The following is a 72089-nucleotide window of genomic DNA, read 5'->3' on the forward strand; positions in this document are numbered from 1 at the left end:
GAGACAGGGGCTGGAGCACGGGGAAGAGATAAACTAGAGGAGAGACAGAGGCTGAGACAGGAGGAGAGAGAGACAGGAGCAGAGATTGAGGCAGAGAAAGGAGGAGAGACAGGAGCAGAGACAATGACGAGGCAGAGACAGGAGCAGAGACAGAGACAGGAGCAGAGACAAAGACAGGAGCAGAGACAGTCTAGAGGAGAGACGGGGCAGAGAGACTATATCTGCTAAAACATTGGGTAAAGCTAAACTAACCCTTTACTTAAACAGATACTAAGCCTGAATCATTTTTAATAAACTTTTGTTCATTATGGATTAAGTCTCTGTTCATTCTTTATTGCAGATATTTAAGGTGTTATATTTGTAGTATTTGTGCAGTATGTGTGTCATCGTTTATTAAACATGAAATTGGCTAAAACATTATAAACAGCACATTTCTGGCTTCCAAAAGCAAAAGAAACTAAAATATTTCTTAAAATAAATAATTATAGAGCAGGCCGCATGTTTGGAGAACATCCTGTCCAACAAAACTGATAAAAGCTTCTGTCAAAACTTAACAAACAGAATGAACCATTTTCTGCAAATGCCATAACACATTTCTGGTGTTAAAGAAGCAGACAATAGACAAAACTAGTTTGAGAAAATAAAATGTACAAATTTGAGTAACTTCATCCAAGACAGCAACAGTCTCACAGCTGTCACCTTCAACCAGACGCAAAAATCTACTGATTCTACTAAGACTGAAAAGTGGAACTGTTTATTTTATTTTTTTATATTTATACATACTTAATCAATTGTAGCCCCAGTAATATTCATATTTTATTTTATTTTATTTATTATTATTTTATACATACTAAATCAATTGTAACTCTAGTGATATTCATATTTAATTTTATTTTATTATTTATTATTTTTTATACATACTAAATCCATTGTAACCCCAGTAATATTCATATTTTATTTATTTATTTGTTTTTTTTAATTATTTTTTATACATGCTAAATCAATTGTAACCCCAGTAATATTCATATTTTATTTATTTATTTGTTTTTTTTAATTATTTTTTATACATGCTAAATCAATTGTAACCCCAGTAATTTTCATATTTTATTTATTTATTTATTTTTGTTTTTTTTATTTGTTTTTTATACTTACTAAATCCATTGTAACCTCAGTAATATTCATATTTTATTTATTTATTTGGGTTTTTTTAAATTATTTTTTTATACATGCTAAATCAATTGTAACCCCAGTAATATTCATATTTTATTTATTTATTTATTTATTTATTTTATAGATGCTAAATCAATTGTAACCCTAGTAATATTCATATTAGATCTGATAAAAGTTTAGGCAGGGACACTAAAGGCAGGGACCGCGGTGAAATACCAGAGTTTGGACGAGCCTCCTCCCCAGTACAAACCTGTGTTTCCTGTGAGTATTGAGATGCAGATGGGGCTGGGGTCCATAACACAGGCTGTCTGAGGGGGACATGTGTGTGGGAGGAGGGGGCGGACTCCTTCACACATCTGCTAACCTGCTCGTTTAATGGGCTGTAAATAGGAGTGCTCCACACAGCCTGGATAACTCAACATGAGGATTAGTTTAGTTTATCCTTTATTTGTCAGGGACCGTGTACAAATTCATTAATCTTACAAAAGAAAATATGATTTGTACTAGATTTTGCTACTGTTACTTTGCATGTTCAGTCCCTGGGCAGGTGAACGCGCATTAAAAATACACAAATTTCGTTAAAATTACATTATAGGACAAATTTTCTCAGGTGTGTGATAAGGTGTACACTCCCTCGTCTCGATTCATGCTCCTTGGACCTTGTTTCTGGACAATCAGTCAATCAAACTTAATTTATTGAGCCCTTTACAAGACTCAAGGTGACCAAAGTGCTTTCCAATAAAACCAACACAATTTAAGAACATTCAAAACATTAAACATGGCCTCCCTGATCCAGCGGTGGTGTTTGTTGACCCTGGCATTGTTCTGGATACTTCAGGGGTGCAGTTAATCCAATTTAAATCAAAACGAAATCCAAAAGTACCTCAAATTAGAGGTTCTTTAGGAGTGTTTGTTTACTTGCTTTACAGATTTGGGGCTACTTCCTGTATGTTTCTCAGAAGTGTCACGTGTTGGTGTAGTGATGGTGTAGTGATGTGTCTTGTAGTGCTGGTTTATTTGGTTTTGTCAGACAGTAGGAGAAGCTTGCACCCTCTACTGTCTGATGCCTTCTCCAGGACTGTGACCCAGGTGTGTGATAAAGTGTACGCTCCCTCGTCTCGATTCATGCTCCTTGGACCTCGTTTTTGGACTTCGATGGCTTCTCTGATCCAGCTATGGTGTTTGTCGACGCTGGCATTTTTCCAGCCCATGATTGTAGTTTTGTTTCTTGCAGTGATTTCAAATTCCAAAAACCGATTGCAAAACAAAGTAAACCCTACACCATCACATGACGCACAACGAGGAAGACACAGAAAGTATTTGAAACATGTAAAGCAGGAAAACAAGCTTCGGCTTTGAGCAAACAAAAATACACACAACATTCTTAAGAAAAATACAGAAACAGATTCATCGTTGAGCTAAATATGTATCATTTTAATCAACATCACTACATTTACACTTTAACAAATGAACAACACTTGTGTGAAATACTTAAATACTTTTACTTAAGTAGATTTTTTTAGGTGATATTTTTACTTGAGTAACTTTTTACCTCTGTACAAAATTGGGTACTTCATCCAACTCTGACCAACATATGTCTCATTTTAATTCATATCACTACTTTTAACAGTCAAAGAAAAGAACGACACGGTGAAATACTTTTACTTTTTACTCTTAAAGTACATTTTTAAACAGATACAGTACTTAAATATTTTAACTTAAATCGATTTTTTCATGTGATACTTTTACTTAAGTAACAACAAGTTTTTACCTCTGTATCTACTTTTATTTAAGGAACAACAGTGATTGCTTCATCCACCCTAAAATATTAAGACTAACATATTTCCTCATTAAATTTGCAGCAAAAGACGATAAAACGTCAACTTTCTAGTGAATTTACAGAGAATTTGAGCCCGTCTGGAGCCGATCCCACTGTCTGATGGTTTAAAAAGAAAAGACAAACGGAGCAAAGGCCGAACAACTTCCTGAAACTGTACCGCGAATCATAAGAAACACATTTTTTCACTGTAGGTGGAGCTGCATTCATAATCATTTTGAATACGTTTCTTAGATTTTGAGGATGTTTCTTCGCTAGTTTCTTATATAAATCACAATCAAATCGAAACCGCAATTTGAACGGACGCGGCAAATCGCAAAGACTGCAGTTTCTGAAGTACCATCATTTCCTCCTCAAACGAAATCTCCTGTCTTATTCTGCATAAAAACTGCTGACCCTGTAGCTTAGATCTGTAGAAACACTTTCTGAAATGTTCCTGTCTCAGATGCCCTCCCTGTGTCTCCATGGGGGTTTATTCTGCATAAAAAACTGCTAACCCTGTAGTTTGAATATGTATAAAACATGTTCTGAAATGTTCCTGTGTGTCAAATGCCCTCCCTATGTGTGCCAGATTCCTGCATGGGGGTTTATTCTGCATAAAAGTTACAAACCCTGTAGTTTAAATCTGTACAAACATGTTCTGAAATGTTTTTGTGTGTTAGATGCCCTCCCTGTGTCTCCATGGGGGTTTATTCTGCATAAAAACTGCTAGCCCTGTAGTTTAGATCCGTACAAACATGTCCTGAAATGTCTCTGCGTGTCAGATGCCCTCCCTGTGTGTTTCAGATGCCATCCCTGTGTCTCCATGGGGGTTTATTCTGTATAAAAAGTGCTAACCCTGTAGTTTAAATATGTATAAAACATGTTCTGAAATGTTCCTGTGTGTCAAATGCCCTCCCTGTGTGTTTCAGATGCCCTACCTGTGTGTCAGATGCCCTCCCTGTGTCTCCATGGGGGTTTATTCTGCATAAAAGCTCCAAACCCTGTAGTTTAGATCCATACAAACATGTCCTGAAATGTCTCTGTGTGTGTCAGATGCCCTCCCTGTGTGTGTCAGATGCAATCCCTGTGTCTCCAAGGAGGTTTTATTCTCCATAAAAACTGCTAACCCTGTAGTAAGATCCATACAAACATGTCCTGAAATGTCCCTGTGTTTGTCAGATGCCCTCTCTGTGTGTCAATGGGGATTTATTCTGCATAAAAGCTGCTAACCCTGTAGTTTAGGTCTGTACAAACATGTTCTGAAATGTTCCTGTGTCTCAGATGCCCTCCCTGTGTCTCCATGGGGTTTTATTCTGCATAAAAACTGCTAACCCTGTAGTTTGAATAAGTATAAAACATGTTCTGAAATGTTCCTGTGTGTCAAATGCCCTCCCTATGTGTGCCAGAGTCCTCCATGGGGGTTTATTCTGCATAAAACCTACAAAACCTGTAGTTTAAATCTGTACAAACATGTCCTGAAATGTCTCTGTGTGTCAGATGCCCTCCCTGTGTGTTTCAGATGCCCTCCCTGTGTGTCAGATGCCCTCCCTGTGTCAGCATGAGGGTTTATTCTGCATAAAAACTGCTAACCCTGTAGTTTAGATCCGTACAAACATGTTCTGAAATGTCCCTGTGTGCCAGATGTCCTCTCTTTGTGTCAGATGCCCTCCCTGTGTGTGTCAGATGCCCTCCCTCTGCGTCCATGAGGGTTTATTCTGCATAAAAGCTGCTAACCCTGCAGTTTACACCAGTACAAACACATTCTGAACTACAATCGTTGCGTTTGTTTATCAGCTCATATTTCAGTCTTTTTAAACGCAATAAAAATCCAAACTTTTCACTAAACACACCTCAGCGTTCAGATGGTCGAGTCCTCGTCCGACACGTCTGCTGACACCGGCTCACGCGTGAACTCCGCCGTGACGTGTGCGTGGAAATCCTTCCTGTTTATCCAGCAAACACACTGCCTCACTTTGCATCTCCGCACAGGATTAACACCTGACACAAAAAGCGACGGAAGAAGCTTTTATTTGGTAAAGAAAGTCTAAAGTGGTAGAACAGGCTCCGAGCCAGATATTTTAATCCAGTGTTTTGGCTCCGCTACGAAGAAGCCATTTTGGTCAGGGAGTGGCACAACCTGGAACAAAGATCAGAACCACATATGGAGGTTAATAAATAAATAAAATGTGAATATTATTGGGGTTACAACTGATTTAGTGTGTATGAAAAAATAACAGCTAAAAAATAAAATAAAATATGAATATTACTGGGGTTACAACTGATTTAGTATGTATAAAAAATATAGATTAAAAAAATGAATATTGCTGGGTTTGCAGTTGATTTAGTATGTATAAAAAATAATAAAATAAAATATGAAAATTACTGGGGTTACAATTGACTTAGTATATATAAAAAAATAATAAATAAAAAAAATATATGAATATTACTGGGGTTGCACTTGATTTAGTATGTATAAAAAAATAAAAATAATAATAATAACAAAATTAAATTAAATATGAATAAGGAAGGTAACAAAGTACAAGCAGTAAAGTACTGAACTCAAATAGAATTTTTATGTATCTGTGCTTTACTTAAGTACATTTTACAGTGGATTTTTTTTTACTTTTACTACATTACATTTGAGAGCAGTATCTGTACTTTCTACTCCACTACATTTTTGAATAGGACTGAAAAGTAAAAAGTACTTTTCATATGATTTGAGGAGTTACTTTTACCATGTTTGTGGAAACAAAGCCGAAGCTTGAACACGTTTTCCTGTTCAAGCTTCGGCTTTGAGCAAAAAATAAATAAATACACAAAATTCATAACAAAAATACAGAAATAGAGTCATATTGTTGAGCAAAATATGTCTCATTTTAATCAATATCTCTACATTTACACTTTAACAAATGAACAACACATGTGTGAAATACTTGAATACTTTTACCTAAGTTGATTTTTCAGGTGATACTTTTACTTGAGCAATTTTTAACTTCTATGTCTGTGTAAAATTGGGTACTTCATCCACCTCTGCACGTAAGTAAAGTGTTTTTAACAATGTCCTGCCAGTCAATAACATTAGACACATTAAACATTACATTTTCACCACATTTTACCCGTGTGTGTCAGCTCCTCGTCTCCAAAACTGTTTAAATCGAGGAAATCACTTAGTCCTATTGATTAGTGATGATGCAAACCCCCACAATGCCCTGATGCACTGCTTCTGCAAACATTAAACCACCACTATCAGACTGAGAAGACGCCATCTAGTGGTAAGAGAGATAAAGACTTTTGTTTACAAGCCATTAATAGTAGAATATTTATATTTTAGGAAGGTATTTTTTACATTATTTTGTCTTATTATAACAAACTCTGTGTTGAAAATGACTCTGTTTAGTGAATTTTAGTTAGAAATGTGCAAAAATTAAAGGTTTGATACAAGTAAAGCCCAAAGTCAAGCCTGTTATAGTGAATTAAAGCTGCAAATTAAAGAAGCTGTGAGTGAACCGCCCATGCGCAAAAGAGTCTTCCAAACAGTTTACACCAAAATCAGTAAAAAAAAACATTTGCAAAGTTGTGTTTTGCACGTTTTAAACTCGCGGCTAAAGTTGTTAAAAGCGTTCTTTCTGTTGGTTTGTGGAGTAGTAACGCTCTCCTCATGCTTTTAACACTGTCTTTTTACAAAAACAGCTCTGGCCAAAAGTTGTGAGCTTTAACTGGGCTGACAGCGCGCGGGGGGGAAGGGGTCTGGAAGGAGGGGGCAGGAGGGGGGCAACATGGGGTCACTCTGGACGGACTGAGAGCAAAAAGAAAGGAAGGAAGCAATGGAGGAGGAGGAGAAGAAGCAGCAGCAAAAGCCCCAAAGCAGCGCAGAGAGAGACTGTGGGGCTGTGGAGCTGTGGGGTCGGGGCTGGGGGAGGGACTGCAGCCTGCGCGCAGCTCATTGGTGGCAGCAGACCTCTCTCTGGATGGATTGACTTCGCACGGGTCGAATTACACCATTTGCCGTGCATTAGTTTGTTTTTCTCTCAGCCAGCCGGGCAAGAGAAGTTCCGACGCGCTTTTTGGATTACTACGACGCTAAACGGAGACGCTAAACTTTCAAATGAGGTGAGTTGCTTTACGACTACACGGATTTGCACGCGTGTTTCTTCATTTTGCATGGGGAAAGTGGAAGAATAACCCTTTTTCGCTTTGAGAAACTAAATATTTGTGGTGGCCGTGGCTGTGCAGAGCTGCAAACGCGCGCACGACAGGAATAGTTCCGACTATTTTTACGCTACGTTCATTCATTCCTTATAGGACCTGGCAGTAAATCTCACTCCTCTTATCCACAACCTTGAAAACATGGAAATACACGAGTTTCCCTGTTTTTTAAATGATGACTTTGGTATTTGCAAGTACAATCACTTTGCAACAGGCGGGGTAAACGCGCGTACAGACCTTGGAACCCGCACTGGACCATAATGCGCGTAATCTTTGTGACTCCACACGGCTCCTTTTAAAGCCCCCGGTGTCAAGAGGTGCAAGTTTAGAAAACGTTACATTTTAATATGTGAGTTAATGTTTAATCCGTGTTTGTGTTTGTGTACAGAGCGGGTTGGAGGGAGAGTAAAGCACTGCGCGTCGTTAATGTTTATGCCTTTTCCCTCTGCTTTCCCAAAGTTAATAGTAGTGGAAAGGGAGTAGAGGAGAGAGAGAGAGGGAGAGGAGAGAGGGAGAGAGGGGGAGGGTGGCTGCCGCTGCTGCTGCTGAGGCTTTTTTTTTTGAAGATCAGTCATCGTCAGAGCGCAGGGAGCCGAGGACGAGGGCGGACGGAGCGCAGTTTGTCCCGGAGAGCGATAGAAAACCAGGGAAACGCGAGCGGAGAAGCAGAACCCCGTGCGCAAAAGTGGACCAACAGCCAAAACCTACGCCTGGATGTGCTCTTAAAAGGATTTACACTTATTTACGCACTGGGCTTTTGAATGGATTACCAGAGGAATATAACATTGTGGAGTGGCCGATTCATGAGTGGATTTTCAAGGTAGGTTTTTGGAGTGAAATGCATCTGATAAGTTTAAAGTTGAGTGAGGCAGATCAGGTGTTTATCCGCAAACAAAGAAAGCGGCAGATGCTCATTTTAATCAGAATTAACACAGATTTGTGCGCGTGGCTTGGGTATCCATACTCCGTGCTGCGTTCCTGCAAGAAAAGTGTATTATTCGCCTTCACTTTTTAAGAAACCCTTTGTGTTTTGTGGCGTTTTGACGTGTGCTCTTCGTGGCACATGTTTGAACAGACGGCTCTGTGTTTTTGATTGGATTAAACGCCTTAAAAAGCAACTTCAAACCTCGCTATCTTCTTGCCTTAAATAAACAGACTCCGAGATATCTCCAAACAATAGAAAGACGAGCAGGAGACTGACAGATTTGCGCGTGAGCTGATCGTTTATCAGCCTTTTACGCACGGTGCATTTGTGGTTCGCTGTTTACTACTATCACAGATAATAAACGTGGCACTGGCTCGTAACCTTTAGGAGCCAGTCGCAGCCCTACCCCGCGCTGAGCTGCGTCCACTGCTGCCTCCTCTGGCTCTCCACATCAGCGCTCTGTTGTTGACACTGCACCGCTGTCCCTCGCGCCTTTGTTGCCTTTTGTCCGAGTCCAACATGTGGACTAAAGGGAGCTGAATAGGTTTGGTACGGTGCAGAGTCTGAATGCTTTCACTCCCCTGATGTTCGCACAAAAGCGAGCCATTATGAGCGACTCACCGAGAACGCGCAGCACCGGAGACCCACGCGTAAAACTTAGCCACGGGAGCCACATAATATCGTGAGTTTGATGTGCACTTGTTGAGCAAAACATAGATCCCAGATAGAAACGTGTTCGTGATGAGGTTCTGCTTTTACGCACGGATGAGCTCAGTTGGTATTACGCAGCAGCCAGCTCTGACCCAAGGGCTTTTTCCCAAAGTCCTGTGCGTGTTTCAAAATCTCACTGGTGTTTATCATAAAACTGAGCAGGGATCACGTGAAAGTCAACGCTGTGGAGACGTTAAAATGACTTTCTGGTGTAAAAATTACGCACGAGAGACGCCTGTTATTCGTGTTTGCGGCGTGTAAAAAGTGCCACCCCTGTATACATTGAATTGAAGGCTTGGATATGTGTTTTTATGTATTGAAATGAGCTGTTCGTACCTGTTGTAAGTGTCACTACGGGTCTGCCATGCCCATGTTGTTGCAGTGGTGTTAAGCAACCAAAGGCACCTCTATATTTGCGAGTAGATTCGAAATAAGTCGTTTCATCTTTGTTTGTATGGGGTAATATCACCAACAGAGCCGCCTCAGAGCCCATAATAAATGACCTTTCCCGTGTTTGCTCTTTATAGAATGAAAGGCAGGGGTTGGTTCTTTAATCTCGGTGCCAGATGTGCGCATCTGGAGAGCTTCAGATCCTTTCCAGAGACCAACGAGGCTAATTATTCCAAAATACAGGCTTTATACAGCGGGGCCGCCCGGTCACCACCAGAGCTACAGGCTGCAGCTGCTGTGTGTGTGTCAGTGCACTCCAGTGGTCACTAAGGGTCAGATACAAGTGACCGGAACCACCCAAATTAACCCCATATCCAACCTATAGCCTTTTTTAGCATCAGGCTGTATTAACCTGCTTCTAAATGTAAAAAAAAAACAAAAAACGCCAGAATTTGTTGTATAGTAAATGTTTATTGTTGGATCTTGCATTTTTTATTATATATCTGACCGCTGCGTTTAAACAGTTGTTAAGGGTCAGATTGTAGTGACCGGAACCACTGAATTTAACCCGATATTAAACATATTACCTTTTTTTTTTTTTAACCATGTGGCAGTATTAATGTTTCTATGAGTTGTATAGTAAAAGTTTGGTCTTGTTTTTTATTATATATTTCATTCAGTGCGTTTAAGCGGTCACTATAGGTCAGATCGTAGTGACCGAAACCACCTAAATTAACCCTGTATCAAACCTATAGCTTTTTTTTACCATGAAAAATGCGAGAATTTGTGGTATAGCAAAACTTTACTTTTAGATCTTGGATGTTTTATTATGTATCTTCCTTCACTGCGTTTAAACGGTCACTAAAGGTCAGATTGTAGTGACCGGAACCACCGAAATTAAGCCTTTTGACCATGAGGCAGTATTCAGCTTGATTCTGAATGCAAAATGCTATCATTTGTTGTATAGTAAGACTTTATTCTTGGATTTTTTTTATTATAAACCTTCCTTCACTGCATTTAAACGGTCACTAAGGGTCAGATTGTAGTGACCGGAACCACCCAAATTAACCCCATATTAAACATATTGCCTTTTTTTTAGCAGGAGGCAGGTTTAACTCTGCTTATAAATGTAAAAAAATACCAGAATTTGTTGTGTAGCGTCAACGTTTATTCTTGCATCTTGGATTTTTTAGTATATATCTTCCTTCACTGCGTTTAAACGGTCACTAAGGGTCAGATCGTAGTGACCGGAACCACCGAAATTAACCCTGTATCAAACCTATAGCCTTTTTTACCATGAGGCAGTATTCAGCTTGATTCTGAATGCAAAATACTACCATTGTTTGTATAGTAAAACTTCATTCTTGGATTGTTTTATCGTAGCGTTCAAGAGGTTGCTAAGGGTCAGATCCAAGCGGCCGGAACAACCAAAACCGACCCCATATCAAACCTGTCGCTTTTCCACCATGAACCAGCATTAACCTTTCTCTAAATGTAAATATAAACTTGGATCTATCTTTGATTTGTCACTTCCTTCACCACCAAAGCCAGAGATAACCCTGATTATCTAAAGCCCCGGTGTTGTAAATGAAAGTGTTTTGTTTTCGCTTGCGTAGTAAAAAGTGTATTTCCGTGTTTCATAGTTTTACAGCCAGACTCTTGTTCATCAGAATGGTTATAGCCAACACTTTGTCTCAGTTTGCCAGAGTTAAATGTTTGAAGTCGAGTCGAATAGTGGTCCACGATCGTCATTTTTAAGCCAATGTACGAGATTATGTGTCACGTTGTGGGATGAAAACGCGTCAGAAACGATACTATACACTTTGGTGGAGACATAATCGGATGCATTTATATATTTATACAGAGAGACCCCGTTTAGACTCTTTTTTCATGGACGCCTTGTTCAAAACACAGACAAAATACAAACAAAAAGTCAATTTAAACACTGAAAACAGGAGCAGGTGTGTGTAAAAGTTTGCTACCAGATTATTAAGTTACATTTGTGGCACCAAAGTATCCAATTTTGCGTGTCCTTGAAATATATTCCATGTTAGCGAAGCAAAACAAGCAAAACAGCCTTTTTCCCATCTCAGCTTTGGTGCGACCAATCCTTAGACTTAAACAATCACGTGATCTTGTATTAAATATGATAATGATTAACAGTAAATGTGTTTTGTTCCTTGGACTGTGATCGTAAACAGATCGACTCCACTGTTTTACCGTAATAGCTCGGCACACTTTCTATTAACTCTGATTCAAACCTAATCTCCCATTTAATAAAACATTTCCACTTTGAGCAACATTTCGACTTAATATCCCGTGACTCCTGATGGCTTGTTTTGCCCCGTAGCTGCAACGGCTTTAGTTTGTTTTTGGTTTTTTTTACCGGGGGTGGGGCTCTATTGTGGAGATGTACCCAAAGCCCCTTTTGTTCGTGGTCACACCTGCAACTCAGCCCACTCTTTGTATGGGCCCATAGCTGAACTACTGCTTAGACCTGCCTTCTTCTTCTTACAAACGAAATCAGGTTTAGGGTGGCACCTTTCCCCGAATCTTTCTTGTGCCAAAATCTGTAAGAAGCAACAAGTCCGAGCTGGTTAAAAGGCCCATGTTACGCTGTTTCCTGATCTGTTTTATAATGTCGTTTCCTTGTCACAAACAGACCCGGAGTTGTGTTTTGCTTCATTCCCACATGTTCAACGCGCAAATCCTGCATATTTAGGCTGAGTTCTACTGAAAACACTCCGTTCCACCTTGTGATGTCATCGCGTGGTAATACAGGAGGTGCTCCACTGTGTTTTTAAACTCCGTACATCTTCACTAGAATCATTTTTAGATTGGATTGTTGGATGATTTCAGCCCGCGAATCGCCGATTTCTACTGAACAAAAGGTAAAAAGGTAGATGTTGACTTGAAAAACTACCTCTTGATGACATCACAAGGTGGAACGGAGCATTTTGAGCTTTAGAGACGTAAACCAAAGAATTGCTTAAACATGTGAATGAAACAAAACGCAACTCTAGATATGTTTTTGAGAAGATAGCAATGTTTTAACACGACTTAAACCTCACAAGAGATAATTTTGCGTAATATTGGATGTTTAATGAGACAGGGACCTGCGAAATTGCAGATGATGGAGGTTAGCGCGTTTGTAGATTACCTGGTGCTGTCTAATTGCTGGGCTGAGTCAGAGGTTTGCTGGTGATTGCCGTCTTGATGACTTTTTAAGATAATTCTAGCTAGTCAACATCCTCGGGAAATGTGGTCTTGGCGTGAGTCTTGAGATGGCACACCCAAAACGAATAGCGAAGGGTGAAAGAGTGAGAGATAATTGAATAAAAGAGATCGAAAGTCATCAATAGAGGTGAAACAGCCCGGCGGCACAAGCTGGAGTGTCATTTTGTGCGAGTTTCATGTCTTGACAAGTGGGGAAAACGAGGCCTCGATTAGATCACGATCACACATTTTGAAGCCTGAAATATCGCTGTAGAGATTTAAAGCTCTAAACGATAATACTGAGACTACTTTACGCCACTGACACAATTAAAACGCAGCAAGGTAATCCCAATAAAAACATTTTGACATAGACAGTTTCATTAAAAGGCAACACATAAACAGCCGAATTAAGCAATAATCAGCCACAGAACTGACTTATTCAACCGTCTACAGCTCAAATCGTGTCATATTATAACAAAAATAACCAAAATATTCCCAATTTTGTAAAGAAAAAGTACAAATTTCAAAAGCAAAGACGAGATAGATGAAACAAGCTAGAATTTGTGAACGTTTTGCTGCTACTTTTGTATGTTTGTCAAAAATATTACACTAATCAGGGAATAAGAACTAAAATAAAACATTTGGGATGATTTTGCAAGCAAAAATCTGACCTAAATATAAAGTATTTTTTATGGGTCAGGACATTTTGCCACATCAGCTTTACCTCTGCATTCAGAACGTTATTATTTTTATGATTATTCATCTTTATTTATTCAGGGAGAGTCCAATAAGAGCACTTAAGACTCGCCTAAATATCCAAAAAAAACATATCATAAGCGCATAGGTCCATTTAAAACATTAAAAACGGGAGCAGGTGTGATTATAAATGATTATTACCAGATTATTAAAGTGTATTTGTGGCACCAAAGTATCCAAAACAGCCACGTTTTGATTGCATAAAGCGAGTCAAATACTTCAGACAATGGAAGCGAATGGAAGACGTCACTGTTGTCAAAAAATCCTTGCGTTCTTCGCCCAACAATCCCAACACCGCAGCTCGATATCACAACAGCCCTACTTAACAACGCCCATTTTAACCACGCCAACTCCACGTTTGCGTCTGACACCTCCACGTCGCGGGATACCTTCACTTATTTGACCCTTCTCACTCGCCGTAGACATGGCAAAAGTGTGTTGAGGGAGGTAAACCGAAGCCCTCGCTATCGTATCCCCTGCGCTGTTAGGATTACAGCTCATTGTGGTGCTGGATGACAAGTGGAGCCGCCCGAAGCTGCTCTGGCCATTGTTCTGCCTGGATTACATTCACACACAGCTCACCAAACCTCACGCACGGCTGTTGTTTGCCAGCGTTTACTGCCTCCATATATTCCGATTTTTTCACAAGCAAACTCGAGACAAGACGTTTTCGACGACGCTGTGTCATCTCCGAAGTAGCGCGACCATCAGCTTGGTTTTAACTACAAATATGTCCAAAGTAACACGTTTTATCAGTCCAAACTCATGCTCAAAAGTCCTTGTTTTGTCCCGGTCTAGTCCTAGTTCAATCCTTTTAGTCCTGGGTTAATTCGCCCAATGGTTCGTCCAAGGTTAGTATCTCCTTTGACTCGTCTTAATGATCCAAAAAACCAACCCGAACGATCGCGTAACCTACATTTTTAGATTTTGTGCAACCCCTTCTCAAGCCTGACAGTCTGTCTATGTACACGGAGAACCACAGACAAAACAAAACACCAATACAGCTTCCATCTTTGGCACTTTGGCGTCGAATCAGCGACCTCAGCGGAGAAAGTGCGTGGCTGTATGACACTGAAAACCCTGTAATAATAATAACAACATGAGTACAGTGCGTTTGAATGGCCCAGCGTTGCGTGACAGGCTCTGGCTCTATCTGAATACACACAGCAGAATACACACTAACATGAACTGGAGGCAGTGAACCAGATCTGCTCAATAGAAAAACACTATGGGCTTAACGTAGACATTCACAAGTAATTTTAGACGGCTGACCTCTGCATGTCTTCTGTTTCTGTTTTGCATTAAAATTTCTGACGGAGGAGCTATTTCTATCCGAGGGGAATCGAGGGAGCTTGTTTTTCTTGAATTTTTTACACGAAAGCTGTACGGAGATTGCGGTTTTTGTAGTTAAGGAGGTTACCTGGAGACGTAAGGCGGTTTTTAAGTCCTGCGATTCGCTAGGGAGAGCTAAAACGAGGCTTAATCTTTGTCGTAGCTGCCTTTGTCACGTGCTGGGGGTCTATTTTTGTCACTACTCTACCAACTCCTGGAGTGCAAGCCGGGGTTTAATTTGGCATCCCAAAATTATCAAAGCAAATTTGGAGTTATGCTTTTAAAAGATCCATATTACATGACTCTCTGATCTATGTTATAATGTTGTTTCCTTCACCTGGAGTTGTGTTTTGCTTCATTTACACATGTTTAACACACAAACCCTGCATATTTAGGCACTGTGCTTCTCTTAAACACTCTGTTCCACCTTGTGATGTCATGTGGTAATACAGGAAGTGCTCCACCGTGTTTTTAAACTCCATATACACCTTCACTGGCGTCATCTGGATCATTTCAGACCTAGAATTGCCAATCTTAAGTGCTTTGGCTTGGATTTAACTTGCCCTTTTTGTTGGCACCCCAAAAATAATCGTGGCAAGTTTAGAGTTATACTAATTGTTAAACATAAACTAGTATTTTTATTATTTGCTCAGTCATTAATCACTGTTGTAACCAAGCGTATTTCACTAACCTTTTGTCTCTACTCAACAAACTCCTCAAGTGCATTGGCTGCGGTTTAACTTGGCACTTTTATTGGCACCCCAAAAATTGTCATCGCAAGTTTTTGGCCATGTTTTTAAGCAACAATTACTGAATTTAAACTAGTACTTTAATTAGTTAAGTCGTGCATCGCTGCTGTAACCAAGCAATTTAGCTGGAGCCTGGTTGCCGCTACTTTACAAAGTGCTTAAGTGCATTGGCTGCGGTTTAACTTGGCGCTTTCGTTGCCACTTCAAAATTGTCCTCGCAGGTTCGCAGTTATGCTTTTGTTGTTAAATATAATGTAGTATTTTTATTTGTTACACAATGAATCACTGTTGTAACCAAGAGTATAGTCAGTTGGAGCGTGTTTTTGTCACTACTCTACAAACTTCTCGAGTTCATTGGCGAAGATTTAACTTGGCACTTTTGTTGGCGCCGCAAACGTTGTCATAAAAAGTTTGCGGCGACGCTTTTAAGGAACAATTATTGAATTTCAACGAGTATTTTAATTTGTTAAGCGATTAAATCATTTTTGTACGCAAACATATTCAGCTGAAGTGTGTTTTTGTCACTAAACGACAAACTTCTCGAGCACTTTGGCAGAGATTTAACTTGGCGCGTTTGTTGGCGCCCCAAACATTGTCGTAGAAAGTTTGCAGCTTTGCTTTTAAGAAACAATTGTCCACGTTAACCAAGTATTTTAATGTTTTGATTAATTCCTCAAGCGTATATTCTGTTGGTGTCTATTTTCGTCACGTTGCGTACATCGGCGAAGACTTTTGTTGGCGCCAAAGTTTGCTAAGCCTTTTAAGGAACAATTACTGAACGTAAACTGCTATTTTAATTAATTTAAGTCATGAATCACTGTCATAGCCAAGCATATATTTAGATGTAGATAAATGTGCCTTTCCTCTACCTCTTTGTTAAAACACGAAACCCGAAATTTGGTGATTTAAAAGACTAATTAAGATGTAGTGCTTGCTAATGTGAGCTGGCGTGTTGCTCATTCATAAGGACATTGGTCTTATAAAGGCAGTCCCAGTCTCCCGCCGAGGGCCCAATAGCTATGATTAGACTCTATTGACGCTAAAACACTCAAGTCTGACTCTGCAGCACTTGCACTGGAGGGTCCAAGAGGCAATAATAATACAGCCAGGCCAGTATTATGGTAGTTATAAAAATGGAGGGAAGTGCGCTCTCTGGGTCAAGTAAGTAAAAGCATCGGTGCAGCTCCACATACTGAAGAATTGGGGATTATAATGGAATAATAATGGATTTTTGAGGTTTTAAAAATGAACCAACAGCTATTATAATAAAAAACGATCCAAGATATTTGAAAGGTCTAATTTGTATGTTTAACCTTTCATGTACACACAACTCAAAGTGCTTTACGCAGAATTGAAATGACAACAATTAGCGAAATATAAAACTTGACCTAGTTAGCAAAATATCAGTTCAATCTGTCAGACTTTATTCACTTTTTATCAAACTTTTATAACTTTATAGAGCTTTTTACAACACTCACAGTGACCAAAGTGCGTTCCAACAAAACCAACGCAATATAAGGACGTTCAAAACATTAAACAATGAAATAAAAGTTGTGTTAAAAATCAGTCTGAATAAAGACGTTTTGAGCCTGGATTTAAACAGGACAAAGTCTGTGATAATGCGCACATCAGGGGGCAGTTTGTTCCAAAGTTTGGGGCCAGCGACAGACAAAGTTTACACATAATTAACACAAAAGATCAGTTAAACAGTTTAAATGTTCAAGACAAATCATTCATATATTAATCCATGGACATCTTTGGCATTAATTAAAACTTTTAAGTTCAATAAATAGATAAATATACATATAAAACATTGCTTTGCCATTCAAAAATTTTTAAATATTAGACCTCGTTTCAAGACACAGATTTTTCCAGTAAAGAATTCCACATTTGGGACGCACAGAAACCAAATGAGGCTGGACCGTTGTGACACTTTATCTGGAAAAACAACTTAAAACCACTTAAAATATGTGAATTTTATATTTGAATTATCGCAAATAAGTCTGGGGCAATGGGGATCCCTTGTCCAAACCTCAATACAACCTTGAATACACAAATGAGAATGAACTGACAGTGTTATAATATGTTTTTTTTAGATTTTTAGATATGTTCTCTCTGCATTAGGCCTGCACGATAACACATTTTGAAGTTCAATATATCGCTCAAGTAAATAAAGACGATTAACGATGAAATTGAAACAAATTTATGCCACTGACAGAACCCAAGAGCGGATTTAAACCACAAAAACTATTGTAAATGTACAATATTGTTAAAAAAAAATCATGAGCTGCAATAAATAAACAGCAGAATGAGACACTTTAGTCGTTAGTTTGCATCTGTAATGAGTCTTAGATGTTATTAATTCAAACTTTTACAGCTTAAATTTGATCATAAAGTCAAAAAATAACTAAATATTTCTCCGTAATGCAAACAAAAAGTGCACATGCTAAACAATGACCCCCAAAAACACCAGCTCTTCTTTCATAATTGTTTCATACCTTCCAGATGCATAGATTTTATACCGAGCCCCAGTTTCTCTCGTCAAACAAACTTTTGCTTGGAAATACCTTGACATTTCGTGACATTTCACAGTTTTCTATAGTGGTGTTGTTCAGGGAGGAACCTAAAATCGAACCTTAATCAAAACAGTGACCTACTTGTTTTTGTTTGTTGCAAAAGTCGGCCTTAACTGATTGGATCTCATGTAAGTAAGTTTCCCCATTGCGACGGTCGGCGGTCGAACTCTAAATCCCATAGATTGTCTTTGCCGGAGCTGCTGGGGCGTGCTTCCTGTGTGGATCAATCACGGCACTAATGGGCTGGCAGCGGGGCCCAGGCAGCGGGGCCCAGGCAGCGGGGCCCAGGCAGCGGGGCCCAGGCAGCGGGGCCCAGGCAGCGGGGCCCAGGCAGCGGGGCCCAGGCAGCAGTGGAGCAGGTGTGCTGGGGGCTAATTGAAAAATGACTCAATATGGAGCGTGTGCGTTTGGGTGTGTGTTTGAATGTGTGTTTGAGTGTGTTTCAGTATGCATTTGGAGGTGCATTTGTGCGTGTGTTTGTGTGTGTGTTTCAGTGTGTGTTTCAGTGTGTGCACGTTTGGGTGTGCTTTTCAGTGTCCGTTTAAGTGCATGTCAGTGTGCGTTTGGGTGTGCGTTGGTGCGTGTGTTTGTGTGTGTTTGAGTGTGCGTTTCAGTATGCATTTGTGTGTGTGTTTGTGCGTGTGTTTGGGTGTGTGTTTCAGTGTGTGCACGTTTGGATGTGCATTGGTGCGTGTGTTTGTGTGTATGTGTGTTTGAGTGTGCGTTTCAGTGTGTGTTTGGGTGTGTGTTTGAGTGTGTGTTTCAGTGTGTGCACGTTTGGGTGTGCTTTTCAGTGTCCGTTTAAGTGCATTTCAGTGTGCGTTGGTGCGTGTGTGTGTTTGAATGTGCGTTTCAATGTGTGTTTGAATGTGTGTTTGAGTGTGTGCATTTGGGTGTGCTTTTCAGTGTCCGTTTAAGTGCATTTCAGTGTGCGTTCGAGTTTGAGTCTGTGTTTCAGTGTGCGTTTGGGGATGCGTTTGAGTCTGCGTTTGTGTGTGCATTTGAGTGTGCGCTTGAGTGTGTGTTTTGAATGTGCATTTACATTTTACGTGCGTTTGGGTGTGCTTTTCAGTGTGTGTTTCAGTGGGCGTTTGGATGAGTTTGTGTGTTTGGGTGAGTTTGTGTGTGCATTCCAGTGTGCGTTTGTGCGCTTGGGTGAGTTTGAGTGTGCAATTGTGTGTACATTTTGGGTGAATTTGTGCGTGCGTTGGGTGGGCGTCTTAGTGTGCGTTTCAGTCTGCGTTTGAATGTGCGCCTGAGTGTGTCTTTTTGGTGGTGTGTTTCAAGTGTGCGTTCACTATGTCCATTACAGTCCTTCAAACTGCCCGAGTGTGTAATAATTTTATTTAGATTTTACATAGATTTACATGGGACAACAGCAGAAAAGTGAGTGAGTTTGTTGAAAACTTGGTATTTTTTGGACACTTTAAACTCACAATCTCTATATAAATACATTGTTTTCCTAGTACTTTCTCTATATACAGATGTTTTTTTTTTTTGCATGAGCTCCCCCTGCAGGTGTAGCCATGTTAGTGCAGTTTGGGTCAGATACACAGAGATACATAATAATTTTGAGATCTTTTGCCACGCCTCCTTTTCAGTCACCTAATCTTTAGTCCAACGAGAATGTCTTTGGTCGATCGGGGCGGTCAAGATGAATCAAACCCGCTACTTCAACTGACGCAAATCGCAAAGTCTGCAAGTTTTACAGAACCAAAACAAAACGTCATGTCTTATCCTGCATAAAAAACTGCTAACCCTGTACTTCAGATCTTCACATGTCCTGAAATGTGATCCTCGTGTCGGTTTATCGGTTCGGATTTCAGCCGTTTTTTGCGGATTCACCTGGTTTAAACGTGAACTTAAAACATTTGAACCGACCTTTTAATTTTTGACCAATCTAATCGCAATCCTCGAATAAGCGAGTGGCGTTTACGTATCCCCGTGTGTGCGCGCCGCGAGCCGATGTGTGGTCCTCCCTGTGTGACATCCAAACGGTAAATTGTTTATATCCGTTCCGGCTTTCCACACATGAATAATTAGTTTACTTCATAAATATTTGAAGGTACACTGATCATTAACATGCACAGATCTGAGCCTCCGACGCACTGCTCAGGATACACATCACATAAACTAAACTCCTGCTACTCCCAATCTGAATAATTACCACATCTGCCTGCGTTACATGTCCACAGGCGGACGACGGCGGAGCTGCACAGGAGACTCGCGCAACGTAGAGCTTAACTGTAATTATTTTGTAAGAGTTGTCAAGGAAACGCCCTGACAGATTTTTAGCCGTGCACGTGGTAGTTGTTTCTTCAGACGAGCACATCTGAAATACTTGTTGAGCGGGGTCTAGTTGGGTCACGCCATCTCGTTCAATGTTTTTTTTGTGTTATTTTGACTATTTTCTACATTTTATTTTCACACATAAAGACTTAAAATATATGAAGTAAGATATATGGAATTATAAAAATGGAAAAACGTCAAAAATAACTCTATTCCAATCCTCAAATTAGCCTCTATTTGCTTTGTCGAATGAGATTTTGTTGACTTTTTTCACTTTTCTTGTTCACTGCATTAAAGGTTTGTCCAGAACTTTTGCCTGGTAGTTTAGATCAGAAGGTCAAAGGTCAAACGGCGTTTCAAACTGATGCGTTGTTTATGCCGTCGCGCTGTAACGATAAGTTCTGTGACAGGATTCTAGACATGGAGAAGTTGCTTTAAAGTCATTTTGATTCGTCGTCAAGGTTTTTGGGGGAGTCTGCTGCCGGCTTGTCTTCATGAAGATGCCGTGTTTTGCCTGAAATATTCCTCAGTACGGCATTAAATGTATCAAACAGTCATGCATTTATTCTGTTGCAGGTGTTCAAATTGCTAAAAAAAGAAGCTAAACGCACTGAAAAATGTTCTTACTCAGAGCATGGTCAACTCTCCATAGATCAGACCTGTTACTTTATTATTATTTTTATTTAATGCTATATTGCGGAACATTTCAGAAAGAGCAATGCCATGTTGACGCTTCAATCGTCGCTTCGTTTTTATCAGCTCTGTATTCTGTGGTCAATCGAGGTCGTAGTTGGCCCTAGAGACAACTGGGCCCCTAGAGACAACTGGGCCCCTACAGACAACTGGGCCCCTAGAGACAACTGGGCCCCTAGAGACAACTGGGCCCCTAGAGACAACTGGGCCCCTAGAGACAACTGGCCCCCTAGAGACAACTGGGCCCCTAGAGACAACTGGACCCCCTAGAGACAACTGGGCCCCTAGAGACAACTGGGCCCCCTAAAGACAACTGGACCCCTAGAGACAACTGGGCCCCTAGAGACAACTGGGCCCCCTAGAGACAACTGGGCCCCTAGAGGCAACTGGGCCCCTAGAGACAACTAGACCCCTAGAGACAACTGGACCCCCTAGAGACAACTGGACCCCCTAGAGACAACTGGGCCCCTAGAGGCAACTGGGCCCCTAGAGACAGACAACTGGGCCCCTAGAGACAACTGGGCCCCTAGAGACAACTGGGTCCCTAGAGACAACTGGGTCCCTAGAGACAGGGGAGCTCCAAACAGAGAGTGGATTCCCTGTGTCCATCCCACTCACACAGAATGAGCAGATGTAAAAGAGGAATAGAGAGAGACACAGGGAGAAAGAGGGAAGGAAGAGGAGACAGAAATGGAGGAGAGGGAGGCAAGGAGAGAGAGAGAGAAAGAAAGAGAGGAAAGGAGGGAGAAAGGGGGAGGGGGTGAGACAGGAAGAGAGATAGAGATAGACAGTGAAGAGGCAGACAGAGGAGAGTGAGAGAAAGAAAAAGAAAGAAAGGGGAAAGGGGGAGAGAGAAAGAGAGGGAGATAGGGAGTAAGAAAGGAAAGGGCATAGAGAGAGGGAAAGAGAGGTGGAAGAGAGAGATGAGGGAAAGAGGGCAAAAGAGAGAGAGAAAGGAAGGGAGGGGGAGACTGGGGCAAAGAGAGAGAAAGAGAAAGAGAGGAAAGGAGGGAGAAAGAGACAGAAACAGGAAGAGAGAAAGACAGACAAGAGGGAGATAGGGAGAGAGAGAAAGGAAGGAGAAAACTGGGGTAGAGTGAGGGAAAGAGGGAGAAAGAGAGGAGGGGAAGAGAGAGATGAGGGAGAAAGAGAGAGAGATGGAGCGAGATAAAGAGAGAGAGAGGCAGAGGAACCCCGCCAGTCCTTTGGCTGACCTTCACCTCAAACAGCACCAGCAGATGTAGAGAGAGAGGAGGGAGAGAAGGAGAGATAGAGGGAGAGGCAGAGAAATAGGGAGGGAGAGAGATAGGAAGAGGGGGAGAGACTGAGAGGAAGGCAGAGTGAGAGAAAGGGGACAAACAGGCATAGAAAGAGAGAGGGAAAGAGAGAGAGAGAGGGTAGCGGGGGTAATGGCTAACACTGCCACAGCTCGCCCATTAATCAATATGGCCGCTCCACAGGCCACAGTCTCCCATTGACCACACTTTAGACTTTCACACTCACACTCAGTACAGTGACGCTCGCTTCGCTCCGTGCCAACTTTGTGAATTAGGTCGGCGAACTTGTCGAGCTAAACAAAAACGTGAATGAATGGGCTTGCGTTTAGCGGCGGAACGTGCGATACTGATGAGAATTATAGCGCCGAGGTAACGATCAGGGCTGACGGATTTCTCAGTTTGTTGGATTAAGTGCGATTTTATGAGTTTTCGCCGCATTATACCACTGTTAGCTTGAAAAATGGCTCCCCGGGGAACCCCTTTTATAGAAGAGGATACTCGGCAGGTTAGCGTTTTCATGCATAAGCGATGATGGGGGGGGTAAAGGGCTGCGAGCACGTATAAAGTTTACGTTTAGCGAAGAAATTATCCTTATTGCAATACAGTATATCTATCCACGTGTATTGCTAATAAAAAAACTAATCTCGCCCGCTTTGTTACACGCTCCCATTGTACAGTACAACAACGCCGTCGATGGTCGTAAACTGTTTAGGGTGCGTCGTTTGGTTTAAAAGTTGGGCATAAAATGTTCCGTGATAAATCTTTAACTGTTAGGAATCTTATGTCAGCTATTGTTTTATGTTATCATGTCATATTTTTGGATATGAAAATGCAAAATGGTTCTGTTTAGCTTAAGATTTTAGGTTCTGTGCAGCTAAAAATATAGTTAAAAAGCAGAGTTTTGTTGTAATTCCATAGACTGTACATATAAGTGAACATAGCTAACCTGCTAATTCACTTTCTATTGAAAAAACGTGGCCCGTCTCTCTGTATCTGCTGCTGTCAGACTCGTCGTTTTGGTCTTAAAATGTTCGTATTAACCCGCTCTACATGATCCAGGTGTTTTTATTTCACTTTTCTGTCCGTAAATCAAGATATGAACATTAATAACAGACAAATCAAGCGGCTTCTTTCCCCGAGGTCACTCCCGCTAGCGTTAGCAACAGGTTTGATGGACAGCGTTGCTAAGCGTCCACTCCCCGCTAAACGTTATTGGTTCTTTGGTTGCTATGATACTTGTGGTCGGGATTCCTAATATGCAACTCGGCTCCAAGTTAGCCGCTATAACTGCTAGCTTCGATTAGCTTCATGTGACTGGAGCCGAACGCTGTGGGTGACGTCACACTCACTCCGTCCACTTTCTACTTTTTGGATATTTCATGCCGAATTATCAATGGAAAAAAAGCTGTCTCTCGCTCCCCCATCTGGCAGTACAGCGTCATTACATCACAAAATCTGAAAACCGCTAATTCGTTGTTGTTTGCGTGATATTTTCCGCAAGAGTTTAGATTCTATTTCGTTTCTATTATGTTTTTCTGTGGCGTTGACCCTTTGCGTGTCTCTGTTTCCGCAGGTAACATCTCGTGCTGAGAACCAGGTTGTGGAGACAGCGCCGCCATGGGCCAGAGGACTGTGCTCGTGCTCACTGCTCTGCTGCTGCTGGGCACTGGCTCCATCGCTGCGGTCAGCTTCCCCGAGGACACGCCCGCTCTGGACGTGGTCGACACTCACTGTAAGCAGGGGAGTCGATAAGGGGGGTGGTCCCGAGCGCCAGAAAATAGGACCCTTTTCCCATTGATTAATGTTAGATGGGAAGAGGGGGCCAATGTGAGGATTCTTGCCCCGGGTCCACGTATTTCTGTTGACGGGCCTGAATGTAAGGAACACGATAGATAGAGGGAGAGAGAAAGAAAGAAAAAGAAAGAAGGGGGAGTTGGAGGCAAAGAGAGGAAGTCAGGCTTATGTAAAGAGAAAGGGAAAGAGGCAAAGAGAGAGAGAAAAAGAGAGAAAGTGGGGAGAGGGAAGCATGGAGAGTGAGAAAGAGAGGAAGGGAGGGAAAGAGGGGAGAGTGAGAGGAAAGCAAGAGGCATTTGGAAGGAGGGAGAGAGAGAGAAAGAAAGAAAGAGGGGGTAGAGAGAGAGAGAGGAAGGAGACGGAGAGGGGAAAAGAAAAGGGGAGGGGAGGCGAAGAGAGAGCGAAAGGGAGGGAAAGAGGGGAGTAGAGGGAGACGGTTCAAGGAAGGGAGAGAGAGAGAAAAGAGAGAGAGGGTGTAGAGAGAGATGAAAGAAAGAAAGACAGAAAGAAAGAAGGGGGAGTTGGAGGCAAAGAGAGGAAGTCAGGCTTATGTAAAGAGAAAGGGAGAAGGGGAAGAAAGAGGAAAGGAAGGGGAGACAAGGAGAGAGGAGGAGAGAAAGAAGGGAGGAAAAGAGAGGGAGAAAGAGAGGAAGTCAGGCTTATGTAAACAGAAAGGGAAAGAGGCAAAGAGAGAGAGAAAAAGAGAGAAAGTGGGGAGAGAGAGAGGGGGAGGGAGAGGTAAGGAGGGAAAGAGGGGAGTAGAGGGAGACGGTTCGAGGAAGGGAGAGAGAGAGTGTAGAGAGAGAAATGGAGATGGGGAGAGAGAAAGAAAAGTGGAGAGGAAGGCAATGAGAGAAAGAGAGGAGAGAAAAAGGAAAGAGGAGAGACAGGGAGATGGGAGAGAGAGAAACAAAGGGGAGGAAGAAGGCAAAGCGAAAGGGGAGAGTGAAAGGGAGGGAAAGAGGAGATAAAGAGTAAGGGAGGAGGAAAGAGGAGAGACAGAGAAGAAGGAGAGAAGAGAAGGAGAAAATACGGGGAGAGAATGTAATCACAATTATTATTAGTGCACTAACATTTCTATACAATAGTTTTGTGATGTGTGCCTGCCCCGCCTCAGTATATAGATTAGATTTGGACGGTTGAGTCGGGCGACAGTAGCTCAGATAGTCGAGCGGTCAAATCCACTGACCCACAGTTTGACGGCGTGATTCCAGCTCCCACAGATGAATGCTGTCATTGTGCCTTTGAGCAAGACATCAACCCATGTATGTGTATGAAGTGTATTTGAGTTTAAAGCAGCTACAAGTGGTTATAACTCTGCATTTTCCTTGTACTGTTTCCACATCCGGCTTAATATACAGAGCTGCATTACAAGCGGCATAAACCTTTTACTAAATGATTATGCAAATCACAGCAAGGCATTATGGGAGGTAGATAAAGTGGAACTGAACGCCGTAGTAAAATAAGGCAATTTTGACCTTGAAGAGAATGAAGTCGGCGTGCGCGGCGTGGACACAATCCCTCCCAATCCCCCGACAGTGCGAGCGCATATGAAATGAGACATAGACATATCTACACGTGTTAAGCCAAAGCGTCAAATTAGTATTCAGATAAAAGACAAAAACACAATTAAATTCGGGAGCTCCTATCTGAAAAGAGCTCTTCCTCTGCCTCATCAACTTACGATTTCCCATTGTAATAAAATCTATCCTCTGCCTGGTCAGCTCAAAAACATTAAGTGGATTTTGAACAACAGAGAGAGAGACGTAGATGTGCTGACGCAAGCTACTATTACCCCAAGTCCAAACACGACTGCAAGGCACACGTATAATTACAAGGAATACAAATATTTCGAGTCTACCATTACGTTAATTGCAGAAGGATTTGTAGAGAGTGCATACGGGCGTAATTATATCAACTCTGCAGACTGGAGCTGGATGCACGAGTTGATCTGTGCTTAAGTGCCTAGAGCTGCTTTCATTAGTCCTACTATTACGGCTTGTTTGCATCCCCTGTCGATTCATTTACTTCTATCTGCGCTAATGCATTTCAATTTCGACTCCAGGAACAACGCTATCTGTCCAAGCTAGCGCCGCTTAAAATGGAGCCAGCGCGGCGGATAAGGTCGCCAATTAAAATGCACGGTTTGTTGTTGGATGAGGAGGGAACCAGGAAGTAAACATAATTGTCGCTGTTGTTTTGCATCTATTCAAACGGCGATGATTCACTCACTGTTTGATTTGGTAAATCCCAACACACAAGGGGAGTCGGGTTACAACATGGCGGATAGAACACGCACGTTTGAGCCTATATCAAGTCACCCGCACATTATTCATATATATTTTTTATGTTAAAGGCAAAAAAGAACAACCTAAAACTATGAAATCTAATGGAAAAGATATGCACATTTGATATAAGTGCATTTTAATTCAATAGGAACCAATGGAGCTTAACCGGGAACGCCCACTCCCTGGTTTTGGAAGTAAATTTTCATCTTTCCCATTGACTTTCGGGGGAAAAAAAAAAAGTCTGAAAGCTTGCCTCATAAACCTCCAAGTTATTAAAATATTTCGCCAAGTTTTGTGTTTTAAATGTGCTTTTTGGACGTTCAAAAGCTGCTTTGCCTTTGCGACGTCTTTGAACTCTTAATATTTGAGTTAATATTTTGAATAGTTTATTTTATCTCGTTCATCAAACATTTCCTCGCAGAACAGTCAGATTCGGTTTTGACCATTTTATGTAGTTTGCGGAACGTTTTTAGTGGAGACGGGGAAAAATATCAAAAATTTAATCAAAAATCTAGAAACGACAGCTTTATTTTCAGGTAAAATCGCTCAGCCCTGATTTGGACATGTTACCGTCTGTTTTTATTCTGATCTCTGTGTGTTGTTTGACAGTTTCTCGCCGGTATCCCGTCTTCAGAGGCAGGCCCTCAGGAAACGAGTCCCAGCATCGGCTCGACTTCCAGCTCATGACCAAGATCCAGGACACGCTGTTCATCGCTGGCAGGTAAATATATATACGCCTCACCCTCCTCCCTCTCCTCCTCCTCTCCTCCCTCTCCTCCCCCTCTCTTCTCTCTCTTTCCCCCTCTCTCTTCCCCCTTGCTGGCCTGAAAATACCCCTCTTCCCACTCTCTCATCCTCCTCTCTCTCTCCCCTCTCTTCTTCCCCTGTTTTCCACCTTTTCTTCAACCCCCCCTCCCTCGCTCGTCCCCTCTTTCCCCATCTCTTCCCCCATCTCTCTTCCCACCCTCTACCCCTCTCTCCTCCCATCTCTCCTCTCTCTCTTTCCACCCTCTACAATTTTCTCTTCCCCCATCTCTCCCCCTTACCCTTCCCTATCTTTCCATCCACTATCCTTCTCTCTCTCTCTCTCTCCTCCCTCTTCCCTCTCTCTCTTTCCACCCTCTACCGCCGCTTTCTCTTCCCATCTCTTCCCTCTCTCTCTTGCCACCCCTGCCCCTCTTGCGCTTCCTCCTATCTCTCCCCTCTCTCTTTCCAACCTTTACCGCTCTCTCTCTCTCTTCCCCCCATCTGTCCCCCTCTCTCCTCCTTCTCGCTCTCCTCCCCCCCCTCCCCCCTCTCTCTCTCCCCTCTCTTTGCTGGCAGGAAAATATCCCTCTCTCCCTCTTCCCGCTCCCTCTATCCCCTCTCTCTCTTCCCCCATTGCGCTCTTTCCACTCTCTACCCCTCTCTCTTCCCGCTTTCTCTCCCCCTTCTCTATCTTTTCACCCTCTACCCCTCTCTCTCTTCCCCCTATCTCTTCCCTTTTCTTCTCTCTCTTTCCACCCTCTACCCTCTCTCTTCCCTCTATCTCTCCCCCTCTCTCTTCCCCTCTCTCTCTCCCTTCACTGACAGGAAAATACCCCTCTCTCTTCCACCTCTCCCTCTTCCCCCTCCCTCTATCCCCTCTCTCTCTTCCCCCATTGCGCTCTTTCCACTCTCTACCCCTCTCTCTTCCCCCTTTCTCTCATTCTCCTCTCTCTATCCTCCTCTCTCCTCCACCTGTCCTCCACCTCTCCTCCCCATAACCCACATCCCAGTCTCACCCCGTGTCCCTCCTTTAGCGGGGCGGCGGCGGCGGCGGCTCAATGTGGGGGAAAAGCTCTTAGCGATATTGCATCTGCGGATCGGAGTCCTGCGTGTTGATGTACACAGCGGCGTTATCGATCCGGGGAAAGGCGTTTGTCATCCCGCTCGGACGTTTTGTGTGGGATTTCTTGGCATCTGTGTACATCCACGCAGCTTTTTACGACCGGTAGAAGTAATCGGACCACGGGCGCTAACACAGTGACTAGAAATCACCCTGACACTCACTGTAAAAAAACCTCCCCCCCGAGGCGAGTTCATCTTGTCACGTGTAAAACAGAAAACAGGTGACAGAGACAGAACGCACACGGCTGAGGTGCGGTTTACTGTAAGTTATGCAACACGGTTTTTACGGCCTGATAAAACGTTATTGGGCACTTTGTCAGTAATATAGTTAAGGCTCTGAACATTAGCACGGTTATTTCATTTTATTTTACGCTGCAAAGTAAATCGTTTAATGCGTTTTGGCGAAATGTAAAAGGTTTAAGCAAAATAGTTTACATGGGAAATGTCAAAGCGTGCTGACAATACGCACGGGACGATATTGAAATTTTGTCACGATAATGATTAAAGTCGTTATGGATATGAATAAGTATAACTTTAACAGAGAATTTTATGGATGAGCAGGGCTGTCAGCTGAAATGAATACAAATTAATAGGAAGAGGGTCCAAATCTGGGCCCCCTAACAACCTGGGGCCCCGGACAACAGACCTCTTTGTCCCTGTCGTTGAATCCCCTGTGGATAAGTAGTTTTTTCTGCACATTCAGGTGATAAAAATGGCGATTATCTTTATCTTATATAAAATGTCCCCCCTTTTTTAACATGATAGACGATATTATTGTTTATTGTCCCGTCCCTATTTGTGAGTGAGTTGATGGAGGCGGAAGCGCGGCTAGCACGTTAGCTATGTCCATTTGTATATATGGTCTATGGCGCTAACAGAAAACCAGTCTATACGTGCAGAACTGGTGTAAGACAAAACCTAAAACTGTATTATATTCTTGACTAAATATCAAATCGCCATTGTTACTTTAGACTCCAGACGATGGATGTGAGAGTGAATGGTTTGTCTGTGTATCCCATATGTCTGCCCTGCAAATATCTGGCTTTTGTCCAAACGTACCCCACCCGTGGCTCAGAACGGCTGTGAAAGGCACCAGGCAAATACATAAATACAGCAACAATGAAATTTTAGATTTGTATTTTTTTCAGTCCAATTTGTGTTATTTTATGGCACATTTTACAAACCAAACAACGTCCAAAGTGCTGCGCATAAAAGCAATAACGGTTGATTTATCTCCTATAGTCATGAACAGGGGCGGTGCCAGGGGGGGCTTGAGGGGGCACTAGCCTCAACTAGAATGAGCAATGCTTTCCCATAGCTCCTCTAAAGATTTTTGCCCCATTTTCATAGCACATTCAATCTTGACTAAAAATGTTCAAATGGCAACCAGAGTGTCCAAAATGAGACTAAAGTTTAAATATTCTGTTTTATAAATCACTACAGGGGCTAACTACATTACATAAAATTGTGATTCAAACATGGCGGACGTTGAGATGTGCGCTTGCATCCATAAAAGGCTCTAAATTAACATTGTACACTATTTTCCGGACTATAAGACACACGTTTTTCATAGTTTGGCCGGGGTGCGACTTATACTCAGATGCGATTTATAAAAATGAAATGTTTTTTTCTTCATTATTATGCATTCTTTTGGCTGGTGCGACTTATACTCCAGAAAATATGGTAAAAGAAAAATTCAGATCTGTGAACTGGACAAAAAGTTGTAGGAGTGAAGATGTTTGGCTGCTCGTCCGTTCTGGTCAGATTATGCTGGACACTGCGTTAAATCTGTCTGAAGGAACGAGCTAACAACACTGAAGCTAACACGTACTGTTTACAGATTACACTTTACGGTAATATGTTTTGGTTTTTTTGTGATCAAATTTTTATTAAAGTATCAGTCTCAGGTGCAAATATACAGGTTAGAATCTGATTACCTTTCCCCCCTTCTTTTTTCCCACCCCCCACCCCGATGGGCATATAGACAAAAAAAGAAATAGAAAAAAAAAAAAAAAGAAGATAAATTAGTAAATAAAATTAATAGCAATAATAATAATAGTGACAAATTAAATACAAAATAAACATATAAAAACAATACAATGTAGTAATATTAATAATAGTAGTAAAAGTAAAAAGTTAAATAATAAAGATTAAAAAATAAATAATTTATGGTAATATGTTAAGCGAGTGCCCCCATTGAAGAATTAGCCCCCCCCATAGTTACTCCAGTCAGAAACATCTGCCGCCGCCCCTGGTCATAATAAAGTCAAATAATAAAACAGATTTAATACAAATTCTAACAGAAATAATGAATATATTAAAATTTTAAACAATAACAATGAACCAAACGTATGAAAACCACCTCAGTGGACTTTTGGTGTTGGATTATAAGCAGTATATTAACGGACTTTAAAACAGACAGCCGACACCTCAGCATTAACTATTTATAAGAGCCATGTCAAACCCTACTTTAAAAATTGAAACTATCCCTTTTACTACAAGTAATTAACGGTCTATTAGTAAATGGGCATTAATATTCAAAGTCGTACTGGCAGAGTGTGGTAAAACTGCTGTGTCACTGATACTACGTGTACTTTGTGTCTGCAGAGATCAGGTGTACCTCGTCAGTTTGCGAGAGAGCTACAGGAATGAGATCATCCCATACCGGGTAAGATTCAAGCCAGGAACTGCAAAAGAAAACTACTTGGAACTTATGACCGCTCTTTTGGCAGTACATGTACATTAAAACACATTTCAGTGATCACTTTCGGTCTATGTTTTTGAGGATGCATTCATAATTGTACACACATGTTGAGTTTTTGTATTTTTTAGAGACATTACATTGACTTACATTCATTTCCTGGAGACTGATCCAAACCTTAACCATAATTACTACTTGCCAAACTGTAACCGAAACCCCAACGTTAACCTAAATTAACCTATATCTGTACTTTACTTTTTACTTTTACTTCACTACATTTGAGAGCAGTATCTGTACTTTTTACTCCGCTACATTTTTGAACAAGACTGGAAAGTAAAAAGTACTTTTCATATGATTTGAGGTGTTATTTTAACCATGTTCGTGAAATAAACCAGGTCTAAAATAGGACCAAACCCTATATAACCTACATAACTTAACATGAATTCAAACCAGGACAACTGGAACGTAGCCTAACGTAATTTAAGTTCACTTCAGTTTCTCCACAACAAAATTATATCAAAGCTAAAACGTGTGAAAAGCTGTGTATCCCTTTAAGATTTATACGCCGAGCTGCTGTGTTTTGGGCCCCGTACCAAATACACAGGGACCATTCATCACACCGGTGACAGCTTGTAAAATGAGACACTGGAAACCACAGAGTGTATGCTAGTCATAGTTGTGCATGTCTAAATATTGTGGTGTTGTGTTTTGCAGAAGCTAACATGGCGGTCTGGACAATCGGACAGAAACATGTGCGCTGTGCGAGGGAAGCACAGGGTATGTATACGATTTAACGTGTGACCATCGACTTTACATTGAGAAATTGTCATGTCTCTCTGTAACTGCTGCTGTCAGACTCGTCATTTTTGTCTTAAAATGTTCGTATTAACCCGCTCTATGTAATCCTGGTGTTTTTATTTCACCATTTTGTCCATAAATCAAGATATGAACATTAATAACAGACAAATCAGGCGCCTTCTTTCCCCGAAGTCACTCCGGCTAGTGTTAGCAACAGGTTTGATTGACAGCGTTGCTAAGTGACCGCTCCCTGCTAAACCAGTAGAGCAGGCAGGAAGGGGCGTTACCTTCAACAGCCTTGCTACGGATTGGCTCTTTGGTTGCTATGATACTCACGGTTGGAACTCGGCTCCAAATTAGCCACTGCTAGACTCGATAATTTGACTGAAGCCGAACGATGTGGTTGACTTCGCACTCACTGAATCCACTTCTTTATACAGTTAATGGTTGCGAAACAGAACCACAATCTATATTAATATGAAAACAGCTGAATAAAATAGACTCACACTAAGGCAAGATCTCCCCCCACAGGGGTCACCAACCCTGTGCCCGCGGGCGCCATGTCGCCCCCAAGCCCCACATGAGTCACCTGCAGACCGGTTCTAAAAATAGCACAACTCACTAATGAGCTGCATCTAAAATTTAATTTTATTCTGTTGCTTTTTAAAACATTTTTTTATCACCCTTGTGTTTATATAGATTTTAAAATGACAATATCTTAAACATATGTTTATTATATGTGAAGTTTAGATAAGTTAAGGTGAACTTTGACCTACTCACTTCAAAAGTCAGTATTGTGCGCGTGACAAAACCAGTGCTCCGCTCGCTCTGCGCTGTGAGGATGCACTGAATGCAGTTTCTTACTCCAAAACATGGTAGAAAATAAAGAGATCACTTTCACAACGATTTAAGACTGTAAAAGAAACCTGCGCGTATCTCATCTGCGGAGCGACTGTGGTGACGGCAAAGCGGCACAATGTGGAGGGACACGTCACTACGTCTCACAAAGCTCCACACTAACTCCCCACGGGGACGCGCACTCCCCATGGGGGCGCACACTCCCCACGGGGACGCACACTATGGGCAGAACAAGCCCAGAGCTAAACGCAGCTTTGGGTAAACAACAGACTTTTTCCACGACACCGGTGAAAAAGTCACACAACGCAACCGAGATTTATTTAAAAATATGTAAGCTTATTTTTCTTTAACATTACATAATTGATAACTTTATGAAACATGGTGCAATGTATATTATTTATGTTTTGTTAAAAAGGTTTGTCAGTGGATAGTGAAAATGGGACACTTTTCCTATGAGATGTAGTGATGTGTCATCTGGAAATTTAAAAATTACTAAGATTAGTAAAGGTAAAATGCTGAATATTGATATCTGTTTCACACCTTCTGTCATTGTTGATAATTATTTTGAGAAATCATTAATGTGATCAGTGTCTTACAACATGATCAGTGTGTTCACATAGATGATTATCATTTATCATTATTAATAATGTATAACTAAAGGCAAACTGAGAAAATGTGTTATTTCAGAAGAGCGTCTCAAACTGGTCGCCCTTCGTATGACTCAGTGCCCATAAAGTAGCTCTCAGGTTAAAAAAGGTTGGTGACCCCTGATGTAAGATTAATCAGAATTGACAGTAACGCAATAAAAGATTTGTTGAGTGATGAAAGAAACAGCTCGTCTGCCCATTGTCAATAATACTTGCATTTGACCATCATAAAGTATAATAATAATATGGTAAAATATATATGTGCAAAAACTCCACCCTTATAGCGATGCAGAGAAGCCATTTTGAATCCAGATTTGATTAATGTTAGCACAAAGTTGAAAGATTTGCAGGAACAATTGTCGATCTTCACAGCTTAATAAATGTTTAAAATGTGATAAATGTATAACCAGTTTTATTATTTTTGCATACAGGACGAGTGTCACAACTTCATCAAAGTCCTTGTCCCTCGAAACGACGACTTGGTTTTCATCTGCGGCACCAACGGCTTCAACCCGATGTGTCGCTACTACAGGGTCAGTATGCGGAGATTTTTCCATTAGATGTTCCCCGTACGCTAAAATGGAGCCCGTCCCCTCGCTGCGGAAGTACATTTCTCATACATTTTTCCCATAGACTTTCCAAAAAAACCCAAAAAACTATGCTAAAAGTTTGAAAGCTCAGGGCTAATCAGCGACGTGGTAGCTAATGACCACGAGGACTATAAATGTATTTAAAATCTGCTTCTGAAACTTATAAAGCATTAAATTACTAAAGCATTTCGCAGAATCAGCCGCGTTATGGATATTTATTACCACGTAGCTAGTTAGCATATAGCTAGTTAGCCTCCGCGATGCTTCTTGAACTCTTAATATTTGAATTTCTCTGAAAGTCTATGGGAAAAATGAATAGAAAATGTTTATATGTATCTTTTTTATACAGTTAGACCCAATGAGAGCACTCAGACTTGTTTTCATGGGCGTTCTGTTCAAATACAGAAAAAATACAAACAAAAGTCCATTTAAAACATTGAAAACGGGTGCAGGTGTGAGTATAAATGTTCATCATCAGATTATTAAACTGCATTTTTGGCACCAAAGTATCCAATTTTGCTTGTCCTTGAGATATACTCCATTTTTAGGAAGCAAAATAACCAATAGCCCTTTTTCCCGATCTTGGTTCTGGTGCGGTCAGTCCTTAGCGAGCGGTCACTGTCGAGCTCCACACCGCTCCGCCATATGCAAATCTCTTGGTTCTCGCAGGCACCTTTCCAATATTTCCACTTTAAATAAATTTGAGTGGAGCACTTTGGCGCTTTAGTTTGTCTGTTGTTATTCCCGTGTCCCTTGTGTCTTACTGTGTGGGTGATGTTGCAGCTGGATAACCTTGAATTCGACGGGGAGGAGATCAATGGCCTGGCGCGCTGCCCGTTCGACTCCAAGCAAACTAATGTAGCCCTGTTTGCCGGTAAGGGTCAGGCAAAACCCACTAACCCACACCCACTCGCACACACGCATACCACATACTGCAAAAAAAAAAACACTTGTTCTGGTTGGAGAGGATCTAATGTGTTTCTACCCGTGCTCTCATTATCACCTCTGTGTCTATGCCACGCTAAAACAAAGCCTGCAGCGATAACAACTCACCCAATTAGGCCCTTGTAAGAGGAGAGGAAAAAAGCAATGAGGAGAAGTAGGATTGTTGCGAAACCCATGGTAGTCGTAACTTACCATGCAGTTAAGGCTTCGTTAGAGTTGAAGTGTACTTTATTCTGGAGGTAGACCTGGTTTAGTTTATTAGGGTCCCCATTAGCTGTTGTCTTGATAATGGATGCTCTTTCTGAGATTTAGAACTGGTTTTGCCCTGGTTTTTCGGGCTGTGTTCCTGGTTTAGCTCTGGTGTAGAGCTGTTTTTGCCCTGGTTTTGTCCTGTGTATTTTTAGATTTGGAAAAGTAAGGAAAAGTCTTAATATTAAATACGTATATTGGTACCACAATGATGCTAAAAAGACATTTTAAAGACATCAGCAGTTTGTTTCTTTAGAGTTTCTTGAACCATAAACATGAACATGAAAATTGGGAGTAAACTGGGACCTAATCCTGGACTAAACCAGGACTAAACCAGGACTAGAATGGGACCAAGACTAAACCAGGATTAGAATAGGACCAGGTCTACGTCAGGACTAAACTGGGACCTAATCCTAGACTAAAACAGGGCTAGAATGGGACCAAGACTAAACCAAGACCAGAATAGGACCAGGTCTATATCAGAGCTAAACCAGGACTAGAATAGGACCAGGTCTATATCAGGGCTAAACCAGGACTAGAATAGGACCAGGTCTACATCAGGACTAAACCAAGACCAGAATAGGACCAGGTCTATATCAGGGCTAAACCAGGACTAGAATAGGACCAGGTCTACATCAGGACTAAACCAAGACCAGAATAGGACCAGGTCTATATCAGGGCTAAACCAGGACTAGAATAGGACCAGGTCTACATCAGGACTAAACCAAGACCAGAATAGGACCAGGTCTATATCAGGGCTAAACCAGGACAAGAAAAGGACCAGGTCTACATCAGGACTAAACCAAGACCAGAATAGGACCAGGTCTATATCAGGGCTAAACCAGGACTAGAATACGACCAGGTCTACATCAGGACTAAACCAAGACCAGAATAGGACCAGGTCTATATCAGGGCTAAACCAGGACTAGAATAGGACCAGGTCTACATCAGGACTAAACCAAGACCAGAATAGGACCAGGTCTATATCAGGGCTAAACCAGGACAAGAAAAGGACCAGGTCTACATCAGGACTAAACCAAGACCAGAATAGGACCAGGTCTATATCAGGGCTAAACCAGGACTAGAATACGACCAGGTCTACATCAGGACTAAACCAAGACCAGAATAGGACCAGGTCTATATCAGGGCTAAACCAGGACTAGAAAAGGACCAGGTCTACATCAGGACTAGACCAGGACAAAGCCAGTACCTAAACCTGGATTTAACTAGGACTAGAATAATACCAAGACCAAACCATGACTAGAATAGGACCAGGTCTATGTCAGGACTAAACCAGGACTAGACTAGTCTACATCAGGGTTAAATCAGGACTAAATTAGGACCAGGTCTACATCAGGACTGGACCAAGACAAAACCAGTACCTAAACCTGGACTTAACTAGGACTGGAGTAATACCAAGACCAAACCAGGACTAGAATAGGACCTTGTCTACATCAGAGCTAAACCAGGACTAGATTAGAGACAGGTCTACATCAGAACTAAACCAGGACTAGAATAGGACTAAGTCTACATCAGAACTAAACCAGGACTAGATTAGAAACAGGTCTACATCTGAACTAAACCAGGACTAGATTAGAAACAGGTCTACATCAGAACTAAACCAGGACTTTAAGAGGACTAAGTCTACATCAGAACTAAACCAGGACTAGATTAGAAACAGGTCTACATCAGAACTAAACCAGGACTAGAATAGGACTAAATCTATATTAGGACTAAACCAGGACTAGATTAGGACCAGGTCTACATAAGGAGTACACCTGAACGAAATCAAGTGTGAACGCAGCAGAATTTTTAAGTAATGACCACTTCAGGCACAACAAGTGATTTCCTAAGCCGTGGAAATGCGTAAAACCCTTCAGAATGCTGACACTTTCACACATTACTTAGTCTACGTGTACGCAGCAGCTTATCGTCAAATTGTAAATGGATCTCTTTGGTTAATTCCAGAGGGGAAGCTGTATTCTGCCACAGTTGCAGACTTCCAGGCGAGTGATTCCGTCATCTATCGGAGCATGGGAGATGGATCGGCTCTGAGGACTATTAAATATGACTCCAAATGGCTGAAAGGTAAGCCACCTCATCACTCACAATCACTCCTGCCTCACTCCGCTTCCCGCCAATCACACAACAAGCATGCCATTTCCGACGCAGATAGAGGCGCAAACTTTTCAACAAAACTTGCCTTAACTTTTTGGGGTTTATCGAGTGCATTGGGGTGTGGATGGAGTTTCCAAGACGACTCTTTTCAATTATGGAGGTCGAATGGGAGTCAGAAAATATATGTAAACACACTAGATTCTACATAATAAAATGGCGAAAATTACATCTACTCCATCCACAATCTAAAAACCTGTCTTCCTTACTTTAAATACGGTTTAAACTTAAAGATGCACTGCGTAATATTTGCAGGAAACCCCACCAGCTTGTCTCCATGGAGATGTTTGCAATGTTTGAGTGATGCACAGTATGGCATTACATTATTAGCCTTTATTTCGTTATGGGCATTTTAAATTTTGATAAAAAACTTGCCTTACCTGAAACTTGTAGTGGTGTAGTGGTGTCGGCTGCTCATCTTGTACTCTTTAATGCAATACTGCGGAACATTCCAGGCACAGCAAAAACATGTCCACAGAGACAAGCAAGCGAGAAGTTACACAGAGCGGCTTTAAAACAGCTAGCTAAAGCCTCTTTTCCACTGGAGTAGTTCGCTTTGGGCCTCGGAGCAGGTCTGTTTGGTGCGGATCCCTCCAGCCGAGTTCCAAGAGAAAAACAATATTCAATCTTTATAACGAGTGCCGTGCGTCGATAAACAGGAAACGGCTGTTAGCTGCATGCTAGCTTTGTGATAGTTTTCGCAATAACTGGAAATACAGCGGTTTATCACAAGATCAAGTCAACGTTTGGCGAGAAATTATAATTTTTATGTTGATAGATGCGTTTTACTGTCTTGTTTTCGTGTTGATCCGGCTCTAAATCCCGCTGGGAGCTAGTACCCTTCAAGGTCAGACCCTCAAACGGGGCGGTATGGTTCACTTTAGACATCGTAGACACTTTTGGGCCGTACCGATCCGCTCCAAAGCGACCCAGTAGAAACGAGGCTTTAGTCCTGCTTATATCAGTCGCCAATAAACTTGATCCAGTATTTTAACCCAGTGCTAAACATCCAGAGTTTTCCTGCCGTTCGGACGACATAAAACTACTTCAGAACCTGTTGTGGTGTAGCTGCACTTTTCATTCATGAGTTAGAGCCTGATACAGAGAGGAAAAATGAGCCGACGGGCCTCTCCTAAACCTCTCCATAAACAGCCTATGATAAATGGCGCTTTGTATCAAGTCCGAACCGGTTGTCAGAGCTGTTTTTGGCAAGTTAAAACGTTCCCTTTTCCCTTCTCTCTTTTGCCAAGCTCCGAAGGGGATATGGCCAGCTCCCTCCCAGGCAATCTAGGTCACCCCTCGTCATATACAGCTTGTACAAATCCCTGAAATATTCAACATGTTCAGTGTGCTTCTGCTGGTGGTGACGCTGCACAAATACACTTCTCAACTGTCTCTCTCTCTCTCCCTCTTTCTCTCTCCATCCCTCCCTCCCCCATCCCTCTCTCTCTCTCTCTCTTTCTCTCTCTTTTTCCAGAGCCCCATTTCTTGCACGCAGCAGAATACGGGAATTATGTGTACTTTTTCTACCGCGAGATTGCAGTGGAGCACAGCAATCTCGGCAAGGTAAGACCGCAAACACCTCGGCCCACGTTTAGAACTGACGGAGGTGGTTGTTCTCAAAGTGCGGTGGCGGGACCCCCCCGAGTACTGGCCTCACTCTTTAGTCCTGGTTTAACCCTGCTTCGGGCCTGGTTATTGGTTCATGTGGGCTTTTGGATTACTCCTGGGTCAGTCCTAGTTTAGGCCAGTTTAGGTTTAGGATTTACATAATTTAGACTTAGACAAACTTTAATCCACATGGGAGTTCTTGGTTCTAATGTAGTCCTGGTTCAGTCTAGTTTTGGCTAGTTTAGTCCTGGTTTAGTTCTGATTTAGGCCTGTCATAGTTTGTAGTCCTGGTTTAGGCCTAATTAGACTTTGATCTGCATGAGAAATTACTTGGATACAGTCTCAAAAATATAATATAATAACCAAGATTTAAAAAGTGGTAATGCATTTAAAAATAAGTCAAACAGAACAAAAAAAAGAGTTAAATTTGCAGATGTGTACAAGTAGAATCAATTTAAAGTGAATTATTTGGACCTGGTTTAGTTCTGGCAGAGTTCTTAGTCCTTGTGTAGTCCTGATTTAGTTCTGATTAAGACCTGGCATAGTTTTTAGTCCTGGTTTATTGTTGCATATCGGCAATTACTCAAAAAAATGTTAATACGTTTCAAAATAATTCAAAAAGATGTGCCAGATATGCAGATATATACAAGTAGAATTAACTTAAAGTGAATTATTTGGACCTGGTTTAGTTCTGGTAGAGTTCTCAGTCCTTTTGTAGTCCTGGTTCAGTCTAGTTTACTCCTGGTTTAGTTCTGATTTAGGTCCTGGCGTAGTTGTTAGTCCTGGTTTAAGCCTAATTAGACTTAAACTTTGTTGCACATGGGAAATTACCTAAAAATGTGTTAATACATTTCAAAATAATTCAAAAAGATGTGCCAAATATGCAGATATATACAAGTAGAATGAACTTAAAGTGAATTATTTGGACCTGGTTTAGTTCTGGCAGAGTTCTTAGTCCTGGTTTAGTTCTATATTAATATGTGTCACTTTAATCCCAGTCCCATGAGCCGGCTAATTCCAGTTTAGTCACGGTTCCAACCTTGATTTTGTCCTGATTTTTAATGCCCATTTCTAGTCCATTAACACTGAAACTGAAAGCCAAATATTTTCTCAGAGGTGTAGCGTGGTGTGAAAACTTAGCAAATCAGCGCTCCAGCAGCTATTCCATATTCTGCGCGGATCGGAAGGGACGTTCGCCAGGAAACGGGCTTGTAGTCTGTGTTTGGCAGCGAGCAGCCCGAGTACTTTTTGTTTGGGTGATGACAGGATGAACGCGAAAATTCAACAGCCAGCGCTTCCTGTGAATGTTCTGATAATGTATGAAAACCAGTGCACCCATGGAGAGGATCTGTCTCCAGGAGATTCCACGCTTTGGTCTCACACATTCAACGAAGCCCAAAATTGTTCATATCGCGGCCAAATTTTAGTTTAAGTGATTTCTTTGTGCAATGGAAGGATCTGTTCAAGCAGGAAAAGAAGGAAAAGACATGAAATGGCATTAAAGGCAGTGTGTATACGCGCTGTGCAGTGACTAAACCTGTTTTTCTGTAGCTGTCAGATGTTCCTGTTGGTTGGATTGTGCTCATTCCCATTTAGACTTTGAGTGATGTGTTTAATGCCTGGAATTCCAGTGTCTTAATGTTAGAATCCGATGTTGTCAAGACGTTCCAGGTGAGCGTTGTCACCTGTGTTTGCTTTGCCAGGAATATTGCGTCGTACGGCATTTAACAGGTTAGACTGTTGTGATGTTGTGTGAAGTGGTAGTTTTCAAGTTAACAGCTCCTTTTACCTACTCTACTACCTCTACTACTACCACCACTACTACTATCACTACCACTACTACTCCGACTACAACTACTACTACTGCTACCAATACCAATACCTCTACTACTACCACTTCTACTACTACAACCACTACCACCACTACCACAACTGCTACTAATACCGCTACCTCTACTACTACCACCACTAATACTATCACTACCACTACTACTCCTACTACAACTACTACTACTGCTACCACTTCTACTACTATCACTACCACTACTACTCCTACTACAACTACTACTACTGCTACCACTTCTACTACTATCACTACCTCTACTACTCCTACTACAACTACTGCTACCAATACCACTACCTCTACTACTACCACTTCTACTACCACTACTACTATTACTACCACCATCATACTACTACTACAACTACTACTAATACCAATACCACTACCTCTACTACTACCACTTTTACTACTACTACTACTACTACTACTACTACTACTACTACTACTACTACTACTACTACTACTACTACCACTACCACCACTACCTGTACTATTAGTACTTCTACTACCATTACCCCTACTACTACTACTCCTATCACTACCACTACTACTACCACTTCTACCGCCACTACTAGCACTACCAGTATTACTACTACCACTACTACCAGTACCACTACCACTACTGCTAATAATAATAATAACTAAATATCATCAAAACATCCCATATTTAAACTCCGCCTCACTGTTGACCGCGCCTCGCCCTAAAACAGGAAGTCCTCCGTCAGCATCCAGCTCATAAATATTTCAGCCGGACTAATGCCGGGGTGACACCTGGCCTCTGACGGAGGTTTGCATTGGTAAATTATTCAAAATGTCTGAACCAACTGGCTCTCTGCTGCGTTTATTCTCCCTGTGTAATGTGCACATCCACAGAACGCTGGAATGAGCACTTTTGAATGTTTGTGCTCCAGTTAGGCCCAACACTTTTCCAGCACAAAGATGGCTGTGTTAAGTCGTGTGTGCGTTCCAGCCGAGTGCGATACATAATTGAAGAAGCAGAAGTGTTTTAGTGGCTCTCTCAAAGCGACGTGACGTTCAGGGACGAGTACGATTTTTTTTTAACCTGATGCCAATAATAAAAATATCTATTATTATTTACAATTTTGAACAGTTTTACTCAGATGTAAGAAACAACAAGGAAGTTAAAAAAAAACACCAACACCAAGAGTTTTGCAGTAAAAATGTAACGTTAAAGGACCCATATGATACTATTTTCTGATCTATGTTAACTTTAAAACTACCACTTCATGACATCACAAGGTGGAACAGAGCATTTTGAGCTTTGGAGATGTTACAGATTAACAATAAAGTTTTACTCAAACATATGAATGAAACAAAACACAACTCCAGGTCTGTTTTTGAGAAGGTAACGGTATTATAACCGGCTAAAAGCTCAAAAGAGTCCATTTTGTGTAATGTAGGACCATTAAGTTTTTGTAGTTTTAGTCAATTCTTAGGTGAAGCAGTATCTTGAATGGATTTTCACACATGTCTTGGTTTGGCCCCAATTAAGTTGTGATTTAGACCTGGTTTTGTCCTGTTCCAGTCCTGGTTTAGTCTTGTTCTAGTCCTGGTTTAGTCCTGTTCCAGTCCTGGTTTAGTCCTGTTCCAGTCCTGGTTTAGTCCTGTTCTAGTCTTAGTTTAGTCTTGTTCTAGTCCTGGTTTAGTCCTGTTCCAGTCCTGGTTTAGTCCTGTTCTAGTCTTAGTTTAGTCTTGTTCTAGTCCTGGTTTAGTCCTCTTGTAGTCCTGGTTTAGTCCTGTTCTAGCACTGGTTTAGTCCTGTTCTAGTCCTCGTTTAGTCCTCTTGTAGTCCTGGTTTAGTCCTTTTCCAGTTCATGTTTAGTCCCGGTTTAGTCCATGTTTAGTCCCGGTTTAGTCCTGTTATAGTCCTGTTATAGTCCAGATTTAGTCCTGTTCCCATCCTGGTTTAGTCCTGTTCTAGTCCTGGTTTAGTCCTGTTCCAGTCCTCGTTTAGTCCTGTTCCAGTCCTCGTTTAGTCCTGTTATAGTCCTGGTTCAGTCCTCTTGTAGTCCTGGTTCAGTCCTGTTCTAGTCTTGGTTTAGTCCTGTTTTAGTCCTGTTCTAGTTCTGGTTCGCTCCTCTTCCAGTCCTAGTTTAGCCCTGTTCCAGTCCTGCTTTAGTCCTGTTCCAGTCCTGTTTTAGTTTGTTAGTTTGTAGTTGGTTCAGTCCCAGTTTAGTTCTATTTTCCCTGTGCCTGTTTTTAAACGTGAACACATCCTAAAACGACCAGAACCCGCAGACGATACATAATTGACGATGCATTTTAGCCTCTCCCTCTCTAAACTCCCGTCTCCCTCCGTTCCTTCGTAGGTCGTGTATTCGCGAGTGGCCCGCATCTGTAAGAACGACGTCGGGGGGTCGCAGCGGGTTTTGGAAAAGCACTGGACGTCATTCGTAAAAGCCCGACTCAACTGCTCCGTCCCGGGAGAGTCGTTCTTCTACTTCGACGTGCTCCAGTCCATCACTGACATCATCGACATCAACGGGGTCCCATCTGTGGTCGGGGTCTTCACCACCCAGATGAACAGGTTAGAGGGAATAATGGAACGTTATGGGTTGGTAATAAGACAAATTGGACCAAATACCAAGAGCCGTTTTGGGGGACATCAAGATTAATTGAAGCTGACGTTTTAACTGTTCAAATTAGCTGAATTGGTTAGCTTTGGTAATACTAAAATGCACGTTATGGGTGGGTACTAAAACAAATTGGAAAAAATGTTCATGAGGCATTTTGGGGAAGATCAAGATGAACTGGAGCTAATCTTTTTACTGTTCAAGTGAGTTTAATGGGTTTTGTCTTCTTGAATCTTTGTTTTATTTCTCATTTTAGCTCATTTAATATGTTCTTATTGTTAATTTTCATCTGATTAATTTAGTTTTTAGTGTTTTTCTAAGCGTATTAAGCGGGAAGTATGCAAATTATTAGGTGAAGGGTCCCAAACCTTATTATTTCTCCATGGATGTTATGATTTAGCCTGGAATGTTCCACGGAATGGCATAAAAGTAGGCAATCTCCATGAAGAGAAGCAGTACTTTTAATGGAAAATAAAAGAGATGAATAAGTTAATGCCGCACTGTACTGTTACCGCTACATGTTGGATACACCGTGCACAGCAAGCTAAACTTAGCTTTCATGAGCGAGGAAACAGAACATCTTGCTCCTTTAAAACAGTCTTCAAGACATCTGACAATTCTTTATGATTGTGGTGTGAAAAGCTCGAGTGAAACTAGAAAAACAAACAGAAATAAATGTACGTTAGCTTAATAATACAGAATAAATGCATCAGAAAATAGCCAACTCCACAAACTGCTACTTTAACGAGTCACACTATGTTTTCGCAATCTTTTTGTATGCTAATTAAGTCATTAATATGCATGAATATCGGTATTCCTATGCTAATAAGTGGCGCTCCGGAGCTAGCAAGATCACGGGCTACGGCTAATGCTCGGTAATAACATGTTCTAAAACAATCGGTACAAAAGAGCTTATAAACTTATTTAAGTCACCAAAATACACGTTAAACTTACAGCCGTTGCTTTTGTAGCTGTAGATAAGATTTCAAACACAAGATGAGCAGTTTTTGAACATCAACAAGTACGCTAATTGTAACACGTTTTCATCTAACTGAATTCTAGTGCTGTTACCCATAATGCATTGTGACCACTTCCTGGGGCCTTCAAAATAAAACACAAGTAACACAAAACTAGACCGCATAGTGATTATGTTGAACGAAATGGCTGAGTTTAGCACGAAATAGTAACGAATGGATTATGATGTGTCAAATTATTACGAACCTTTACTGAAACTGACATCAATAATCCTCGACAAGAAAACGTACCCAGCGCACGTTAGCTATTGGCGCAAGTTAGCTCTTTCATGCCCTATTAAACTAAGTATCTAACCTGTGTTTTGTGTGATTTCTAACAGTATCCCGGGTTCAGCTGTCTGTGCCTTTTCCATGGCCGATATCGAGAAAGTCTTTATGGGACGATTCAAAGAGCAGAAAACTCCTGATTCTGTCTGGACCCCGTTCCCAGATGAAAAACTCCCTAAACCACGGTAAGCAGACCTGCAACATGGACTTTTCAGAGCTTTTAACCATATTATAGTTGTTTCTTCTCATTTACTGTCCCTAAAGTTGTTTTTTGGAGTGATTCGTGTTTGCGTAATCTTTAATCGCTTATTTTCAAGACGCCATTTTGCCAATTTACCCCCGTTTTCACCTCTACCTGTACACGCCCAATGAGACGTACACACTTTTTGGTTAATTGTCTTAATCAGTGATACGCGTAGGATTTGACAGCGTTGCGTAGCCATTTTAGTGCAAATTTAAAAAGAACTCTACTTCTCTCTAGTGTTACGTGCAGCAATCCATAGGGGGCGCCAACAGCTCCAAGGCGCTTTGTTGTGATGACGATTACGGCGACGCCAGCTCCCATCGGACACCGCCGTTTTCTAACGCAGAAATCAGCAGATATATTTCTTTTATTAAGCCGTTTTAGATGAATATTGTGATTTAAAATGTCCAAATTCTAACATAATAATCCACAGGTGTTGTAGATTATAACTATAGAGCGACACAAGCACAATAAATCTGATTAAAACACGCTGAAATATTTCCAACAATGTCCTTGGGTAACTTGGGGATGTAATCACGGCACGTTTTTGTATCCTGGCATTTTAAATCTAGACTCGTTACGGTGTTAGAAGTTTGGAGGAATTGATGTTGGCCATAAAACATCTAACAATGCCCCGAAGCCATTACCTGCCGAGTGGAACAGAGAGAGCGATCTGAGCTAACGCCACGCAACGCTTCAGCAGTAATCGCCCAAGTCGCTACTAATTGAGTAATTTTGGACTCGCCATTAAATTTGACCCCTGCTAAAAAGACAATACGAACCGCAACGTCGCTTCTTAAGAGTCCTGTATTACACAAAAATTACTCTCGTGAGCGTTAAGCCGTGTTCTAATGCTGTTACCTCCACAAAAACAGACCTGGAGTTGTGTTTTGTTTCATTCTCACATGTTTGAGTAACACTTTATTATTAGTCTGTAACGTCTCCAAAGCTCAAAACGCTCTGTTCCACCTTGTGATGTCATGAAGTGGTAGTTTTCAAGTTAACAGAGATGGGAAAGAGGGATTTTAGCTGTTTTTCTTCATAAAGATGGAACGCACTCCAAGGAAAAGCAAAACTGGACGCATTTGTGACACAATCGCAATTTAATAATCTGCAAAAAAACTCTTACACACACCAGCTCATGTTTAAATGTTTTGTTTTTTTATGGACTTGTATATTTGTGTTGTTTCTGTTTGTTTTTGTGCTTGTACTGTATTTTTAACAGGGTGCCCATGAAAAAGAGATAAAAAAACAACTTTAGTTCAGTAGAGATTGACAATTCCAGGACTGAAATGATCCAAATGATTCTAGTGAAGGAGTGTGGAGTTTAAAAACACAGTGGAGCACTTCCTGTACCATCACATGATGACATCACAAGGTGGAACAGAGTGTTTTCAGTTTGAGAAACAACATGATAACATATGTTTAGAAATTTGAAATGAAAATAGTGCATGTTATGGGAAGACGTAGAAGTGTTTGTGCCAAAGAGACTAATTGTAGTAAAGCTGAATAGTAAGCAGCAGTAGTAGTAGTAATAGTAATAGTAGAAGTAGCAGTGATACTGAAGAATTTGGTGGTTGGATATCAGCTTCCAAACATCGGTTCAGTGTTTGAATTTTCACAAAGCTGTTCTTTTGTTATTTGAGGGGTAAATAACAGCTATACAACACATCATATACAACAGACCAGAAAACAGAGTAATATGGGCCTTTTAAAACGTCTTGTCGAAATCATTTTACTTCTAACGATCAGTTTATTAGCTACGACCCAATACACACACATGCTCCATCTGCTGTCACTGAATAATTAATGTGGAATAATTAGGCAGCTTGCATATTTAACCTGTTTACAATCACCATGTATATTTTTGGCGGTTTGTTCCATTCAAATGACAAAGTCCAACCTTATTACCGCCGTAAATCTTTGATGATGTGTATGTATAATTAATATCAGAAAAGGGGGGGACGACCTTTGTGCGATCTTAAAGGCACCTGCTCCCCTCCCTACACTTTCCATCCATCTCAGCGCTCTCAACGTTATTATGACGGTTCCCCAGAGTGTGATCGTACAGGCCGATCTGTGACCTTTGATCTTTGACCCCCGTGTGTGTGTGTGTTTTAGGCCCGGGTGCTGCGCGGGGCAGGGTCCAGCTGCGTCTCTAAAGAGCTCCGTGGAGTTTCCGGATGAGACGCTGCAGTTTATCAAATCCCACCCGCTCATGGATACGGCCGTGCCCTCCATCCGGGACGAGCCCTGGTTCACCAAGACCAGAGTCAGGTACTGGGACGACTGTGTTTTATGTTTGGAAATTTATAATGAAAATAGTGCATGTTATGGGGAGACACTTGAGTATTTGAGTCAAAGAGAGTAGTTGTAGTAAAATTGAATAATGCTTTTATCACTGTTAAATACTGTAAATGTTAATGCTCAAAATAAACCTAACTATAAACTAAACAAAGTCGCAGTAATAGGAGTAGTAGTAGTAGTATTTGTAGCAGTAGTGACGCACCGATCTGATGCTGCCAACGGTTATCGGTGCCGTTTATGCTCGAAATAAACTTAACGAAGTAACAAAGTAGCAGCAGTAGTAGTAGTAGTAGTAGTAGTAGTAGTAGCAGCAATAGTAATCGCAGTAGTGATAGTGATACTGAAGACTTTGGTGGATTGGATATCAGCTTCCAGATATCAATTCAGTGTTTGAATTTTCACAAAGCTGTTCTGTAGTCACTTGAGGTGTAAATAACAGCACATTTAGATCAGTTTTGTCTTATTTCATTTTTGTTTTAAGGTAATAAATGCCGTTTTTAGTATCAGTTAATATCTGGTATTGGCAGATATTTAAATCCATAGTATCAGAATTGTCACTCTGGGGGTGTTCTACATGTACCTCTATCGTGAAATGTTGAGCAATTGCGCGGATACACAATGCACACATTAGCAAACAGCCTGCTACGTTTTAAGATCGTCTGAAAACTCAAGATAAAAACACAAAATGGATTTAAACAGTACATTTTCAGGAGCCTGTGATCAATCCGAGCGTTCATGGTTCTGTTTAGGAGTTTGATTTTCAACAAAAAGGTGAGAGTGACTAACTGAAAAACTGTTGGCTAATGCTAGCTCGCTTGTGACTTGTGATTTTATGTGAGACAGGACAAATCATCTCACCTGTTGTAGTTCCAACTAAGTCAGTTTTTTTATGGTCAGATTGTGTTAAAAAAGTATCAGATTAAAGTCAGTTACAGATGTTCAGACAGAGCAGTGCCTCTAGTTAGCATCACACTCCCAGGGAATATTGATGACAGCAGCTGCAAAGTGTCAATATATTAGCTGAACATTCGCTAAAACCTAAGCCATCCGCTTAAACTGAAAAACAATCCTCAAATTGTAATCAGAACAACATCATTTGTCCAGGTACAGAATGACGGCGTTGGCTGTGGACAATGAGGCCGGACCCTTTAAGAACTACACCGTGGTCTTCATCGGGTCCGAGTCCGGGATCCTGCTCAAAGTCCTGGCCAAGACATCCTCCTCCTCACTGAACGACAGCGTCCTACTGGAGGAGATCGACGTCTTCAACAAGGCCAAGTGAGGGCGCAGCTGCGACTTTTACTGTTGTCTGGGTTTAGTTTCTTTTAGGTTCAGCACATACCACCAGTCACAGGTCCTCATATATACCACCAATCAAAGGTCCTCATATACACAACAAAAGGTCCTCATATACACAATCAAAGGTCCTCATTTACACCAGTCAAAGGTCCTGATGTATGCCACCATTCAAAGGTCCTCATATACACAACTTGTCATAGGTCCTCATATACACAACCAATCAAAGGTCCTCATATACACCAAGTCCTCATATGCACCTTCAGTCAAAGGTCCTCATATACACCACCAAGGTCCTCATAGACAAAACCAAAGGTCCTCATATACACCACCAGTGAAAAGTCCTCATATACACCACCAAGTTCTCATATACACCATCAGTCAAAGGTCCTCATAGACAAAACCAAAGGTCCTCATATACACAATCAAAGGTCCTCATATACACAATCATATATATATATATGAAAAGTACTTTTTAATTTTCAGTCCTGTTTAAAAATGTAGTGGAGTAGAAAGTACAGATACTACTCTCAAATGTAGTGAAGGAAAAGTAAAATGTACTTAAGTAGAATTTTTTGGCACCTGTACTTCACTTAAGTACAGTACTTTACTTCTTATACTTCGTTACCTTCAATCACTGCAGGTTGTCTTAAATTATCCATAGTGAGTGAATTTGAGAGTGAATAGTTAGTATAGTAAGATTAACAACTAATTTTGAGAGCTTGCTTTGAAAGATCTGAACCTTGAAATGCCCAAAAAACAAAACACTTCACTTTCTATTTAACTGGATCTAACGAAAGTACGCAGTCACAAGTCTGCAGTTGGCAATATAAGCTCGATCTCTCCATGACCTCTACCGACAATAAAAGGAGGCAAAAGATTAAACGCATGAATGGTTTAATGCGAGCTTTGGGGCCTGTTTTGTTAAAAGGTTAAATTGTTGCTGACAAAATGCACTGCCACCTCACACAATTGATTCTATCTACTGAGACGGCAACAGTAGACGCGTTATCAGTGTTATCAGATCAGGTTTCATCCCTCTCTCTGTCCCAGGTGCCTGTCGAACCGGGAGGACAACAAGCGCGTGTTGTCCCTGCATTTGGACAAAGACACTCACAGTCTGTATGTGGCGTTCTCCAGCTGCGTGATCCGCCTGCCCCTGAGCCGCTGTGAGAGGCACTCGCACTGCCAAAAGTAAGAAAACTAAAGCCATGGAGGGTGTGAAGGTGTGGGCTTTAAGAATGGTGAAAAAAATGAATGGATAAATAAGATCATTGCCATAGCGATTAACGATTAATGGGCCCGTTTTCTGATCTGTGTTATGGTGTTGTTTCCTCATCACAAACATACGTGTGTCTTGCATATTTAGACCTGTTATAGTCCTGGTTTAGTCCTGGTTTAGACCTGGGTTAATACTGGTTTAGGCCAGGTTTAGACCTAGTTTAGACCTGGTATAGTCCTAGTTTAGATCTGGTTTAGTCCTGATACAGTCCTAGTTTCAACCTGGTTTAGTCCTGGTTTAGACCTGATTGAGTCCTGGTTTAGACCCGGTATAGTCCTAGTTTAGACCTGGTTTAGTCCTGATAAACTCCTAGTTTAGATCTGGTTTAGTCCTGGTTTGGTCCTGGTTTCGACCTGATATAGTCCTAGTTTAGTCCTAGTTTAGACCTGGTTAAGTCCAGGTATAGTTCTAGTTTAGGCCTGATTGAGTCCTGGTTTAGACCTGATAAAGTCCTAGTTTAGATCTGGTTTAGACCAGGATTAGTCCTGGTTTAGTCCTGGTTTAGTGCTGGTTTAGACCTAGTACAATCCTAGTTTAGTCCTGGTTAGGTTCTGATTTAGACCTGATTTAGTCCTAGTTTAGATCCGGTTTAAACTTGGTTTAGTCCTGGTTTAGTTATTGTTTAGACCTGGTTTAGTCTTGGTTTAGTCCTGGTTTAGTCCTGATTTACACCCAGTATAGTCCTTGTTTGTCAAACGTCTCTTACTAGTCCCACTTTGGGCGTCAGAGTTGATCTTTAGCCTGTGAATATCTTTTATGGCCTACAAAACATTAAAGCACCTCTAACCAATTGTTTGTTTGGGTGAAAATAGGGCATGCATCGCTTCCAGGGATCCATATTGTGGGTGGAAGGCTACTGGAGCTTGCGAGAGGATTCCGCCTGGTGTTGCGTAAGTTTAAATATTTTAATGCATAAATAATTCAGAGTAAATGAGATAGCTTTTTACTAAATATTTCTGCCTGTGTCATCTGTAGAAATGGCTTTGAGCAAGATGTTGAACTTGGAAACACTGCTCATTTGGGAGACTGTCAAGGTAAAAACGCTCATCTCCATACTGCCATACATCTCACAAAACAGCCAAAAAAACTGCTTACAAAAACATGAGAACACAAAGCCATCTTGCACACTTTAAGTAACCCCCTTTTTGATAACTTCCCCTGTTCGCACTGATTGACCATAACAATACGACCGCAGAAAACACCACATATTCAATTACGGCTTAATGCAAAGTCATATTATTGGGTTGTTATAATGTTATGGCCAATCAGTGCAGCCTATTACAGAATTAACACGCATATTGACCCAAAATACATGACCCTCTTTTTAAAGGGCCCATATTACGCTATTTTCTGATCTATGTTATAATGTTGTTTCCTCATTACAAACAAACCTGGAGTTGTGTTTTTTGGTTTTTTTTTGTTTCATTCACACACGTTTAACACACAAACCCTGCATATTTAAGCTGCGTTCTTTTCTCAAACGGAAAACACCACGTTCTACCTTGTGATGTCATCATGTGGTAATACAGGAAGTGCTCCAGTGTGTTTTTAAACTCCACACACCTTCATTTCTAGAGTCATTTGGACAAATTCACACCCGGAGTTTCCAGATTCTATTAAACGTAAAAGGTAGCTAAGGTGTTAACTTGAAAACTACCACTTCATGACATCACAAGGTGGAACGGAGCATTTTGAGTGTTGCAGATGTACAAGCTAATAAACCAGGATTACTCAAACATGCGTGAGTGAAACAAAACACAACTCCAGGTATGTTTTTGATGAGGTAACAGCATTATAACATGGCGTTAAGCTCACAAGAGTCTTTTTTTTGCATAATATAGGACCTTTAACTAATGCTACAATACAGAACATGCACACTTGAGTCATGTTCAGCTGGTACGAATAAATGGCAGTGGATTTTTTGGTTCAATTCAAGTCTATAGCTGAGGAAAACGCTGTAGCACTTTTGCTTTTAAGTGGCTGTTCCTTCATTGATACCAGTTGAACATGACCGTAGCTGAACCTCGTATTGATCGGACCCAGAGCAAGCGAAAGGACACCGTGAAAGAGTGCCATTTGTCACTATCGCTAAAGAAAATAAACTGCACTCAAGAAGTAGCTTTTTAGATTCTTAGCTTCTGAATGCCCTTAATGCTGATTACTGTGTCCTTTGAATTCTTTTAGCATTTTTGGGCACTACGTCTGCTCCAGATTACAAATCATTTGGCGATCCTACCTCTGGTTAGTTTGATCTTTTTACTCAAAATGGTTCATGTTACCTTGAGTTCAGCCTCTCCAAACCTAGTCTCTCAGCCTCCACCACCATCACCGCCTTTGTCATTCTCGATGTGACTCCTTGAATGCTAATCGTCACTTTGCTTCATTACCATTTGTCTCGAATCACCCCCAAAACAATTCTGCGCACATCTCTCTCTACCAAAGAAAAAAGAAATCACTTTGCTTGTTTTTTTGACTTTCTGTTTTGTTTTATCACCCCCCTTCATGCATGACCGAGCACCATCCCAATCATCTCCTTTGCTGTGTACCAACTCCTTACTTTTCTCCCACAAAAACAACAAATGTTTTCTATTGGACCGCCACGGTTAATTAATAATTGTTCAAAGTTGAAGACTAACAACAAAAGTGACTCGTTGCTACTAACCCCAACAGAATAACATGTCTTGCCCAAGTGTGTTAACCCTTTGTTTGTTACCACAGACATGGAGTTGTCCCCCATGCCCGTCACAGGGCGCCCCCGCGGAGGGCGTATTCTGCCCCCCATAGACATGCCCACTCAGACCCCCAGCACTGTGCCCACCCCAGAGCTGTACGACCAGGGCTTTGTGCTGCAGGACGACCCCTCCACGTCCAATTCTTTAGGCTCAAAAGGGGAAGAGGGTAAGGCCCGAAGGAAAGCAGCTAAAGCACTTTCCTCAAGAGCTCCTCGAAGCAGCTCAGTAGATTACACAGATCAATGCACCTAATGGCAGTTTGTATTTCTATTATGTTTATTCAGATATTGCTGATGCTTGGCACTAACTATGGATCGCTCATAACCAATCAAATTCAATGGAGCTGAACAATGACCACCCGCTCTGGTCCTGGAAGTAAATATCCACTGTTTTTTTCCCATTGACTTTTCTGAAAAATTCAAATATTAAGAGTTCAAAGGCTAAGCAAGTTTAAAACACAAGATTCAGCTAAATACTTAAATAACGTTGCAGATTATAAAGTTTCAGAAACAGATTTTGAATAAAATTATAGGTTTTGTGCTCAAACTTTTTTTTTTTTGGAAAGTCTATGGGAAAAATGAATGAGAAATGTACTTCTGGATCCAGGGAGGTCAGTGGTCACTGTTGATTTCTATTATATTTATTGTTATACATTACATAAGATTACAATTATTAAACTACTCTATTAAACTTTGGATAAAAACAGATGTTGTGTACCATTGTGTCTGGATGGGCATCTGGTGTAAAACTTAAGCCAAATTACACACGACCTGTACAGAACAACAACAAAACCTACTTAAATAGTATTGTTGTATAAATAAGAATACATATTTTGTCATGCAACAGCAATATTTTTTACACATTTTATTTATCTATTTTATTCTACATTAATCTCTTATTTCTTATACTTTCATATTTAAATTTTTTGGTACTTTAATCACATTTTTAAAAATCTATTTCCTTTACTTTTGTAGTACAACAGTATTTTCTTTCTTTTGCTAAGCACTACACCTGTCACCTACTTTCCTTATCGATTCTTTTGCACTTTTTCTTTTGTTTACTTTCTGGCTGCCGGTGTAAATCTATTAACTCTACTTGTAGTAACAATTCACCTATGGGCTGGTAAATCATTGTCCGGGCCTGATGTCTCTATAGTGGCTGTACTGGAATGACTAACACCTTCTATGTCTGTGGTTACTAACAAACTCTCTCCAAAACAAACGTGCCAATCTTCTCCCTAACAGCTTTTTGATCGATTGGGCTATCTCACCTAAGACAAGGCTACACTGCTAACTCTTTGGTAAATCGCATGGCAAAAGAAACAAATCACGTTTTCTCCACTAACATAGCAATTCTTATAGACGCTGGACGGATGTGGGTAACAGCTTCTGCCACCATTTATTTCTCATGGTCAAATATGTATGAGATTGTGTGAGGCTGGCTGGTTCTAGCTGAGAAAGTTATGCATGATTGTATTCACGAACATGCACATTTCAGCTGGTGACTGAGAGGCCTTTTTGATGGCTCGTCTGCAGTGGAGTGTTAACATAAAGATATATTTTTGTTGTAGGTATATGGGACATTCAGGCAGGGGACACGAACCAGATGGTGCACATGAACATCCTGATCACATGTGTGTTTGCTGCCTTCCTGATCGGAGCGCTCATGGCCGGACTCTTTGTCTTTTGTTACCGAGATTCGTTCCTGCGAAAGCCAAGACAGATTCACAAGGACCCAGAGTCTGTGCCCTCCAGCTCCGACTCAGCCGGGAGCTTTGTCAAACTCAATGGACTGTTCGACAGCCCTGTTAAGGTACAGTTCTCATTATAACACCAGCCTTTCATCAAAGTCACTGTTATAGATGTGTCGGGATGAAAATCTGGCAATGAGTTTTCACACAAGCATTTTGTATTTCCAGGAGTATCAGGCCAACATGGAGTGCCCTAAGCTCTACACCAACCTCCTGAGCAAAGACCTGAATGCACCAGGACCTGACACAAAGACCATGATCCTCAGAGGTGGATGTCAGCCACCGGAGCTCGCTGCCCTGCCCACCCCCGAGTCCACCCCTGTGCTGCAGCAGAAGGGTCTGCAGCCCATCAAGAACCAGTGGGAACGGGCTCACGGGAAGGTGTCCCGGAAGGAGTCCAACTCGGCCCCCAAGAGTCCCCAGTTCCTGCCTTCATCTCCGGCCCATCACACTCCTCTGGCCCTGGGGCACTCACACATCCCCAGTGCTGTGGTGCTGCCCAACGCCACACATGAGCAGCCCAGCATGGACTCGACCGAAGACGACACGCTGCCGCGGACGTCCGAGAGGAAGAAAAATCCAGAGTCCAAACGCAGCCATAAGGACCCCAAGAGGTCTGTGGACGCCAGGAACACGCTTAATGACCTTTTAAAGCACCTGAACGACTCCGTGGCCAACCCCAACGCCATCATCCAAGAGGAGAGCGGGCCCCGCCCCCGACAGCACCTCACACTGGAGCCTATGGAGGAACTGACTGAAATACCCCCCAAGGTCCCCAGCCGTGAGGCGTCCCTCTACTCCCCCTCCTCCTCGCTGCCCCGGCACAGTCCCACCAAGAGGGTGGATGTGCCCATTCCCCCCTCCCCCACCAGCCCCACGGGCAGCCTGAGCATGGGGGGCACACTGGAGCGGCCCAGGTACCAGCTCCACCGGAGTGCCTCTCATCGAGCGTCCCTGTCCACCTCCCCGAACGGGGTAACAATGGGGGTATCCGTCACCCGCCAACACAGTATGAACAGAGGGTACATGCCCCCCACCCCTCCCTCCAGACTGGACTCTCACTTGGGGCCAGGGGGTCACCCGCCCTCTGTGTCCCGACAGAGCAGCTACAGTGGGCACGGGTCTCTGCCCAGGACAGGACTGAAACGGACCCCATCCCTAAAGCCGGATGTGCCCCCCAAACCCAATGGGTTCTCTCCACAGACTCCTCAGATGCGAGTGGTGAACAAATACAGTTATTAGACTAAGCACTGACTAAAGAGCAGCTCTCAGCTGGACTACTGTAGAGCTTTGAGCCCTTAAAGGGAAGGGCGCTGGATGGGATGGGGTACGGCCCACTGTGGTTTGAGCTGGAGGTGTGTTCCCCTTTAATGATATGCACATTCACTCATGACAAAAGGGAAAATCACACACGGCCAAAGATACTCCCCGGAGGTCCCATCTCTGCCCTCGTCACGGTAACCACAGAATATTAAGTGGACATTAGTGAATCTACTTTTGTATTTTGGCTCGACCGTCCCAGTCCAAGGTAAAGGCTGCCTCACAGAGAGGAGCCTCTGCGCGCGGGGTCGAAGCAGAGGAATACTTGAAGAATGGGTCTCATTTGTCACTGCCCTTGAGCACTGTCTTCCCACTAATGTGAACTGAACAGAAACGCGCTGGCCTAAGCCTTTGTAAGTGAGACAGCCGGGGCAGAGGAGAGAGCAGTCAATAATCAAAGTGTGCGTGCTGCCTGATACAGTGTGTTTGTCAAATTAATGTCCGTAGAGAACAGTGTAGCTGATTTTGTGAGTGAATGAGCGCGTGTTTTTACTCAGATCCTTTATTATGGAGTGATTTCAGACTTACCCCCATGGTATTCAATATATGTGCTTACTTTCAGTGTTAAAAGTGCCATCATAACTTTCAAGTCATTGTGATAAAAACAAAGCCTATATATGATTCTTTAATACATTCATTTGCCACTCAGACGCCACGTTCAGCTGCCTGTTTGTAACCACACACAACCACACGAGGAACTCCAGAGACTCACCCACTGTGCTAGCCAATAATCGTTTTTAATTTTGTATGCATTGCTTCAGTGACCAAATACGGGAACAGTACTGGCTTTGGTCTGTCATCTGTCCCTACTGAAGGATCTGCCGTTTGTGTGGTGAATGAATAGGTTTGTGTAAAGACATTTGGCCTTCACTTAAAGAACGGTGCCACATGCTGAAGAAGCACCTTATGTCCATCAGTTATCACAAACACTGGGATCTCAACTGCGTTTTTTTTGTTTTTGTTTTTTTCTGTTTCAACCGATGCCTAAACCATATTTTGTGTCATTTTGTAGTGTTTAGGTGACTTTAGTTTAGGCTGAGGAGACTGTGGGAGAGGAGCTCTGACTCACTGGGAAATATACTTACATTTATCTTACATTTGCTGCTATTGGTTTTTAGATAGCTGTTGGTCATGTGGTTTCAAGTCTCTTGATGCTCATTTCAAATCTACCAGAACAAAGATGGCTCCTGATAGCGGGGTGCAGTCTGCTTGTGAGTTTGAGTGTTGAGTTTGATCACAGACAGAGGCCAAGCGACAAAACGTACTGTAAAGACGAGCATTTCTTGTCTCGTTTAGGAGTGAAACTGGTGGCTCAAGAGACGACTTTATGTAGCAATGGTATTACAAGGATCATGTGTGTCTCATCTCATCTGCATTATGAACAAAATGGATATGCCTTTTGTAATGTTTTGTTTAAAGGGACTATATGTAGACTTGTCGGGTTAAAAAAGCAGTTATTTGGCAGTATTAAACCAAACAAGGTCCTATGTTAGAGCATTTCAGTGCCACAGTATGCCACAAAAACACAATCCAATACGGTATTTATAAATCACAAGGACCAGTCAATGGGATACGACTATTACAGTATTGTTTATTTCAAAATAACAGTGGAGCTAGCATCGCGAGGTCAAATGCTACATACAGTCCCTTTAAAAAACCAACGCAACACCAATGTTTAAGCCCTTGTATCAACATTTCAGGGCGTGTGTATTTTTATTTTGTGTCCTCTAATAAAAAGAACACTACTTTTCCCCGGACTTCCTTTCTTCCTTGTTCGGTCTCATTCAAAATTTATTAACTGCGCTCGCAAACAATACGTGGATGTAGCAGCGGTGGGCAGCGTGCCGGTGGGTGGTGCAGCTTCTGACAGAATACAATCAAACTCAGAACCCATGTCCAAATAAATCCTGCTGAGGATGACAAAAGCTGCTGCGTTCAAATGATGGTATATGAAATGAGTGCAGCCTGAGTATAGGTGTCGTATTAGTATTCCCGGGACATGCTACTCGGATTTCTCACTTTCCAAACTATAGAAAAGGTGCTACTTCTAATAGTTCTGTTCGAGAAGTCTTTTGAAGTTTAGGATACGATGATAGACTGTAGCTAACCTGCTAGCCGCCCCGTTCCAAATAAGAAGTGACCATCGGCTTCATTTACACTGGCTTCAATTCACTTTCTATTGAAAAACTGTGTCCTCTCTGTAACTGCTGCTCTCGGACTCGTCATTTTGGTCTGAAATGTTCGTATTAACCCGCTCTACATGATCCAGGTGGTTTTATTCCACTATTTTGTCTGTAAATCAAGATATAAACATTAATAACAGACAAATCAGGCGCTTTCTTTTCCCGAGGTCGCTCCCGATAGCGTTAGCAACATGTTTGATTGACAGCGTTGCTAAGGTCATGCTCCCTGCAAAACCAGTGGTGCGGGCAGAAAGGGGCGTTACCTTCAACAGCCTCGCTCCGGATTGGCTCTCTGGTTGCTATGATACGGTTGCAACTCAGCTCCAGTTGATGATGATGATGATTTTAGTGTATTATGGGCTACATCCGGATAGTAGTTTGGTAGTATAGTCAGTGATGGGGAGAATACTTTGAAAATGTATTTAGTTACACAGGAGAATACATGGTCCAGTCAGAGTACTGTATTCTGAATAGTTTGAGTACTTTTACATCAAGCTGCATTTAAGTTATAGAGCAAAAACATGACATAGGATTAAAAAAAGCGTTGCGTTTGTTTCACTGTTTGTTCTGCATTTCCTATCACAAATTGGAAAAGGAATAATCTCACCTGCCTCACCACAAGAGCTGAGATTTTTATTTTTCTCACTAATTCTGTGCAGTTTGAAGCCTCCTTTGATTTTAGAAGTATATTCAGAATAACACCAAATGAAAAAGTAACAGTACCAGGATACAGTGGTATTCTGAACACATATTCCCTGTACACAGATTCAGTTACTTCACAACACTGAGTACAGTATAGTATCGACTGTAGTAGTAGACAGCACTAACACAGCTGTTCTAATAAATCACAGCTGTTCCAATGAAAACAAAATGAAATGAAATGTTTAGTTATTCTCTGTATAATCCTTGGTTTATTGGCCTGGTTTAGTCCAGTTTAGACCAAGTACAGTTTTGGTTTAGTCTTGATATAGAATCAGCTAAAACTGGACATTGGACATTTGGACATTTGGACATTTGGACATTGTTAAGATGTAGATTAGACTGAATTTACAGTTTTGCTTTTGGTTTAGTTCTGGTTCAGCCTGATTTATTTTGTTATTTTGTATTTCTCCATTTCACGCTGGTTTAGTTCTGATACCGAGTTCAAACATTGAGTCCAGAAACAGTTTAAAGCTGCACTGTAACATTTGTGGTGGAGGAAAATATGAAGTCTGTCAACTGGACAAAAAGTTGTAGGAGTGTAAGATGTTTGGCTGCTCATCCAAGCTGCAAGTTCAGTTCTGGTCAGATTACTGCTGGACACTGCCTTATATCTGTCTGAAGGGAGGAACAGTGAAACATCAGACAGATACACCACCTGGCCAAAAAAAAGGTCACACACTCTTTGATCACAGCATGCCTTCACTGTGGCATTGTTTCGATTTCGCTTCTGCAATGTCTCAAGATTTATTTCCATCCAGTGTTGCATTAATTTTCCACCTGTTGCACTGATGATGGTCGAGTCTGACGCTGCACAAAGCTTCTCCAGCACATCCCAAAGATTCTGAATGGGGTTAAGGTCTGGACTCTGTGGTGGACAATCCATGTGTGAAAATGATGTCTCATGCTCCTGAACCACTCTGTCACAATTTGAGCCTGATGAATCCTGGCATTGTCATCTTGGAATATGCCCCGTGCCATCAGGGAAGAAAAAATGCATTGATGGAATAACCTGGTCATTCAGTATATTCAGGTGTCAGCTGACCTCATTCTGCTGAACATAGACCTTCGTACCTATTTGCTTAGTTAAATCCAGGTGGCGACTTTTTTTGGCCAGACAGTGTATAAGGCAGTGTCCACCAGCAATCTGACCAGTTGAATGTTTCACAGGAAGGAATTGAACTTACGAATCTCTATAAAACTTTACATGAAATAAATTGGGGCAAAACATAAACTTCCAAATATCCAAGTAAATACAGACGATAGACCAAGGGTGTCAAACATGTTTTCACCAAGAACCACATCAGCAAAATGGCTGACCTCAAAGGACCAGTTGTAAAATAAATCTAACTACTTTTTTTACTTGTTAACTGTTTCTGTGTTTATTACTTATTCAAGTTTCAAATATTGCATATGCATTTGCTTAGATGTAAAATAAAATGACATCTTAAGACCATCATACCTTTTAATCTATCCTGTCAAGGGCCACATAAAATGATGTGGAGGGCCACATTTGGCCCGCGGGCCTTGAGTTTGACACATGTGCGATAAACGATAATATTGAAACCAAATTCTACTGCTTTAATCTCATCGCAGTACAGAAATATAACCACCAATTTCCCAGTAATACAAAGAAAAAGTACAGTTTTTTCCAGAGTATAAGTTCCACTGGAGTATAAGTCGCACCAGCCCAAAAAATGCCTAATAATGAAGAAAAAAACATAGATATAAGTTGCATCTGAGTATAAGTCGCATCCCCAGCCAAACTATGAAAAAAGTGCAATTTATAGTCTAGAAAATAAGGTACCCATAAATAAAAAAAGTATTGTTCCATCTAATGTAATAAAAAGTCCATGTAGTATTTATTGTAACAGGCCTACTTCCATAAACTTGGTCAAACACATTTCCTATTTGGACCACACCGCTCATTTCCATGTCAAGTCGTCTTTTTACAGCTCACAATCTTACCACGAAAACTTGCTTACGTAACATTTTTGTGCGTGAACACTTTATAAATAAAACTCCACATCTCCTGCAATTCAATAAATGGAAAAACACATACATTTAATGCAATGCTGTGGTACATTCCAGACAAAGCAATAACATCTCCATTAGGTCTGTGGGCCTTTAGTCGTTTAGTTGATTAATCGATTGATGGAGTCTTTATTAGTTGCGTAGCCATTATATTTATATTATGAGGATTTCTATAGGAGAAAGGAGAAGATTTGTGGTTTTTTTTTTGGTATTTCTCTGTAAAAAGTCTGGTTAAACTCGTGATTTAGAAGTTTACTGTTTTTACAAATTGTTTGCTGGTACATTTTTCTGTATAAATAGCCGTTTTTGCATAAACTCCCCCTGCAGGTGTAGTGTTGTAAGTGCAGTTTGGGTCAGATACATGAGATACGAAATAGTTTTGAGAGCTTTTGCCACGCCCCTTTATCAGTCAACGAATCAATCGGCAGCATGTCTTTAGTTGAGCAAAAATGTCTTTCTTTTTTGTTGTTTTTTCACTCTTTTTATTTATTTTTTATGTTGTTTTTTTTATTTAGATGTGTTTTTATTTGCTTATATTTGTTTAGAATATTAAGCTGTTTGTTTTAGCACAAGGGTGAGGGGGAAAATGGGGATAAAAAATAAAATAAATCCCTAATCTCCATGGAGACAAGTAGGTGACAGACTCTCTCTCATCAGAAAAGTTACACAATGCAACTTTATAATGGATGAGTGGTAATTTGTCATTGAAACAACTCCTCTTTCACCTTGACAAACAGTCTGCTCCAAAAAGTCAGTTTGAGAAAGTAATTTATTTAGGGAACGGGCTCTGCGTCTGCTGAAGAGAGCTGCGTTAATCCCCCACGTAGAGGTGTCACGCCGTGAATGTATTTTCTTGTCAGCGGGACGTCGTGGTTAGACCTCGTCCCGTTCGCCCGATGGAACACGCGAGATCCGTCTGTTAGCGATAGCACGGCGGCTAATGGACACAGCAGTAGATTCTTCAACGGTCTTTGTAATGATACCAGTTTGTTTTGATGGTTTTCAATTGGCCAATGAGAAAGAACAGATAAGTCACGCCACGCTGAGGACAATGGAATTTATAATATTAAACTGTGTCGAAAATCCATTTGGAATTGCTGCTATTTTGGTGACAGCTTGAAAACAAATAAAAGCAACTTATTTTGGCTTATTTTCTATTCCAAAAATCTAAGTTCATTCCAAATAAATTCAATAAGTGAATGTTTGAACTATTGTGCGGAAAAGAATGAACTAGGGCTGCAAGAATATTACCAATTTAATAGAAATGTTAGTATTTCTTGGGACTGGTGTTACGATTTATCCTGTAAACACTGTCATACCTGCTTCATATTTCATGTTTGTTATCTGTCCCTATTGAAATAAACAATAAAATGAAACAAATATATATGCCACTTATGTCCCTTCACTAAATGTCCCTGTGTCTCCATGGGGTCATGTTGCTGACTCTGCAGTTTAGATTTTTTCAACATGTTTTGAAGTTGATGCGATTCTTGTATTAATTAAGCACTTCATTTTTCAGTTTTATCTCAAACATGCATGCTCCTGGAGTTTAAAAATTGCACTGTCAACTTAACCTTGATCAAACAAACAAACAAAACTTAACTCAACTGCAAAACTTGTCAGAAGAATGTAACCTTCACTGAACTGGATGAACTTTACACTTCCAAGTCTGGGCATATACTGTATTTTTAGCATTGCATGACAGCGCCAGTGCCTTGGCAGAGGTCCATGGACTCTCTAAGTGCTTCTATGGCTTTTTGTCCAGACTTGCATCTTTCGTTTTTCAGTCCTCATCAGGCAAAGCGAGGCAAGTTTATTTACACAGCACGATTGGTCCACAAAGTTGTTCAAAGTGTTTTACGGAATAAGAAAGACCTTAAAATCACAAAACACCCAACACTGTCAAAGTAGAGGCCTGTGTCACATCTTCAGGAAGACTGTTCCAGGTTTTAGCTGCAATAAACTCAAACACTGATTCCCCATGTTTAATCCTGGTTTAGTCCATGTTTAGTCTATGTTTAGTCCATGTGTAGTCCATGTTTAGTCCTGGTTTAGACCATGTTTCGTCCATGTTTAGTCTTGGTTTAGTCCTAGTTTAGTCCTGGTTTAGTCCTATTTTAATCCCAGTTTAGTCCATATTTAGTCCTGGTTTAGTTCATGTTTACTGCTGGTTTTGTCCATGTTTAGCCCTGGTTTCATCCTGGTTTAGTCCTGGTTTAGGCCACGTTCAGTCCAGATTTAGTCCATGTTTAGTCCCGGTTTAGTCCATGGTCAGTCCTGGTTTAGTCCTAGTTTAATCTCAGTTTAGTCCTGATTTAGTCCAGGTTTAGCCCATGTTTAGTCCTTGTTTAGTCCTGGTTTAATCCTGGATTAGTCCTGGTTTAGTCCATGTCTAGTCCTGGTTTAGTCCTGATTTAGTCCTGGTTCAGTGCTGGTTTAATCCATGTCTAGTCCTGGTTTAGTCCTGATTTAGTCCTGGTTTAGTCCTGGTGTAGTTCTGGTTTAGTCCCAGTTCAGACCCTGGTCAGTCCTGGTTTAGTCGATGGTTAGTCCTGGTTTAGTCCTGGTGTAGTCCTGGTTTAGTCCTGGTGTAGTCCTGGTGTAGTCCTGGTGTAGTCCTGGTTTAGTCCTGGTTTAGTCCTGACTCCGTGCACCAGCAGGAGGCCGGTCCCTGAGGTCCTCAGAGTGTCCGATGGCTCATACGGCTCACGTCGTCGTCAGACTCTTGCAGACTGCTGTATCAGAGCGAGGGCTGTGATCGGTCTAGGGGGCGCTCCGTAGACTCCGACCTGGTTTTTATCACGTCATCTCGAGTCGCCATTGAACTCTCACTTACACAGACACTACCAGCCCTCTCAGAATGATGAAAAGCTCCGTACTATTTTTAGCTGCGGTTGTTTTGAAGTTGGGAGGCCAGAGCGGAGTCAGCCACACCAAACAGCGCATGGGAAACTCTCCAAAGTGTTGCGTTCGCTCCCAAGCCAAACATCTGGACTAAGTAGAGCTCAGAGCATCAGATCGGAGCCATCAAAGACCAACGCAGGAATGCCCATTTTAAACATCAAGGCCGGAGAGTTTAAATGCAACACGGAGTGAAAATTGTGATGATTCTCGCTGATAGCATTGTGATAAGATTAGCTTCAAACGACAGAGAGTAAAGCAGAGATGGAGGCAGGGGGGCTAATCACTCCTGTATGTGACTGAATCGCTGCGGTTGTTTATGTGTTTATACGGCTGCGCGATTTTGAAAGGAGAAAAAGCAGTTATCGCTATTATCTGAGCCAAAACGGAAACAAAACGATTATTTGTATACTGTGAAAACACATGTATCCATTCATCCATGTTCTTCAGCTTAACCCGGTCACGCAGAAGACTAAGCAGGGACTTCCAGAGTTCCCTCACCACAGACACTTTCTCAAACTCCCCCGTTGAGACCCCAAGACGTTCCCCATCAAAAAACATACTTATGAAAAACGTATTTATTTGAGCATTGTTTCCTCTTGCCATTTACCTTCTCAAAGTTGTATTTAGATTGATTTGTGCATGGCTAAACAGAATTATCACCCAAAAAAACTATCCTAAATGTACAAAATTGTTAAAAAAATATGAGCTGCAATAAATAAACAACAGAATGCAACACTTAAGCAGTCAGTTTGAATCTATAATAAGTCATAGAAGTTCATAATTCAAACTTCTACAGCTCAAATCTCATCGTAGAACAGGAAAATAACCAATATTTCCCACTAATGCAAAGAAAAAGCCCCCCCACTCAATACTGACCCCGAAAAATGATTGTTCCATCTGTCATGTATTGAACAATAAGTCGATATAGTTGCTCCAATTAACCCCGACAAAAATGTCTGTCACTAACATGCTTTGCAGCTATCCATAGGGGGCGCCGATATCATGATCCAACGTTAGCGGACCTGTTTCTTTTATTTAGTCGTTTTAGATGAATATTGTGATTTAAAATGTGCAAATTATAACATAACAGGTTTTCTGATCTGTTACGGTGTTGTTTCCTCGTCAAAAAACATACCTGGAGTTGTTCCACCTTGTGATGTCATGTGGTAATACAGGAAGTGCTCCACTGTGTTTCTAAACTCCATACACCACATATGTCAAACTCAGGCCCGGGGGCTAAATCTGGCCCTCTGTGTAATTATATTTGGAAAGTGAGATCATATCAAATGTGCATTAGAGCTGGTCTACGGTATATAGCGCATGCTCCACTAACACTACAAATCCCAGAATGCTTTGCTAGTCGAGACCAATGCACAGAGAGTGTAGTAAATTGAGCTTGAATATATGTTTAGTCTATGCGTTTTTTGTAGTTGTTTTGTTTTTTTTGTTTTTTTTTGGCTTGTGAAAAAATGATTTATTTTAAAAAGGAACTTGAAAGACTAACAGAGAGACATATTTTATTTAAATAAGAAATGAATACTACTGATGTGTCTTTTATTTCAAATGTGTTTGTAATATCAAGCTTGAGTTGGTCCAGATTTCATGTTTAAGCAAAAGTAAAAACATTTTTTTTTTTTCATATGAAACTGTTAAATATGAACTATCAGGTGCAGTCAGTTTTTCAATAAATTTTGAGTTTGGCCCATGAATTTGAGTTCAACACCTCTGCCATAAACATTCATTAGAATCATTTGGATGATTTCAGCCCTGGAATTGCCGATCTCTACTGAACTAAAGGTAAAAGGAGCTTGAAAACTACCACTTCATGACATCACAAGGTGGAACAGAGCATTTTGAGCTTTGGAAATGCAGACAGCCTAATAATCCAGGGTTACTCAAACATGTGTGAATGAAACAAAACACAACTCCAGGGTTGTTTTTAAGGAGATAACAGCATTAGAACATGACTTCAGTTTTGCATAATACTTTTAATATGTACAGGAAATGTACAGTGAACAGAATTGTTGTGCTTCTTGATTCACATGCTTTATGACTCAGACTAGACAACTTAACTGCTTTGGCTCCAGTTTTTGAAAACAAACCAAGCTCTCATATTATTCCGACCCAAAGTTAAGATTAAACTGTTTTGATACTTGATTAGAGCAATAATTGTAAAGACTAGTGAGATTAACCGCTCGGTCCCTGTGTTTACGTGACTGTTTATATTTGGCACTTCAGCCCAAGTCCAAGACAAATTTCCCAAGAGAAGGACAATATTTTTTCATACCATCATGTTTTTTCAATCACAAACCCAAAATAATAATGACTTTTCCAGTTCAGTGGGCTGTCTAAACCATAAACAACAATCTTTACATCTTTTTGTTTTATTTTGATGGACTTTTAAGGTCATGCACTTTGGGAAAAAAACTCAACAACAACATCAGTGTGTTTTCCGTTGGACTTGACGTATCAGATGCCGTTCCAGTTTAGCACAGTCTCAGTGTCCTCACTTCAACCATATCTGAGGACACATCCACATTAATGCGTTTGGACCTCCATCCACGCAGCGCTATAGAACGGAAAACAATCTCTATTCACCATGGCATTTGGAGTCTATTAGGTGATTTGAGCTGGTCTTTAAATGTCTTTACAGCGCCGTGAATGGGAGTAGACAAGACGCCAGTGAGCAGAGGGGCCCGCTCAATGTGATTCAAGTCTGTGAGGGTCCGCTACACTCCTGAAGCTGCCTCATCTAGTTAGAGATGGATTATTTTAAGACCAGTTCAGTTCGACTGTAGATGTAAATGGACATAGCTAACCTGCTAGCCGCCACAATGCAAATAGGAAGTGATCATTGGCGCACTTCCGGCTCCACTGACTCCAATTCACTTTACATTGAAAACCCCCTCTCTCTGTAACTGCTGCTGTCAGACTCGTCATTTTGGTTTTAAATGTTCGTATTAATCCGCTCTACATGATCCTGGGGTTTTTATTTTGCTGTTTTGTCCATGATTCAAGATATGAACATAAATAACAGACAAAACAGACGCCTTCTTTCCCCGAGGTTGCTCCCGCTAGCATTAGCAAAAGGTTTGATTGACAGCGTCGCTAAGCACCCACTGAGTGCTAAACCAGCCATGCAGGTGGGAAGGGACGTTACCTTCAACAGCCTCACTCCGGATTGGCTCTTTGATTTCGCTGATAACCACAGTCAGAATTCTAAAGATGAAACTCAGCTCTAAATTGGCCGCTATAACTGCTAACCTCAATGAGCTTCATTTGACTGGAGTTGAACGTCTGAAGCCTTAATCCGAGGATGGAGGGTGAGATTGACAGTTGGATCAGTGCAGCGTCTGTAGTGATGTGGTCGCTGTATCGGACTGTCGTGGTGAAGAAGGAGCTGAGTCAAAAGGCAAAGCTCTGGATTTCTCTACGTTCCAGTCCTCACCTATGGTCATGAGCTCAGGGTAATGACCAAAAAAATAAGAGTTTTGGCCGCTTGTATCAGCAGGGTGGCCAGGCGCTCCCTTAGAGATAGGGTGAGGAATTTGGTCACATGGGAGGAGCTTGGAGTAGAGCCACTGCTCCTCCACGTTGAGAGGAGCAGCTGAGGTGGCTCAGGCATATGCTTCGGATGCCTCCTGGACGCCTCTCTAAGGAGGTGTTCCTGGAATGTCCCACCGGGAGGAGGCTCCAGGGAAGACCCTGGACACGCTGGAGGGACTATGTCTCTCAGCTGGCCTGGGAACGCCTTGGGGTCCCACCGGAGAAACTAGAGGACGTGTCTGGGGTGCGGGAAGTCTGGGAGTCCCTGCTTAGGCTGCTGCCCACGCGACCCGGCCCCAGATAAGAGGAAGAAAATGGATGGATGGAGCAGAACGCTGTGGTTGGCGTCACACTCATTTAGTCCACTTTATATACAGTCTATGGACCAGTTTGTAAAGGTTGTGCTTCACTGATGTTCACCTGTTTGCACTATTGTTATGCTCTATGTTTTGGTGTAAATCAGTCCTCAGTCCAGCTCTTACAAATGGTCCAAAATGCAGCTGGACGCCTGCTTTCTGGAGCCAGTCGATATGACCACATCACTCCTGTGTTGGCTTCTGTTCACTGGCTGCCTGTTGTTTTTAGAATTGATTTTAAAATTGCATTGCTTTGTTTTCAAATATGTTCATGGAACAGCACCACCCTGTTTATCAAAAATGCTGTTTCTGTAACACCTCACAGTCAGAGCCTCAGGTCTGACCATTGCCTGCTGGACTGTCCACTGTCCAGATTTAAAGGGCCCCTATTACACTGTTCTCTGATCCGTTCTAATGTTGTTTCCTCATCACAGACAGACCTGGAGTTGTGTTTTGTTTCATTCACACATGTTTAACACACAAACCCTGCAGATTTAGGTTGAGTTCTGAGTTTTTCTCTCAAACAGAAAACACTCCACCTTGTGATGTCATCATGTAGCAATACAGGAAGTGCTCCACTGTGTTTTAAACTCCACACACCTTCACTAGAATCCTTTGGATAATTTCAGCCCTGGAATTGCCAATTTCTACTGAACTAAAAGTAAAAGGGGCTGGTAACTTGAAAACTACCACTTCATGACATCACAAGGTGAAACAGAGCATTTCGAGCTTTGTAGATGTAACAGACTAATAATGCAGAGTTACTCAAACACAGGTATTCAGGAATGGTCCAACTTTTGTCCTATATTTTTAAAAATATATTTTTTCTATAACTCATCAAGTTTTGATGATGATTTTAGTGTTAATTAATGTTTGGGTACCAACCCTGTCCAATAGGGGGCACTTCTGTGTTGAGTTTGCATACTGTTATACTGTGGCCATGTCCCAGTTTGCCAAATGCACACTGTGTCGGTTGTATTGAAGGGCACTTCCGGCGCAACCATTCCTGTCCCATTTCATGCACTTGATGAATGCGGCAAACAAATGTCCATGGAGATGCGTGCATCCAAGCAGACTTTGTGCACTGCTGTATCCCATCATGCACTGTGCGTGACTTCTTCTACATGAGAAACAAGGTATATTTTCTTAAAGTTATATAATACTAGCTACAATTAGGAATAAATCACAGATAACCTTATATTTGTCTATTGATATTCAAAGTCTGGGTTTTCTTCTTCTTACAAACTAAAACATACAGAGTAGTCTAGCGCCCCCTACACATTACAAATCCAGTGTAGAGAAGAGTCCCAATGAACAACTATCCTCCAAATTTCACTAAAGGATGGGTCAAACGCAGAGGACCAGAGCACATACAAGGCCCGAGATACAACGCAGCAGAAGAAAGAAACGTTTGAGAGTGCAGTTAAAGAGCTTAGCAACACCAACATTTATTTTCAAACTGACAGTTTTATTTGGGGAGCAAGACAGCTCATTGTCTTGGCAAACACTCCTAAAATTGGAATACATTCAAAACATCTCAAAATGTTATCTTCAGAAGAACAGTTCTACGGCTGTGAACCCCTGATATGTTTAAAGAGGAGGTATTTTACTTCTATGGGGTATTAAAGAGGAGGTATTTTACTTCTATGGGGAATTAAAGAGGAGGTTTTTACTTCTATGGGGTATTAAAGAGGAGGTATTTTACTTCTATGGAGTATTAAAGAGGAGGTATTTACTTCTATGTTGTATTAAAGAGGAGGTATTTTACTTCTATGGGGTATTAAAGAGGAGGTTTTTACTTCTATGGGGTATTAAAGAGGAGGTTTTTACTTCTATGTTGTATTAAAGAGGAGGTATTTTACTTCTATGGGGTATTAAAGAGGAGGTATTTTACTTCTATGGAGTATTAAAGAGGAGGTATTTACTTCTATGTTGTATTAAAGAGGAGGTATTTTACTTCTATGGGGTATTAAAGAGGAGGTATTTTACTTCTATGTTGTATTAAAGAGGAGGTATTTTACTTCTATGGGGTATTAAAGAGGAGGTATTTTACTTCTATGGGGTATTAAAGAGGAGGTTTTTACTTCTATGGGGTATTAAAGAGGAGGTATTTTACTTCTGTGGGGTATTAAAGAGGGGGTATATTCCCAGAAAACAATGTATTAACAACTTTTTTCAAGTTTCACTTTAGTTTTTCGCCGTTCTGAGTCCAAAGCCCCGCCCCCTTCACAGCGCTATCACATTACAATCAGCATTAATGAAACTACTGCACATCACACCAGGTTTGTGAAGTTGTAGTGTGTTGTTTTGGATTATGTTTTTGTATATTTATGGAGAATTGTCATGTGGGAGCATGGGTGATGTAGGCTTGTGGGCGGAGCCTCGTACAGAATCTCACAGCTAACCATAAGGAGGGTTTGAATAGGCCCGGAAGAGATCGCTAGATTACTCAAACATGCATAGATGACATTTAAAACCTCTTTAGACATGTTTTTGATGAGGAAACCACTTTAAAACGCTCAATTTTTTTGCATAATGCAGCCTCTTTAAAAATAGTAAACGGATTTGATGTGACACAGGAAGCTGGCTCCGTCCCGTGTTCTCGTGACGTGGAGGTGCGGCCTTTGAGCGCGGGCCCGTTGGCGTTTACATGGAGGTGATGTCGTCTTTGGGATGTTTGTGCAGCTCGACTCCTCGGCCCGTCTCACCCTCACTCTGTTGACACAAGTGCTCCTTCATTTGCTTTCTGCAGGACGTCCCGAGAACTCACACCTCCTAGCAACGCGGCAACTCATCCGCGCACGCACAACTCACCAGCACACGCACAACACTCACACACACACAACACTAACACTCCCACACACACGCACATGCACAACACTGCCACACACACATGCACAACACTACCCCACACACAACAACCCCACACACACAACACTCCCACACGCACAACACCAATACCCTCACATGCACAACCACCCCGACACGCACAACATATCCGCACGCACAACACTCCCAAACGCATAACTCACACACACATGCACAACACCCCCAAATACAAACCTTTGTGATACCCTATAAAAGTACTACCCCATTTGTAATACTCCATAGAAGTAAAATTCCTCCTCTTTAATACCCCATAGAAGTAAATACCTCCTCTTTAATACCCCATAGAAGTAAATACCTCCTCTTTAATACCCCATAGAAGTAAACACTCTTTAATACCCCATAGAAGTAAAATACCTCCTCTTTAATACCCCATAGAAGTAAATACCTCCTCTTTAATACCCCATAGAAGTAAAATACCCTCTCTTTAATACCCCATAGAAGTAAATACCTCCTCTTTAATACCCCATAGAAGTAAAATACCTCCTCTTTAATACCCCATAGAAGTAAATACCTCCTCTTTAATACCCCATAGAATTAAAATACCTCCTCTTTAATACCCCATAGAAGTAAACACTCTTTAATACCCCATAGAAGTAAAATACCTCCTCTTTAATACCCCATAGAAGTAAATACCTCCTCTTTAATACCCCATAGAAGTAAAATACCCTCTCTTTAATACCCCATAGAAGTAAACACTCTTTAATACCCCATAGAAGTAAACACTCTTTAATACCCCATAGAAGTAAAATACCTCCTCTTTAATACCCCATAGAAGTAAATACCTCCTCTTTAATACCCCATAGAAGTAAAATACCCTCTCTTTAATACCCCATAGAAGTAAAATACCTCCTCTTTAATACCCCATAGAAGTAAAATACCTCCTCTTTAATACCCCATAGAAGTAAAATACCTCCTCTTTAATACCCCATAGAAGTAAAATACCTCCTCTTTAATACCCCATAGAAGTAAAATACCCTCTCTTTAATACCCCATAGAAGTAAATACCTCCTCTTTAATACCCCATAGAAGTAAAATACCCTCTCTTTAATACCACATAGAAGTAAAATACCTCCTCTTTAATACCCATAGAAGTAAAATACCTCCTTTTTAATACCCCATAGAAGTAAACACTCTTTAATACCCCATAGAAGTAAAATACCTCCTCTTTAATACCCCATAGAAGTAAAATACCCCCTTTTGAAAAGTCTCTCACAGAAGAAACTAAAAATATAAAAACCCTTCATTGACGACACAAGCTCTATTTCTTTAGCTTTCTGCAGAACGTCCCGAGAACTCACACCTCTTAGCAACGCGCCAACTCACTCTCACCCCCCACCCCCCCCCACTGGGCCGCTCTGACTGACGAGGGGGGGGGGGGGTGCTTGGAGGGAGGGAGGGGTGTGATCTGCTTGGGAATGGGGCATAATGAAAAGGCGCCTCTTGCTATTCCGGGGTCCGTCCCATCCTCTCAATGTATCAGATGGTCTCTTTGAATTAGGAGAGGCGAAGGCAAACACGGCCCGCGATCCTGGAGCCATTTCATTCATTTGTCCTGCGCCTGGACACACTTTGGTCTCATTACTCCCTTCAAACAGCCCCTCGGATCGGCCCACCCCCTCCCCCCGCAGACCCGGCCCGGAGTAATCAGCATTACGTTAGCGGTGTGCATTGGGAAGTACGAGTCTCTAGGTGCAGTAACAACCACTTAAGGGGAAGATGGTACAAAGCAGTTTGGATTGATTTTGTAATGGTGTCCTTTCCTGCGACTGGTGGATACTGGGCTGGACAGTCTGTCGACGCACAGACACTGCATCTATAGGTTTAAGAAAATGAATAACCGCAATTGTCTTTTTTGTTTTGTTTTGTTTTTATTGTGAGATTAGAGAAAAAAGACATTTGATATTTTGACTTGAGGGAATAAGGCATGCGTACATCGGGGTGTGAAGGGGAAGACGAGATAATAAGCTTCTATTCTTACATGGAAGTGTAAATGTGTGTGTGTTTGTGTGTGTGTGTGTGTGGGTAGATAAGTAATAAAACTAAAGTTAGTAATAAAATAAAAGAAATAAGAGGGAAAGTGTGGAATATTAAATGTCCTATATTACACAAAATGGACTCTTGTGAGCTTTAAGTCACAAGAGTGACTTAAAGAGTTTTAAGTTATAATGTTGTTAC

The 72089-nt window shown here is 41.5% G+C and overlaps 1 protein-coding gene across 6 annotated transcripts; it reads left to right on the plus strand.

The window, feature by feature from the left end:
• The first annotated feature begins 6979 nt into the window (after positions 1–6979).
• On the plus strand, positions 6980–56832 carry sema6dl (sema domain, transmembrane domain (TM), and cytoplasmic domain, (semaphorin) 6D, like). Of its 6 annotated transcripts, none has more exons than XM_033991773.2 (20): positions 6980–7099; positions 23683–23841; positions 26801–26912; positions 30668–30728; positions 31476–31538; positions 33496–33597; positions 34438–34528; positions 36817–36936; positions 38501–38589; positions 42808–43025; positions 44426–44557; positions 46738–46893; positions 48028–48201; positions 49273–49413; positions 50314–50391; positions 50477–50535; positions 51686–51742; positions 52220–52399; positions 53804–54045; positions 54152–56832. In XM_033991773.2, the coding sequence occupies exons 2-20, from the start codon at positions 23727–23729 to the stop codon at positions 55223–55225; spliced, it is 3264 nt and encodes a 1087-aa protein (XP_033847664.1). In that variant the 5' UTR covers positions 6980–7099; positions 23683–23726; the 3' UTR covers positions 55226–56832. The 6 variants fall into 6 exon arrangements, with proteins under 6 accessions (XP_033847664.1, XP_033847663.1, XP_033847665.1 ...); XM_033991772.2 differs by lacking the exon at positions 6980–7099 and adding an exon at positions 7776–8015; XM_033991774.2 differs by lacking the exons at positions 6980–7099; positions 51686–51742 and adding an exon at positions 7776–8015.
• The last annotated feature ends 15257 nt before the right edge of the window (positions 56833–72089 follow it).

This window comes from Periophthalmus magnuspinnatus, chromosome 3 (assembly GCF_009829125.3).
Source record: "Periophthalmus magnuspinnatus isolate fPerMag1 chromosome 3, fPerMag1.2.pri, whole genome shotgun sequence".
NCBI classification, from domain to species: Eukaryota; Metazoa; Chordata; class Actinopteri; order Gobiiformes; family Gobiidae; genus Periophthalmus; species Periophthalmus magnuspinnatus.

Coding starts and splice junctions, on each gene's coding strand:
- sema6dl (XM_033991773.2), top strand. CDS start 23,727: ATGGGCCAGAGGACTGTGCTCGTGCTCACTGCTCTGCTGCTGCTGGGC. Junction 30,729..31,475: donor ATGAGATCATCCCATACCGG/GTAAGATTCAAG, acceptor TGTGTTTTGCAG/AAGCTAACATGGCGGTCTGG. Junction 38,590..42,807: donor AGCACAGCAATCTCGGCAAG/GTAAGACCGCAA, acceptor GTTCCTTCGTAG/GTCGTGTATTCGCGAGTGGC.